The following is a 72,089-nucleotide window of genomic DNA, read 5'->3' as shown; positions in this document are numbered from 1 at the left end:
AAGGCTTCTTGAAGGGAAAGCTGTAACTCTGTGAGATGATTTCACAGAACACAAAGAAGTTTCTCAGAAAGCTTCTTTCTCTTTGTTATCGGAGGAAATCTCCTTTGGCCCTATAGTCTTCAAAGGGATCCGAAATATCTGTTCTCAGATTCCACAGAAATAAGGCTAGCAAAGAGATCCACGAAATACAGATGTAACTCTGTGAGAATAATTAACAGAACACTAAGCAGTTTCTCAGAAAGCTTCTTTCTAGATTTCATCTGAGGATATTTCCTTTTTCACCATAGCCCTCTATGGGCTTCCAAATATAACTTTGCCAATTCCGCAAGAACTGTCTTAGCGAAAGGATTCTTGAGGGGAAAGCTGTAACTCTGTGAAATGATTTCACAGAACACAAAGAAGTTTCCAAGAAAGCTTCTTTCTCTTTGTTATCGGAGGATTTTTCCTTTGGCCCTATAGTCTTCAAAGGGATCCGAAATATCTGTTCTCAGATTCCACAGAAATAAGGCTAGCAAAGACATCCACGAAATACAGATGTAACTCTGTGAGATGAATTAACAGAGCACTAAACAGTTTCTCAGAAAGCTTCTTTCCAGATTTCATCTGAGGATATTTCCTTTTTCACCATAGCCCTCTATGGGCTTCCAAATATCACTTTGCCAGTTGCACAAGAACTGTCTTAGCGAAAGGCTTCTTGAGGGGAAAGATGTAACTCTGTGAGATGATTTCACAGAACACAAAGAAGTTTCTCAGAAAGCTTCTTTCTCTTTGTTATCGGAGGATATTTCCTTTGGCCCTATAGTCTTCAAAGGCATCCGAATTATCTGTTCTCAGATTCCACAGAAAAAAGGCTAGCAAAGAGATCCACGAAACACAGATGTAACTCTGTGAGTGGAAGTCACAGAACACTAAGCGGCTTCTCAGAAAGCTTCTTTCCAGATTTCATCTGAGGATATTTCCTTTTTCACCATAGCCCTCTATGGGATTCCAAATATCACTTTGCCAATTCCACAAGAACTGTCTTAGCGAAAGGCTTCTTGAGGGGAAAGCTGTAACTCTGTGAGATGATTTCACAGAACACAAAGAAGTTTCTCATAAAGCTTCTCTCTCTTTGTTTTCAGAGGATATTTCTTTGGCCCTATAGTCTTCAAAGGGATCCGAAATATCTGTTCTCAGATTCCACAGAAATAAGGCTAGCAAAGAGATCCACGAAATACAGATGTAACTCTGTGAGATGAATTAACAGAACACTAAGCAGTTTCTCAGAAAGCTTCTTTCCAGATTTCATCTGAGGATATTTCCTTTTTCACCATAGCCCTCTATGGGCTTCCAAATATCACTTTGCCAATTCCACAAGAACTGTCTTGGCGATAGGCTTCTTGAAGGGAAAGCTGTAACTCTGTGAAATGATTTCACAGAACACAAAGAAGTTTCTCAGAAAGCTTCTTTCACAGAACACAAAGAAGTTTCTCAGAAAGCTTCTTTCTCTTTGTTATCGGAGGATATTCCCTTTGGCCCTATAGTCTTCAAAGGGATCCGAAATATCTGTTCTCAGATTCCACAGAAATAAGGCTAGCAAAGAGATCCACGAAATACAGATGTAACTCTGTGAGATGAATTAACAGAACACTAAGCAGTTTCTCAGAAAGCTTCTTTCCAGATTTCATCTGAGGATATTTCCTTTTTCACCCTAGCCCTCTATGGGCTTCCAAATATCACTTTGCCAATTCCACAAGAACTGTCTTAGCGAAAGGCTTCTTGAGGGGAATGCTGTAACTCTGTGAAATGATTTCACAGAACACAAAGAAGTTTCTCAGAAAGCTTCTTTCTCTTTGTTATCGGAGGATTTTTCCTTTGGCCCTATAGTCTTCAAAGGGATCCGAAATATCTGTTCTCAGATTCCACAGAAATAAGGCTAGCAAAGAGATCCACGAAATACAGATGTAACTCTGTGAGATGAATTAACAGAACACTAAGCAGTTTCTCAGAAAGCTTCTTTCCGGATTTCATCTGAGGATATTTCCTTTTTCACCATAGCCCTCTATGGGCTTCCAAATATCACTTTGCCAATTCCACAAGAAATGTCTTAGCGAAAGGCTTCTTGAGGGGAAAGCTGTAACTCTGTGATATGATTTTACGGAACACAAAGAAGTTTCTCAGAAAGCTTCTTTCTCTTTGTTATCGGAGGATATTTCCTTTGGACCTGTAGTCTTAAAGGGATCCGAAATATCTGTTCTCAGATTCCACAGAAATAAGGCTAGCAAAGAGATCCACGAAATACAGATGTAACTCTGTGAGTGGGTGTCACAGAACACTAAGCGGTTTCTCAGAAAGCTTCTTTCCAGATTTCATCTGAGGATATTTCCTTTTTCACCATAGCCCTCTATGGGCTTCCAAATATCACTTTGCCAATTCCACAAGAACTGTCTTAGCGAAAGGCTTCTTGAGGGGAAAGCTGTAACTCTGTGACATGATTTCACAGAACACAAAGAAGATTCTGAGAAAGCTTCTTTCTCTTTGTTATCGGAGGATATTTCCTTTGGCCCTATAGTCTTCAAAGGGATCCCATTATCTGTTCTCAGATTCCACAGAAACAAGGCTAGCAAAGAGATCCACGAAACGCAGATGTAACTCTGTGAGTGGAAGTCACAGAACACTAAGCGGTTTCTCAGAAAACTTCTTTCCAGATTTCATCTGAGGATATTTCCTTTTTCACCATAGCCCTCTATGGGATTCCAAATATCACTTTGCCAATTCCACAAGAACTGTCTTAGCGAAAGGATATTTGAAGGGACAGCTGTAACTCTGTGAGACGATCTCACAGAACACAAAAAGTTTTTCAGAAAGCTTCTTTCTCTTTGTTATCGGTGGATTTTTCTTTTATCCCTGTAGTCTTCAAAGGGATCCGAAATATCTGTTCTCAGATTCCACAGAAATAAGTCTAGCAAAGAGATCCACGAAATACAGATGTAACTCTTTGAGATGAATTAACAGAACACTAAGCGGTTTCTCAGAAAGCTTCTTTCCAGATTTCATCTGAGGATATTTCCTTTTTCACCATAGCCCTCTATGGGCTTCCAAATATCACTTTGCCAATTCCACAAGAACTGTCTTAGCGAAAGGCTTCTGGAGGGGAAAGCTGTAACTCTGTGAGATGATTTCACAGAACACAAAGAAGTTTCTCATAAAGCTTCTCTCTCTTTGATATCGGAGGATATTTCCTTTGGCCCTATAGTCTTCAAAGGGATCCGAAATATCTGTTCTCAGATTCCACAGAAATAAGGCTAGCAAAGAGATCCACGAAATACAGATGTAACTCTGTGAGATGAATTAACGTAAAACTAAGCAGTTTCTCAGAAAGCTTCTTTACAGATTTCATCTGAGGATATTTCCTTTTTCACCATAGCCCTCTATGGGCTTCCAAATATCACTTTGCCAATTCCACAAGAACTGTCTTAGCGAAAGGCTTCTTGAGGGGAAAGCTGTAACTGTGTGAGATGATTTCACAGAACACAAAGAAGTTTCTCAGAAAGCTTCTTTCTCTTTGTTATCGGAGGATATTTCCTTTGGCCCTATAGTCTTCAAAGGGATCCGAAATATCTGTTCTCAGATTCCACAGAAATAAGGCTAGCAAAGAGATCCACGAAATACAGATGTAACTCTGTGAGTGGAAGTCACAGAACACTAAGCGGTTTCTCAGAAAGCTTCTTTCCAGATTTCATCTGAGGATATTTCCTTTTTCACCATAGCCCTCTATGGGATTCCAAATATCACTTTGCCAATTCCACAAGAACTGTCTTAGCGAAAGGCTTCTTGAGGGGAAAGCTGTAACTCTGTGAGATGATTTCACAGAACACAAAGAAGTTTCTCATAAAGCTTCTTTCTCTTTGTTATCGGAGGATATTTCCTTTGGCCCTATAGTCTTCAAAGGGATCCGAAATATCTGTTCTCAGATTCCACAGAAATAAGGCTAGCAAAGAGATCCACGAAATACAGATGTAACTCTGTGAGATGAATTAACAGAACACTAAGCAGTTTCTCAGAAAGCTTCTTTCCAGATTTCATCTGAGGATATTTCCTTTTTCACCATAGCCCTCTATGGGCTTCCAAATATCACTTTGCCAGTTGCACAAGAACTGTATTAGCGAAAGGCTTCTTGAGGAGAAAGCTGTAACTCTGTGAGATGGTTTCACACAACACGAAGAAGTTTCTCAGAAAGCTTCTTTCTCTTTGTTATCGGAGGATATTTCCTTTGGACCTATAGTCTTCAAAGGGATCCGAAATATCTGTTCTCAGATTCCACAGAAATAAGGCTAGCAAAGAGATCCACGAAATACAGATGTAACTCTGTGAGATGAATTAACATAAAACTAAGCAGTTTCTCAGAGAGCTTCTTTCCAGATTTCATCTGAGGATATTTCCTTTTTCACCATAGCCCTCTATGGGCTTCCAAATATCACTTTGCCAATTCCACAAGAACTGTCTTAGCGAAAGGCTTCTTGAGGGGAAAGCTGTAACTCTGTGACATGATTCCACAGAACACAAAGAAGATTCTGAGAAAGCTTCTTTCTCTTTGTTATCGGAGGATATTTCCTTTGGCCCATAGTCTTCAAAGGGATCCGAAATATCTGTTCTAAGATTCCACAGAAATAAGGCTAGCAAAGAGATCCACGAAATACAGATGTAACTCTGTGAGTGGAAGTCACAGAACACTAAGCGATTCCTCAGAAAGCTTCTTTACAGATTTCATCTGAGGATATTTCCTTTTTCACCATAGCCCTCTATGGGCTTCCAAATATCACTTTGCCAATTCCACAAGAACTGTCTTTGGAAAGGCTTCTTGAGGTGAAAGCTGTATCTCTGTGAGATGATTTCACAGAAAACAAAGAAGTTTCTCAGAAACCTTCTTTGTCTTTGTTATCGGAGGATATTTCCTTTGGCCCTATAGTCTTCAAAGGGATCCGATTATCTGTTCTCAGATTCCACAGAAACAACGCTAGCAAAGAGATCCTCGAAACACAGATGTAACTCTATGAGTGGAAGTCACAGAAAACTAAGCGGTTTCTCAGAAAGCTTCTTTCCAGATTTCATCTGAGGATATTTCCTTTTTCACCATAGCCCTCTATGGGATTCCAAATATCACTTTGCCAATTCCACAAGAACTGTCTTAGCGAAAGGATATTTGAGGGGACAGCTGTAACTCTGTGAGATGATCTCACAGAACACAAAGAAGTTTCTCAGAAAGCTTCTTTCTCTTTGTTATCGGTGGATTTTTCTTTTCCCCTATAGTCTTCAAAGGGATCCGAAATATCTGTTCTCACATTCCACAGAAATAAGGCTAGCAAAGAGATCCACGAAATACAGATGTAAATCTGTGAGATGAATTAACAGAACACTAAGCAGTTTCTCAGAAAGCTTCTTTCCAGATTTCATCTGAGGATATTTCCTTTTTCACCATAGCCCTCTATGGGCTTCCAAATATCACTTTGCAAATTCCGCAAGAACTGTCTTAGCGAAAGGCTTCTTGAGGGGAAAGCTGTAACTCTGTGAAATGATTTCACAGAACACAAAGAAGTTTCCAAGAAAGCTTCTTACTCTTTTTTATCGGAGGATTTTTCCTTTGGCCCTATAGTCTTCAAAGGGATCCGAAATATCTGTTCTCAGATTCCACAGAAATAAGGCTAGCAAAGAGATCCACGAAATACAGATGTAACACTGTGAGATGAATTAACAGAACACTAAACAGTTTCTCAGAAAGCTTCTTTCCGGATTTCATCTGAGGATATTTCCTTTTTCACCATAGCCCTCTACGGGCTTCCAAATATCAATTTGCCAGTTGCACAAGAACTGTCTTAGCGAAAGGATTCTTGAGGGGAAAGCTGTAACTCTGTGAGATGATTTCACAGAACACAAAGTAGTTTCTCAGAAAGCTTCTTTCTCTTTGTTATCGGAGGATTTTCCTTTGGCCCTATAGTCTTCAAAGGGATCCGAATTATCTGTTCTCAGATTCCACATAAATAAGGCTAGCAAAGAGATCCACGAAACACAGATGTAACTCTGTGAGTGGAAGTCACAGAACACTAAGCGGTTTCTCAGAAAGCTTCTTTCCAGATTTCATCTGAGGATATTTCCTTTTTCACCATAGCCCTCTATGGGATTCCAAATATCACTTTGCCAATTCCACAAGAACTGTCTTAGCGAAAGATATTGGAGGGGACAGCTGTAACTCTGTGAGACGATCTCACAGAACACAAAAAGTTTTTCAGAAAGCTTCTTTCTCTTTCTTATCGGTGGATTTTTCTTTTCTCCCTGTAGTCTTCAAAGGGATCCGAAATATCTGTTCTCAGATTCCACAGAAATAAGGCTAGCAAAGAGATCCACGAAATACAGATGTAACTCTTTGAGATGAATTAGCAGAACACTAAGCAGTTTCTCAGAAAGCTTCTTTCCAGATTTCATCTGAGGATATTTCCTTTTTCACCATAGCCCTCTATGGGCTTCCAAATATCACTTTGCCAATTCCACAAGAACTGTCTTAGCGAAAGTCTTCTTGAGGGGAAAGCTGTAACTCTGTGAGATGATTTCACAGAACACAAAGAAGTTTCTCAGAAAGCTTCTTTCTCTTTGTTATCGGAGGATATTTCCTTTGGCCCTATAGTCTTCAAAGGGATCCGAAATATCTGTTCTCAGATTCCTCAGAAATAAGGCTAGCAAAGAGATCCACGAAATACAGATGTAACTCTGTGAGATGAAATAACAGAACACTAAGCAGTTTCTCAGAAAGCTTCTTTCCATATTTCATCTGAGGATATTTCCTTTTTCACCATAGCCCTATATGGGCTTCCAAATATCACTTTGCCAATTCCACAAGAACTGTCTTAGCGAAAGGCTTCTTGAGGGGAAAGCTGTAACTCTGTGAAATGATTTCACAGAACACAAAGAAGTTTCTCAGAAAGCTTCTTTCTCTTTGTTATCGGAGGATTTTTCCTTTGGCCCTGTAGTCTTCAAAGGGATCCGAAATATCTGTTCTCAGATTCCACAGAAATAAGGCTAGCAAAGAGATCCACGAAATACAGATGTAACTCTGTGAGATGAATTAACAGAACACTAAGCAGTTTCTCAGAAAGCTTCTTTCCAGATTTCATCTGAGGATATTTCCTTTTTCACCATAGCCCTCTGTGGGCTTCCAAATATCACTTTGCCAATTCCACAAGAACTGTCTTAGCGAAAGGCTTTTTGAGGGGAAAGCTGTAACTCTGTGACATGATCTCACAGAACACAAAGAAGATTCTCAGAAAGCTTCTTTCTCTTTGTTGTCGGAGGATATTTCCTTTGGCCCTATAGTCTTCAAAGGGATCCGAATTATCTGTTCTCAGATTCCACAGAAAAAAGGCTAGCAAAGAGATCCACGAAACACAGATGTAACTCTGTGAGTGGAAGTCACAGAACACTAAGCGGTTTCTCAGAAAGCTTCTTTCCAGATTTCATCTGAGGATATTTCCGTTTTCACCATAGCCCTCTATGGGATTCCAAATATCACTTTGCCAATTCCACAAGAACTGTCTTAGCGAAAGGCTTCTTGAGGGGAAAGCTGTAATTCTGTGAGATTTTTTCACAGAACACAAAGAAGTTTCTCATAAAGCTTCTTTCTCTTTGTTATCGGAGGATATTTCCTTTGGCCCTATATTCTTCAAAGGGATCCGAAATATCTGTTCTCAGATTCCACAGAAATAAGGCTAGCAAAGAGATCCACGAAATACAGATGTAACTCTGTGAGATGAAGTAACAGAACACTAAGCAGTTTCTCAGAAAGCTTCTTTCCAGATTTCATCTGAGGATATTTCCTTTTTCACCATAGCCCTCTATGGGCTTCCAAATATCACTTTGCCAATTCCACAAGAACTGTCTTAGCGAAAGGCTTCTTGAGGGGAAAGCTGTAACTCTGTGAAATGATTTCACAGAACACAAAGAAATTTCTCAGAAAGCTTCTTTCTCTTTGTTATCGGAGGATTTTTCCTTTGGCCCTGTAGTCTTCAAAGGGATCCGAAATATCTGTTCTCAGATTCCACAGAAATAAGGCTAGCAAAGAGATCCACGAAATACAGATGTAACTCTGTGAGAATAATTAACAGAACTCTAAGCAGTTTCTCAGAAAGCTTCTTTCTAGATTTCATCTGAGGATATTTCCTTTTTCACCATAGCCCTCTATGGGCTTCCAAATATCACTTTGCCAATTCCGCAAGAACTGTCTTAGCGAAAGGATTCTTGAGGGGAAAGCTGTAACTCTGTGAAATGATTTCACAGAACACAAAGAAGTTTCCAAGAAAGCTTCTTTCTCTTTGTTATCGGAGGATTTTTCCATTGGCCCTATAGTCTTCAAAGGGATCCGAAATATCTGTTCTCAGATTCCACAGAAATAAGGCTAGCAAAGACATCCACGAAATACAGATGTAACTCTGTGAGATGAATTAACAGAACACTAAACAGTTTCTCAGAAAGCTTCTTTCCAGATTTCATCTGAGGATATTTCCTTTTTCACCATAGCCCTCTATGGGCTTCCAAATATCACTTTGCCAGTTGCACAAGAACTGTCTTAGCGAAAGGCTTCTTGAGAGGAAAGCTGTAACTCTGTGAGTTGATTTCACAGAACACAAAGAAGTTTCTCAGAAAGCTTCTTTCTCTTTGTTATCGGAGGATATTTCCTTTGGCCCTATAGTCTTCAAAGGGATCCGAATTATCTGTTCTCAGATTCCACAGAAATAAGGCTAGCAAAGAGATGCACGAAACACAGATGTAACTCTGTGAGTGGAAGTCACAGAACACTAAGCGGTTTCTCAGAAAGCTTCTTTCCAGATTTCATCTGAGGATATTTCCTTTTTCACCATAGCCCTCTATGGGATTCCAAATATCACTTTGCCAATTCCACAAGAACTGTCAGCGAAAGGATATTTGAGGGGACAGCTGTAACTCTGTGAGACGATCTCACAGAACACAAAGAAGTTTTTCAGAAAGCTTCTTTCTCTTTGTTATCGGTGGATTTTTCTTTTCTCCCTGTAGTCTTCAAAGGGATCCGAAATATCTGTTCTCAGATTCCACAGAAATAAGGCTAGCAAAGAGATCCACGAAATACAGATGTAACTCTTTGAGATGAATTAACAGAACACTAAGCAGTTTCTCAGAAAGCTTCTTTCCAGATTTCATCTGAGGATATTTCCTTTTTCACCATAGCCCTCTATGGGCTTCCAAATATTACTTTGCCAATTCCACAAGAACTGTCTTAGCGAAAGGCTTCTTGAGTGGAAAGCTGTAACTCTGTGAGATGATTTCACAGAACACAAAGAAGTTTCTCATAAAGCTTCTCTCTCTTTGTTATCGGAGGATATTTCTTTGGCCCTATAGTCTTCAAAGGGATCCGAAATATCTGTTCTCAGATTCCACAGACATAAGGCTAGCAAAGAGATCCACGAAATACAGATGTAACTCTGTGAGATGAATTAACAGAACACTAAGCAGTTTCTCAGAAAGCTTCTTTCCAGATTTCATCTGAGGATATTTCCTTTTTCACCATAGCCCTCTATGGGCTTCCAAATATCACTTTGCCAATTCCACAAGAACTGTCTTAGCGAAAGGGTTCTTGAAGGGAAAGCTGTAACTCTGTGAAATGATTTCACAGAACACAAAGAAGTTTCTCAGAAAGCTTCTTTCTCTTTGTTATCGGAGGATATTCCCTTTGGCCCTATAGTCTTCAAAGGGATCCGAAATATCTGTTCTCAGATTCCACAGAAATAAGGCTAGCAAAGAGATCCACGAAATACAGATGTAACTCTGTGAGATGAATTAACAGAACACTAAGCAGTTTCTCAGAAAGCTTCTTTCCAGATTTCATCTGAGGATATTTCCTTTTTCACCCTAGCCCTCTATGGGTTTCCAAATATCACTTTGCCAATTCCACAAGAACTGTCTTAGCGAAAGGCTTCTTGAGGGGAAAGCTGTAACTCTGTGAAATGATTTCACAGAACACAAAGAAGTTTCTCAGAAAGCTTCTTTCTCTTTGTTATCGGAGGATTTTTTCTTTGGCCCTATAGTCTTCAAAGGGATCCGAAATATCTGTTCTCAGATTCCACAGAAATAAGGCTAGCAAAGAGATCCACGAAATACAGATGTAACTCTGTGAGATGAATTAACAGAACACTAAGCAGTTTCTCAGAAAGCTTCTTTCCAGATTTCATCTGAGGATAATTCCTTTTTCACCATAGCCCTCTATGGGCTTCCAAATATCACTTTGCCTGTTGCACAAGAACTGTCTTAGCGAAAGGCTTCTTGAGGGGAAAGCTGTAACTCTGTGATATGATTTTACGGAACACAAAGAAGTTTCTCAGAAAGCTTCTTTCTCTTTGTTATCGGAGGATATTTCCTTTGGACCTATAGTCTTAAAGGAATCCGAAATATCTGTTCTCAGATTCCACAGAAATAAGGCTAGCAAAGAGATCCACGAAATACAGATGTAACTCTGTGAGTGGGTGTCACAGAACACTAAGCGGTTTCTCAGAAAGCTTCTTTCCAGATTTCATCTGAGGATATTTCCTTTTTCACCATAGCCCTCTATGGGCTTCCAAATATCACTTTGCCAATTCCACAAGAACTGTCTTAGCGAAAGGCTTCTTGAGGGGAAAGCTGTAACTCTGTGAGATGATTTCACAGAACACAAAGAAGTTTCTCAGAAAGCTTCTTTCTCTTTGTTATCGGAGGATATTTCCTTTGGCCCTATAGTCTTCACAGGGATCCGAAATATCTGTTCTCAGATTCCACAGAAATAAGGCTAGCAAAGAGATCCACGAAATACAGATGTAACTCTGTGAGTGGAAGTCACAGAACACTAAGCGGTTTCTCAGAAAGCTTCTTTCCAGATTTCATTTGAGGATATTTCCTTTTTCACCATAGCCCTCTATGGGCTTCCAAATATCACTTTGCCAATTCCACAAGAACTGTCTTAGCGAAAGGCTTCTTGAGGGGAAAGCTGTAACTCTGTGACATGATTTCACAGAACACAAAGAAGATTCTGAGAAAGCTTCTTTCTCTTTGTTATCGGAGGATATTTCCTTTGGCCCTATAGTCTTCAAAGGGATCCGAAATATCTGTTCTAAGATTCCACAGAAATAAGGCTAGCAAAGAGATACACGAAATACAGATGTAACTCTGTGAGTGGAAGTCACAGAACACTAAGCGATTTCTCAGAAAGCTTCTTTACAGATTTCATCTGAGGATATTTCCTTTTTCACCATAGCCCTCCATGGGCTTCCAAATATCACTTTGCGAATTCCACAAGAACTGTCTTTGCGAAAGGCTTCTTGAGGTGAAAGCTGTATCTCTGTGAGATGATTTCACAGAAAACAAAGAAGTTTCTCAGAAACCTTCTTTCTCTTTGTTATCGGAGGATATTTCCTTTGGCCCTATAGTCTTCAAAGGGATCCTATTATCTGTTCTCAGATTCCACAGAAACAAGGCTAGCAAAGAGATCCACGAAACACAGATGTAACTCTAGGAGTGGAAGTCACAGAAAACTAAGCGGTTTCTCAGAAAGCTTCTTTCCAGATTTCATCTGAGGATATTTCCTTTTTCACCATAGCCCTCTATGGGATTCCAAATATCACTTTGCCAATTCCACAAGAACTGTCTTAGCGAAAGGATATTGGAGGGGACAGCTGTAACTCTGTGAGACGATCTCACAGAACACAAAGAAGTTTCTCAGAAAGCTTCTTTCTCTTTGTTATCGGTGGATTTTTCTTTTCCCCTATAGTCTTCAAAGGGATCCGAAATATCTGTTCTCACATTCCACAGAAATAAGGCTAGCAAAGAGATCCACGAAATACAGATGTAACTCTGTGAGATGAATAAACAGAACACTAAGCAGTTTCTCAGAAAGCTTCTTTCCAGATTTCATCTGAAGATATTTCCTTTTTCACCATAGCCCTCTATGGGCTTCCAACTATCACTTTGCCAATTCCACAAGAACTGTCTTAGCGAAAGTCTTCTTGAGGGGAAAGCTGTAACTCTGTGAAATGATTTCCCAGAACACAAAGAAGTTTCTCAGAAAGCTTCTTTCTCTTTGTTATCGGAGGATTTTCCTTTGGCCCTATAGTCTTCAAAGGGATCCGAAATATCTGTTCTCAGATTCCACAGAAATAAGGCTAGCAAAGAGATCCACGAAATACAGATGTAACTCTGTGAGTGGAAGTCACAGAACACTAAGCGGTTTCTCAGAAAGCTTCTTTCCAGATTTCATCTGAGGATATTTCCTTTTTCACCATAGCCCTCTGTGGGCTTCCAAAAATCACTTTGCCAATTCCACAAGAACTGTCTTAGCGAAAGGCTTTTTGAGGGGAAAGCTGTAACTCTGTGACATGATCTCACAGAACACAAAGAAGATTCTCAGAAAGCTTCTTTCTCTTTGTTGTCGGAGGATATTTCCTTTGGCCCTATAGTCTTCAAAGGGATCCGAATTATCTGTTCTCAGATTCCACAGAAATAAGGCTAGCAAAGAGATCCACGAAACACAGATGTAACTCTGTGAGTGGAAGTCACAGAACACTAAGCGGTTTCTCAGAAAGCTTCTTTCCAGATTTCATCTGAGGATATTTCCTTTTTCACCATAGCCCTCTATGGGCTTCCAAATATCACTTTGCCAATTCCACAAGAACTGTCTTAGCGAAAGGCTTCTTGAGGGGAAAGCTGTAACTCTGTGAGATGATTTCACAGAACACAAAGAAGTTTCCAAGAAAGTTTCTTTCTCTTTGTTATCGGAGAATTTTTCCTTTGGCCCTATAGTCTTCAAAGAGATCCGAAATATCTGTTCTCAGATTCCACAGAAATAAGGCTAGCAAAGACATCCACGAAATACAGATGTAACTCTGTGAGATGAATTAACAGAACACTAAAGAGTTTGTCAGAAAGCTTCTTTCCAGATTTCATCTGAGGATATTTCCTTTTTCACCATAGCCCTCTATGGGCTTCCAAATATCACTTTGCCAGTTGCACAAGAACTGTCTTAGCGAAAGGCTTCTTGAGGGGAAAGCTGTAACTCTGTGAAATGATTTCACAGAACACAAAGAAGTTTCTCAGAAAGCTTCTTTCTCTTTGTTATCGGAGGATTTTTCCTTTGGCCCTGCAGTCTTCAAAGGGATCCGAAATATCTGTTCTCAGATTCCACAGAAATAAGGCTAGCAAAGAGATCCACGAAATACAGATGTAACTCTGTGAGAATAATTAACAGAACTCTAAGCAGTTTCTCAGAAAGCTTCTTTCTAGATTTCATCTGAGGATATTTCCTTTTTCACCATAGCCCTCTATGGGCTTCCAAATATCACTTTGCCAATTCCGCAAGAACTGTCTTAGCGAAAGGCTTCTTGAGGGGAAAGCTGTAACTCTGTGAAATGATTTCACAGAACACAAAGAAGTTTCCAAGAAAGCTTCTTTCTCTTTGTTATCGGAGGATTTTTCCTTTGGCCCTATAGTCTTCAAAGGGATCCGAAATATCTGTTCTCAGATTCCACAGAAATAAGGCTAGCAAAGACATCCACGAAATACAGATGTAACTCTGTGAGATGAATTAACAGAACACTAAACAGTTTCTCAGAAAGCTTCTTTCCAGATTTCATCTGAGGATATTTCCTTTTTCACCATAGTCCTCTATGGGCTTCCAAATATCACTTTGCCAGTTGCACAAGAACTGTCTTAGCGAAAGGCTTCTTGAGAGGAAAGCTGTAACTCTGTGAGTTGATTTCACAGAACACAAAGAAGTTTCTCAGAAAGCTTCTTTCTCTTTGTTATCGGAGGATATTTCCTTTGGCCCTATAGTCTTCAAAGGGATCCGAATTATCTGTTCTCAGATTCCACAGAAATAAGGCTAGCAAAGAGATGCACGAAACACAGATGTAACTCTGTGAGTGGAAGTCACAGAACACTAAGCGGTTTCTCAGAAAGCTTCTTTCCAGATTTCATCTGAGGATATTTCCTTTTTCACCATAGCCCTCTATGGGATTCCAAATATCACTTTGCCAATTCCACAAGAACTGTCATAGCGAAAGGATATTTGAGGGGACAGCTGTAACTCTGTGAGACGATCTCACAGAACACAAAGAAGTTTTTCAGAAAGCTTCTTTCTCTTTGTTATCGGTGGATTTTTCTTTTCTCCCTGTAGTCTTCAAAGGGATCCGAAATATCTGTTCTCAGATTCCACAGAAATAAGGCTAGCAAAGAGATCCACGAAATACAGATGTAACTCTTTGAGATGAATTAACAGAACACTAAGCAGTTTCTCAGAAAGCTTCTTTCCAGATTTCATATGAGGATATTTCCTTTTTCACCATAGCCCTCTATGGGCTTCCAAATATTACTTTGCTAGTTCCACAAGAACTGTCTTAGCGAAAGGCTTCTTGAGTGTAAAGCTGTAACTCTGTGAGATGATTTCACAGAACACAAAGAAGTTTCTCATAAAGCTTCTCTCTCTTTGTTATCGGACGATATTTCTTTGGCCCTATAGTCTTCAAAGGGATCCGAAATATCTGTTCTCAGATTCCACAGACATAAGGCTAGCAAAGAGATCCACGAAATACAGATGTAACTCTGTGAGATGAATTAACAGAACACTAAGCAGTTTCTCAGAAAGCTTCTTTCCAGATTTCATCTGAGGATATTTCCTTTTTCACCATAGCCCTCTATGGGCTTCCAAATATCACTTTGCCAATTCCACAAGAACTGTCTTAGCGAAAGGGTTCTTGAAGGGAAAGCTGTAACTCTGTGAAATGATTTCACAGAACACAAAGAAGTTTCTCAGAAAGCTTCTTTCTCTTTGTTATCGGAGGATATTCCCTTTGGCCCTATAGTCTTCAAAGGGATCCGAAATATCTGTTCTCAGATTCCACAGAAATAAGGCTAGCAAAGAGATCCACGAAATACAGATGTAACTCTGTGAGATGAATTAACAGAACACTAAGCAGTTTCTCAGAAAGCTTCTTTCCAGATTTCATCTGAGGATATTTCCTTTTTCACCCTAGCCCTCTATGGGCTTCCAAATATCACTTTGCCAATTCCACAAGAACTGTCTTAGCGAAAGGCTTCTTGAGGGGAAAGCTGTAACTCTGTGAAATGATTTCACAGAACACAAAGAAGTTTCCAAGAAAGTTTCTTTCTCTTTGTTATCGGAGAATTTTTCCTTTGGCCCTATAGTCTTCAAAGAGATCCGAAATATCTGTTCTCAGATTCCACAGAAATAAGGCTAGCAAAGACATCCACGAAATACAGATGTAACTCTGTGAGATGAATTAACAGAACACTAAACAGTTTGTCAGAAAGCTTCTTTCCAGATTTCATCTGAGGATATTTCCTTTTTCACCATAGCCCTCTATGGGCTTCCAAATATCACTTTGCCAGTTGCACAAGAACTGTCTTAGCGAAAGGCTTCTTGAGGGGAAAGCTGTAACTCTGTGAGATGATTTCACAGAACACAAAGAAGTTTCTCAGAAAGCTTCTTTCTCTTTGTTATCGGAGGATATTTCCTTTGGACCTATAGTCTTCAAAGGGATCCGAAATATCTGTTCTCAGATTCCATAGAAATAAGGCTAGCAAAGAGATCCACGAAATACAGATGTAACTCTGTGAGTGGAAGTAACAGAACTCTAAGCGGTTTCTCAGAAAGCTTCTTTCCAGATTTCATCTGAGGATATTTCCTTTTTCACCATAGCCCTCTATGGGCTTCCAAATATCACTTTGCCAATTCCACAAGAACTGTCTTTGCGAAAGGCTTCTTGAGGTGAAAGCTGTATCTCTGTGAGATGATATCACAGAAAACAAAGAAGTTTCTCAGCAACCTTCTTTCTCTTTGTTATCGGAGGATTTTTCCTTTGGCCCTGTAGTCTTCAAAGGGATCCGAAATATCTGTTCTCAGATTCCACAGAAATAAGGCTAGCAAAGAGATCCACGAAATACAGATGTAACTCTGTGAGATGAATTAACATAAAACTAAGCAGTTTCTCAGAAAGCTTCTTTACAGATTTCATCTGAGGATATTTCCTTTTTCACCATAGCCCTCTATGGGCTTCCAAATATCACTTTGCCAATTCCACAAGAACTGTCTTAGCGAAAGGCTTCTTGAGGGGAAAGCTGTAACTGTGTGAGATGATTTCACAGAACACAAAGAAGTTTCTCAGAAAGCTTCTTTCTCTTTGTTATCGGAGGATATTTCCTTTGGCCCTATAGTCTTCAAAGGGATCCGAAATATCTGTTCTCAGATTCCACAGAAATAAGGCTAGCAAAGAGATCCACGAAATACAGATGTAACTCTGTGAGTGGAAGTCACAGAACACTAAGCGGTTTCTCAGAAAGCTTCTTTCCAGATTTCATCTGAGGATATTTCCTTTTTCACCATAGCCCTCTGTGGGCTTCCAAATATCACTTTGCCAATTCCACAAGAACTGTCTTAGCGAAAGGCTTTTTGAGGGGAAAGCTGTAACTCTGTGACATGATCTCACAGAACACAAAGAAGATTCTCAGAAAGCTTCTTTCTCTTTGTTGTCGGAGGATATTTCCTTTGGCCCTATAGTCTTCAAAGGGATCCGAATTATCTGTTCTCAGATTCCACAGAAATAAGGCTAGCAAAGAGATCCACGAAACACAGATGTAACTCTGTGAGTGGAAGTCACAGAACACTAAGCGGTTTCTCAGAAAGCTTCTTTCCAGATTTCATCTGAGGATATTTCCTTTTTCACCATAGCCCTCTATGGGATTCCAAATATCACTTTGCCAATTCCACAAGAACTGTCTTAGCGAAAGGCTTCTTGAGGGGAAAGCTGTAACTCTGTGAGATGATTTCACAGAACACAAAGAAGTTTCTCATAAAGCTTCTTTCTCTTTGTTATCGGAGGATATTTCCTTTGGCCCTATAGTCTTCAAAGGGATCCGAAATATCTGTTCTCAGATTCCACAGAAATAAGGCTAGCAAAGAGATCCACGAAATACAGATGTAACTCTGTGAGATGAAGTAACAGAACACTAAGCAGTTTCTCAGAAAGCTTCTTTCCAGATTTCATCTGAGGATATTTCCTTTTTCACCATACCCCTTAGGGGCTTCCAAATATCACTTTGCCAATTCCACAAGAACTGTCTTAGCGAAAGGCTTCTTGAGGGGAAAGCTGTAACTCTGTGAAATGATTTCACAGAAAACAAAGAAGTTTCTCAGAAAGCTTCTTTCTCTTTGTTATCGGAGGATTTTTCCTTTGGCCCTGCAGTCTTCAAAGGGATCCGAAATATCTGTTCTCAGATTCCACAGAAATAAGGCTAGCAAAGAGATCCACGAAATACAGATGTAACTCTGTGAGAATAATTAACAGAACTCTAAGCAGTTTCTCAGAAAGCTTCTTTCTAGATTTCATCTGAGGATATTTCCTTTTTCACCATAGCCCTCTATGGGCTTCCAAATATCACTTTGCCAGTTGCACAAGAACTGTCTTAGCGAAAGGCTTCTTGAGAGGAAAGCTGTAACTCTGTGAGTTGATTTCACAGAACACAAAGAAGTTTCTCAGTAAGCTTCTTTCTCTTTGTTATCGGAGGATATTTCCTTTGGCCCTATAGTCTTCAAAGGGATCCGAAATATCTGTTCTCAGATTCCACAGAAATAAAGCTAGCAAAGAGATCCACGAAATACAGATGTAACTCTTTGAGATGAATTAACAGAACACTAAGCAGTTTCTCAGAAAGCTTCTTTGCAGATTTCATATGAGGATATTTCCTTTTTCACCATAGCCCTCTATGGGCTTCCAAATATTACTTTGCCAGTTCCACAAGAACTGTCTTAGCGAAAGGCTTCTTGAGTGTAAAGCTGTAACTCTGTGAGATGATTTCACAGAACACAAAGAAGTTTCTCATAAAGCTTCTCTCTCTTTGTTATCGCAGGATATTTCTTTGGCCCTATAGTCTTCAAAGGGATCCGAAATATCTGTTCTCAGATTCCACAGACATAAGGCTAGCAAAGAGATCCACGAAATACAGATGTAACTCTGTGAGATGAATTAACAGAACACTAAGCAGTTTCTCAGAAAGCTTCTTTCCAGATTTCATCTGAGGATATTTCCTTTTTCACCATAGCCCTCTATGGGCTTCCAAATATCACTTTGCCAATTCCACAAGAACTGTCTTAGCGAAAGGGTTCTTGAAGGGAAAGCTGTAACTCTGTGAAATGATTTCACAGAACACAAAGAAGTTTCTCAGAAAGCTTCTTTCTCTTTGTTATCGGAGGATATTCCCTTTGGCCCTATAGTCTTCAAAGGGATCCGAAATATCTGTTCTCAGATTCCACAGAAATAAGGCTAGCAAAGAGATCCACGAAATACAGATGTAACTCTGTGAGATGAATTAACAGAACACTAAGCAGTTTCTCAGAAAGCTTCTTTCCAGATTTCATCTGAGGATATTTCCTTTTTCACCCTAGCCCTCTATGGGCTTCCAAATATCACTTTGCCAATTCCACAAGAACTGTCTTAGCGAAAGGGTTTTTGAGGGGAAAGCTGTAACTCTGTGAAATGATTTCACAGAACACAAAGAAGTTTCTCAGAAAGCTTCTTTCTCTTTGTTATCGGAGGATTTTTCCTTTGGCCCTATAGTCTTCAAAGGGATCCGAAATATCTGTTCTCAGATTCCACAGAAATAAGGCTAGCAAAGAGATCCACGAAATACAGATGTAACTCTGTGAGATGAATTAACAGAACACTAAGCAGTTTCTCAGAAAGCTTCTTTCCAGATTTCATCTGAGGATATTTCCGTTTTCACCATAGCCCTCTATGGGCTTCCAAATATCACTTTGCCTGTTGCACAAGAACTGTCTTAGCGAAAGGCTTCTTGAGGGGAAAGCTGTAACTCTGTGAGATGATTTCACGGAACACAAAGAAGTTTCTCAGAAAGCTTCTTTCTCTTTGTTATCGGAGGATATTTCCTTTGGACCTATAGTCTTCAAAGGGATCCGAAATAACTGTTCTCAGATTCCACACAAATAAGGCTAGCAAAGAGATCCACGAAATACAGATGTAACTCTGTGAGATGAATTAACAGAACACTAAGCAGTTTCTCAGAAATCTTCTTTCCAGATTTCATGTGAGGATATTTCCTTTTTCACCATAGCCCTCTATGGGCTTCCAAATATCACTTTGCCAGTTCCACAAGAACTGTCTTAGCGAAAGGCTTCTTGAGGGGAAAGCTGTAACTCTGTGACATGATTTCACAGAACACAAAGAAGATTCTGAGAAAGCTTCTTTCTCTTTGGTATCGGAGGATATTTCCTTTGGCCCTATAGTCTTCAAAGGGAACCGAAATATCTGTTCTAAGATTCCACAGAAATAAGGCTAGCAAAGAGATCCACGAAATACAGATGTAACTCTGTGAGTGGAAGTCACAGAACACTAAGCGGTTTCTCAGAAAGCTTCTTTCCAGATTTCATCTGAGGATATTTCCTTTTTCACCATAGCCCTCTATGGGCTTCCAAATATCACTTTGCCAATTCCACAAGAACTGTCTTTGCGAAAGGCTTCTTGAGGTGAAAGCTGTATCTCTGTGAGATGATTTCACAGAAAACAAAGAAGTTTCTCAGAAACCTTCTTTCTCTTTGTTATCGGAGGATATTTCCTTTGGCCCTACAGTCTTCAAAGGGATCCGATTATCTGTTCTCAGATTCCACAGAAACAAGGCTAGCAAAGAGATCCACGAAACACAGATGTAACTCTATGAGTGGAAGTCACAGAAAACTAAGCGGTTTCTCAGAAAGCTTCTTTCCAGATTTCATCTGAGGATATTTCCTTTTTCACCATAGCCCTCTATGGGATTCCAAATATCACTTTGCCAGTTCCACAAGAACTGTCTTAGCGAAAGGATATTTGAGGGGACAGCTGTAACTCTGTGAGACGATCTCACAGAACACAAAGAAGTTTCTCAGAAAGCTTCTTTCTCTTTGTTATCGGTGGATTTTTCTTTTCCCCTAAAGTCTTCAAAGGGATCCGAAATATCTGTTCTCACATTCCACAGAAATAAGGGTAGCAAAGAGATCCACGAAATACAGATGTAACTCTGTGAGATGAATTAACAGAACACTAAGCAGTTTCTCAGAAAGCTTCTTTCCAGATTTCATCTGAGGATATTTCCTTTTTCACCAAAGCCCTCTATGGGCTTCCAAATATCACTTTGCCAATTCCACAAGAACTGTCTTAGCGAAAGGCTTCTTGAGTGGAAAGCTGTAACTCTGTGAGATGATTTCACAGAACACAAAGAAGTTTCTCATAAAGCTTCTCTCTCTTTGTTATCGGAGGATATTTCTTTATCCCTATAGTCTCCAAAGGGATCCGAAATATCTGATCTCAGATTCCACAGAAATAAGGCTAGCAAAGAGATCCACGAAATACAGATGTAACTCTGTGAGATGAATTACAGAACACTAAGCAGTTTCTCAGAAAGCTTCTTTCCAGATTTCATCTTAGGATATTTCCTTTTTCACCATAGCCCTCTATGGCCTTCCAAATATCACTTTGCCATTTCCACAAGAACTGTCTTAGCGAAAGGCTTCTTGAGGGGAAAGCTGTAACTCTGTGAAATGATTTCACAGAACACAAAGAAGTTTCTCAGAAAGCTTCTTTCTCTTTGTTATCGGAGGATATTCCCTTTGGCCCTATAGTCTTCAAAGGGATCCGAAATATCTGTTCTCAGATTCCACAGAAATAAGGCTAGCAAAGAGATCCACGAAATACAGATGTAACTCTGTGAGTGGAAGTCACAGAACACTAAGCGGTTTCTCAGAAAGCTTCTTTCCAGATTTCATCTGAGGATATTTCCTTTTTCACCATAGCCCTCTATGGGCTTCCAAATATCACTTTGCCAATTCCACAAGAACTGTCTTAGCGAAAGGCTTCTTGAGGGGAAAGCTGTAACTCTGTGAAATGATTTCACAGAACACAAAGAAGTTTCTCAGAAAGCTTCTTTCTCTTTGTTATCGGAGGTATTTCCTTTGGACCTATAGTCTTCAAAGGGATCCGAAATATCTGTTCTCAGATTCCACAGAAATAAGGCTAGCAAAGAGATCCACGAAATACAGATGTAACTCTGTGAGATGAATTAACAGAACACTAAGCAGTTTCTCAGAAAGCTTCTTTCCAGATTTCATCTGAGGATATTTCCTTTTTCACCATAGCCCTCTATGGGCTTCCAAATATCACTTTGCCAATTCCACAAGAACTGTCTTAGCGAAAGGCTTCTAGAGGGGAAAGCTGTAACTGTGTGAGATGATTTCACAGAACACAAAGAAGTTTCTCAGAAAGCTTCTTTCTCTTTGTTATCGGAGGATAATTCCTTTGGCCCTATAGTCTTCACAGGGATCCGAAATATCTGTTCTCAGATTCCACAGAAATAAGGCTAGCAAAGAGGTCCACGAAATACAGACGTAACTCTGTGAGTGGAAGTCACAGAACACTAAGCGGTTTCTCAGAAAGCTTCTTTCCAGATTTCATCTGAGGATATTTCCTTTTTCACCATAGCCCTCTATGGGCTTCCAAATATCACTTTGCCAATTCCACAAGAACTGTCTTAGCGAAAGGCTTCTTGAGGGTAAAGCTGTAACTCTGTGACATGATTTCACAGAACACAAAGAAGATTCTGAGAAAGCTTCTTTCTCTTTGTTATCGGAGGATATTTCCTTTGGCCCTATAGTCTTCAATGGGATCCAAAATATCTGTTCTCAGATTCCACAGAAATAAGGCTAGCAAAGAGATCCACGAAATACAGATGTAACTCTGTGAGATGAATTAACAGAACACTAAGCAGTTTCTCAGAAAGCTTCTCTCCAGATTTCATCTGAGGATATTTCCTTTTTCATCACAGCCCTCTATGGGCTTCCAAATATCACTTTGCCAATTCCACAAGAACTGTCTTAGCGAAAGGCTTCTTGAGGGGAAAGCTGTAACTGTGTGAGATGATTTCACAGAACACAAAGAAGTTTCTCAGAAAGCTTCTTTCTCTTTGTTATCGGAGGATATTTCCTTTGGCCCTATAGTCTTCACAGGGATCCGAAATATCTGTTCTCAGATTCCACAGAAATAAGGCTAGCAAAGAGATCCACGAAATACAGATGTAACTCTGTGAGTGGAAGTCACAGAACACTAAGCGGTTTCTCAGAAAGCTTCTTTCCAGATTTCATCTGAGGATATTTCCTTTTTCACCAATGCCCTCTATGGGCTTCCAAATATCACTTTGCCAATTCCACAAGAACTGTCTTAGCGAAAGGCTTCTTGAGGGGAAAGCTGTAACTCTGTGACATGATTTCACAGAACACAAAGAAGATTCTGAGAAAGCTTCTTTCTCTTTGTTATCGGAGGATATTTCCTTTGGCCCTATAGTCTTCAAAGGGATCCGAAATATCTGTTCTAAGATTCCACAAAAATACGGTTAGCAAAGAGATCCACGAAATACAGATGTAACTCTGTGAGTGGAAGTCACAGAACACTAAGCGGTTTCTCAGAAAGCTTCTTTACAGATTTCATCTGAGGATATTTCCTTTTTCACCATAGCCCTCTATGGGATTCCAAATATCACTTTGCCAATTCCACAAGAACTGTCTTTGCGAAAGGCTTCTTGAGGTGAAAGCTGTATCTCTGTGAGATGATTTCACAGAAAACAAAGAAGTTTCTCAGAAACCTTCTTTCTCTTTGTTATCGGAGGATATTTCCTTTGGCCCTATAGTCTTCAAAGGGATCAGAATTATCTGTTCTCAGATTCCACAGAAACAAGGCTAGCAAAGAGATCCAGGAAACACAGATGTAACTCTGTGAGTGGAAGTCACAGAAAACTAAGCGGTTTCTCAGAAAGCTTCTTTCCAGATTTCATCTGAGGATATTTCCTTTTTCACCATAGCCCTCTATGGGATTCCAAATATCAGTTTGCCAATTCCACAAGAACTGTCTTAGCGAAAGGATATTTGAGGGGACAGCTGTAACTCTGTGAGACGATCTCACAGAACACAAAGAAGTTTCTCAGAAAGCTTCTTTCTCTTTGTTATCGGTGGATTTTTCTTTTCTCCCTATAGTCTTCAAAGGGATCCGAAATATCTTTTCTCACATTCCACAGAAATAAGGCTAGCAAAGAGATCCACGAAATACAGATGTAACTCTGTGAGATGAATTAACAGAACACTAAGCAGTTTCTCAGAAAGCTTCTTTCCAGATTTCATCTGAGGATATTTCCTTTTTCACCGTAGCCCTCTATGGGGTTAAAAATATCCCTTTGCCAATTCCACAAGAACTGTCTTATAGAAAGGCTTCTTGAGGGGAAAGCTGTAACTCTGTGAGATGATTTCACAGAACACAAAGAAGTTTCTCAGAAAGCTTCTTTCTCTTTGTTATCGGAGGATATTTCCTTTGGACCTATATTCTTCAAAGGGATCCGAAATATCTGCTCTCAGATTCCACAGAAATAAGGCTAGCAAAGAGATGCACGAAATACAGATGTAACTCTGTGAGTAGAAGTCAAAGAACACTAAGCAGTTACTCAGAAAGCTTCTTTCCAGATTTCATCTCAGGATATTTCCTTTTACACCATAGCCCTCTATGGGCTTCCAAATATCACTTTGCCAATTCCACAAGAACTGTCTTAGCGAAAGGCTTCTTGAGGGGAAAGCTGTAACTCTGTGTGATGATTTCACAGAACACAAAGAAGTTTCTCAGAAAGCTTCTTTCTCTTTGTTATCGGAGGATATTTCCTTTGGCCCTATAGTCTTCAAAGGGATCGGAAATATCTGTTCTCAGATTCCACAGAAATAAGGCTAGCAAAGAGATCCACGAAATACAGATGTAACTCTGTGAGATGAATTAACAGAACACTAAGCAGTTTCTCAGAAAGCTTCTTTCCAGATTTCATCTGAGGATATTTCCTTTTTCACCATAGCCCTTTATGGGCTTCCAAATATCACTTTGCCTGTTGCACAAGAACTGTCTTAGCGAAAGGCTTTTTGAGGGGAAAGCTGTAGCTCTGTGAGATGATTTCACGGAACACAAAGAAGTTTCTCAGAAAGCTTCTTTCTCTTTGTTATCGGAGGATATTTCCTTTGGACCTATAGTCTTCAAAGGGATCCCAAATATCTGTTCTCAGATTCCACAGAAATAAGGCTAGCAAAGAGATCCACGAAATACAGATGTAACTCTGTGAGATGAATTAACAGAACACTAAGCAGTTTCTCAGAAAGCTTCTTTCCAGATTTCATCTGAGGATATTTCCTTTTTCACCATAGCCCTCTATGGGCTTCCAAATATCACTTTGCCAATTCCACAAGAACTGTCTTAGCGAAAGGCTTCTTGAGGCGAAAGCTGTAACTCTGTGAGATGATTTCATGGAACACAAAAAAGTTTCTCAGAAAGCTTCTTTCTCTTTGTTGTCGGAGGATATTTCCTTTGGCCCTATAGTCTTCAAAGGGATCCTAAATATCTGTTCTCAGATTCCACAGAAATAAGGCTAGCAAAGAGATACACGAAATACAGATGTAACTCTGTGAGTGGAAGTCACAGAACACTAAGCGGTTTCTCAGAAAGCTTCTTTCCAGATTTCATCTGAGGATATTTCGTTTTTCACCGTAGCCCTCTATGGGCTTCTAAATATCACTGTGCCAATTCCACAAGTATGTCTTAGGGAAAGGCTTCTTGAGGGGAAAGCTGTAACTCAGTGAGATGATTTCACAGAACACAAAGAAGTTTCTCAGAAAGCTTCTTTCTCTTTGTTATCGGAGGATTTTTCCTTTGGCCCTATAGTCTTCAAATGGATCCGAAATATCTGTTCTCAGATTCCACAGAAATAAGGCTAGCAAAGAGTTCCAGGAAATACAGATGTAACTCTGTGAGATGAATTAACAGAACACTAAGCAGTTTCTCAGAAAGCTTCTTTCCAGATTTCATCTGAGAATATATCCTTTTTCACCATAGCCCTCTAGGGGCTTCCAAATATCACTTTGCCAATTCCACAAGAACTGTCTTAGCGAAAGGCTTCTTGAGGGGATAGCTGAAACTCTGTGAGATGATTTCACAGAACACAAAGAAGTTTCTCAGAAAGCTTCTTTCTCTTTTTTATCGGAGGATATTTCCTTTGCCCCTATAGTCTTCAAAGGGATCCGAAATATCTGTTCTCAGATTCCACAGAAATAAGGCTAGCAAAGAGATCCAAGAAATACAGATGTAACTCTGTGAGTTGAATTATCGGAACACTAAGCAGTTTCCCAGAAAGCTTCTTTCCAGATTTCATCTGAGGATATTTCCTTTTTCACCATAGCCCTCTATGGGCTTCTAAATATCACTTTGCCAATTCCACAAGAATGTCTTAGCGAAAGGCTTCTTGAGGGGAAAGCTGTAACTCTGTGAGGTGATTTCACAGAACACAAAGAAGTTTTCAGAAAGCTTCTTTCTCTTTGTTATCGGAGGATTTTTCCTTTGGCCCTATAGTCTTCAAAGGGATCCGAAATATCTGTTCTCAGATTCCACAGAAATAATGCTAGCAAAGAGATCCACGAAACACAGATGTAACTCTGTGAGTGGAAGTCACAGAACACTAAGCGGTTTCTCAGAAAGCTTCTTTCCAGATTTCATCTGAGGATATTTGCTTTTTCACCATAGCCCTCTATGGGCTTCCAAATATCACTTTGCCATTTCCACAAGAACTGTCTTAGCGAAAGGCTTCTTGAGGGGAAAGCTGTATCTCTGTGAGATGATTTCACATAACACAAAGAAGTTTCTCAGAAAGCTTCTTTCTCTTTGTTGTCCGAGGATATTTCCTTTGGCCCTATAGTCTTCAAAGGGATCCGAAATATCTGTTCTCAGATTCCACAGAAATAAGGCTAGCAAAGAGATGCACGAAACACAGATGTAACTCTGTGAGTGGAAGTCACAGAACACTAAGCGGTTTCTCAGAAAGCTTCTTTCCAGATTTCATCTGAGGATATTTCCTTTTTCACCATAGCCCTCTATGGGCTTCCAAATATTACTTTGCCAATCCCAGAAAGAACTGTCTTAGCGAAAGGCTTCTTGAGGCGAAAGCTGTAACTCTGTGAGATGATTTCCTAGAACACGAAAAAGTTTCTCAGGAAGCTTCTTTCTCTTTGTTTTCGGAGGATATTTCCTTTGGCCCGATAGTCTTCAAAGGGATCCTAAATATCTGTTCTCACATTCCACAGAAATAAGGCTAGCAAAGAGATCCACGAAATACAGATGTAATTCTTTGAGTGGAAGTCACAGAACACTAAGCGGTTTCTCAGAAAGCTTCTTTCCAGATTTCATCTGAGGATATTTCCTTTTTCACCGTAGCCCTCTATGGGCTTCTAAATATCACTTTGCCAATTCCACAAGAATGTCTTAGCGAAAGGCTTCTTGAGGGGAAAGCTGTAACTCTGTGAGATGATTTCACAGAACACAAAGAAGTTTTCAGAAAGCTTCTTTCTCTTTGTTATCGGAGGATTTTTCCTTTTGCCCTATAGTCTTCAAAGGGATCCGAAATATCTGTTCTCAGACTCCACAGAAATAAGGCTAGCAAAGAGTTCCAGGAAATACAGATGTAACTCTGTGAGATGAATTAACAGAACACTAAGCAGTTTCTCAGAAAGCTTCTTTTCAGAATTCATCTGAGGATATTTCCTTTTTCACCATAGCCCTCTATGGGATTCCAAATATCACTTTGCCAATTCCACAAGAACTGTCTTAGCGAAAGGCTTCTTGAGGGGAAAGCTGTAACTCTGTGAGATGATTTCACAGAACACAAAGAAGTTTCTCAGAAGGCTGGTTTCTCTTTGTTATCGGAGGATTTTTCCTTTGGCACTATAGTCTTCAAAGCGATCCGAAATATCTGTTCTCAGATTCCACAGAAATAAGGCTAGCAAAGAGATCCACGAAATACAGATGTAACTCTCTGAGATGAATTAACAGAACACTAAGCAGTTTCTCAGAAAGCTCTTTCCAGATTTCATCTGAGGATATTTCCTTTTTCACCATAGCCCTCTATGGGCTTCCAAATATTACTTTGCCAATCCCACAAAGAACTGTCTTAGCGAAAGGCTTCTTGAGGCGAAAGCTGTAACTCTGTGAGATGATTTCATAGAACACAAAGAAGTTTCTCAGAAAGCTTCTTTCTCTTTGTTATCGGAGGATTTTTCCTTTGGCCCTATAGTCTTCAAAGGGATCCGAAATATCTGTTCTCAGATTCCACAGAAATAATGCTAGCAAAGAGATCCACGAAAGACAGATGTAACTCTGTGAATGGAAGTCACAGAACACTAAGCGGTTTCTCAGAAAGCTTCTTTCCAGATTTCATCTGAGGATATTTCCTTATTCACCATAGCCCTCTATGGGCTTCCAAATATCACTTTGCCAATTCCACAAGAACTGTCTTAGCGAAAGGCTTCTTGAGGGGAAAGCTGTAACTCTGTGACATGATTTCACAGAACACAAAGAAGTTTCTCAGAAAGCTTCTTTCTCTTTGTTGTCCGAGGATATTTCCTTTGGCCCTATAGTCTTCAAAGGGATTCGAAATATCTGTTCTCAGATTCCACAGAAATAAGGCTAGCAAAGAGATGCACGAAATACAGATGTAACTCTGTGAGTGGAAGTCACAGAACACTAAGCGGTTTCTCAGAAAGCTTCTTTCCAGATTTCATCTGAGGATATTTCCTTTTTCACCGTAGCCCTCTATGGGCTTCTAAATATCACTTTGCCAATTCCACAAGAACTGTCTTAGCGAAAGACTTCTTGAGGGGAAAGCTGTAACTCTGTGAGATGATTTCACAGAACACAAAGAAGTTTCTCAGAAAGCTTCTTTCTCTTTGTTATCGGAGGATTTTTCCTTTGGCCCTATAGTCTTCAAAGGGATCCGAAATATCTGTTCTCAGATTCCACAGAAATAAGGCTAGCAAAGAGTTCCAGGAAATACAGATGTAACATTGTGAGATGAATTAACAGAACACTAAGCAGTTTCTCAGAAAGCTTCTTTCCAGATTTCATCTGAGGATATTTCCTTTTTCACCATATCCCTCTAGGGGCTTCCAAATATCACTTTGCCAATTCCACAAGAACTGTCTTAGCGAAAGGCTTCTTGAGGGGAAAGCTGTAACTCTGTGAGATTATTTCACAGAACACAAAGAAGTTTCTCAGAAAGCTTCTTTCTCTTTGTTATCGGAGAATTTTTCCTTTGACCCTATAGTCTTCTAAGGGATCCGAAATATCTGTTCTCTTATTCCACAGAAATAAGGCTAGCAAAGAGATCCACGAAATACAGATGTAACTCTGTGAGATGAATTAACAGAACACTAAGCAGTTTCTCAGAAAGCTTCTTTCCAGATTTCATCTGAGGATATTTCCTTTTTAACCATAGCCCTCTATGGGCTTCCAAATATCACTTTGCCAATTCCACAAGAACTGTCTTAGCGAGAGGCTTCTTCAGGGGAAAGCTGTGACTCTGTGAGATGATTTCACAAAACACAAAGAAGTTTCTCAGAAAGCTTCTTTCTCTTTGTTATCGGAGGATATTTCCTTTGGCCCTATAGTCTTCAAAGGGATCCGAAATATCTGTTCTCAGATTCCACAGAAATAAGGCTAGCAAAGAGATCCACGAAATACAGATGTAACTCTGTGAGATGAATTAACAGAACACTAAGCAGTTTCTCAGAAAGCTTCTTTCCAGATTTCATCTGAGGATATTTCCTTTTTCACCATAGCCGTCTATGGGCTTCCAAATATCACTTTGCCAATTCCACAAGAACTGTCTTAGCGAAAGGCTTCTTGAGTGGAAAGCTGTAACTCTGTGAGATGATTTCACAGAACACAAAGAAGTTTCTCAGAAAGCTTCTTTCTCTTTGTTACCGGAGGATTTTTCCTTTGGCCCTATAGTCTTCAAAGGGATCCGAAATATCTGTTCTCAGATTCCACAGAAATAATGCTAGCAAAGAGATCCACGAAAGACAGATGTAACTCTGTGAGTGGAAGTCACAGAACACTAAGCGGTTTCTCAGAAAGCTTCTTTCCAGATTTCATCTGAGGATATTTGCTTTTTCACCATAGCCCTCTATGGGCTTCCAAATATCACTTTGCCAATTCCACAAGAACTGTCTTAGAGAAAGGCTTCTTGAGGGGAAAGCTGTAACTCTGTGAGATGATTTCGCAGAACACAAGGAAGTTTCTCAGAAAGCTTCTTTCTCTTCGTTATCGGAGAATATTTCCTTTGACCCTATCGTCTTCAAAGGGATCCGAAATATCTGTTCTCAGATTCCACAGAAATAAGGCTAGCAAAGAGATCCAAGAAATACAGATGTAACTTTGTGAGATGAATTAACAGAACACTAAGCAGTTTCTCAGAAAGCTCTTTCCAGATTTCATCTGAGGATATTTCCTTTTTCACCATAGCCCTCTATGGGCTTTGAAATATTACTTTGCGAATCCCACAAAGAACTGTCTTAGCAAAAGGCTTCTTGAGGCGAAAGCTGTAACTCTGTGACATGATTTCATAGAACACAAAAAAGTTTCTCAGAAAGTTTCTTTCTCTTTGTTATCGGAGGATATTTAATTTGGTCCTATAGTCTTCAAAGGGATCCGAAATATCTGTTCTCAGATTCCACAGAAATAAGGCTAGCAAAGAGATCCACACAAGACAGATGTAACTCTGTGAGTGGAAGTCACAGAACACTAAGCGGTTTCTCAGAAAGCTTCTTTCCAGATTTCATCTGAGGATATTTCCTTTTTCCCCATAGCCCTCTATGGGCCTCCAAATATCACTCTGCCAATTCCACAAGAACTGACTTAGCGAAAGTCTTCTTGAGGGGAAAGCTGTAACTCTGTGAGATGATTTCACAGAACACAAAGAAGTTTCTCAGAAAGCTTCTTTCTCTTTGTTATCGGAGGATATTTCCTTTGGCCCTATAGTCTTCAAAGGGATCCGAAATATCTGTTCTCAGATTCCTCAGAAATAAGGCTAGCAAAGAGATCCACGAAATACAGATGTAACTCTGTGAGTGGAAGCCACAGAACACTAAGCGGTTTCTCAGAAAGCTTCTTTCCAGATTTCATCTGAGGATATTTCCTTTTTCACCGTAGCCCTCTAAGAGCTTCTAAATATCACTTTGCCAATTCCACAAGAACTGTCTTAGCGAAAGGTTTCTTGAGGGGAAAGCTGTAACTCTGTGAGATGATTTCACAGAACACAAAGAAGTTTCTCAGAAAGCTTCTTTCTCTTTGTTATCGGAGGATTTTTCCTTTGGCCCTATAGTCTTCAAATGGATCTGAAATATCTGTTCTCAGATTCCACAGAAATAAGGCTAGCAAAGAGATCCACGAAATACAGATGTAACTCTGTGAGATGAATTAACAGAATACTAAGCAGTTTCTAAGAAAGTTTCTTTCCAGATTTCATCTGAGGATATTTCCTTTTTCACCATAGCCCTCTATGGGCTTCCAAATATCACTTTGCCAATTCCACAAGAACTGTCTTAGCGAAAGGCTTCTTGAGGGGAAAGCTGTAACTCTGTGAGATGATTTCACAGAACACAAAGAAGTTTCTCAGAAAGCTTCTTTCTCTTTGTTATTGGAGGATTTTTCCTATGGCCCTATACTCTTCAATGGGATCCGAAACATCTGTTCTCAGATTCCACAGAAATAAGGCTAGCAAAGAGATCCACGAAATACAGATGTAACTCTGTGAGATGAATTAACAGAACACTAAGCAGTTTCTCAGAAAGCTTCTTTCCAGATTTCATCTGAGGATATTTCCTTTATCACCGTAGCCCTCTATGGGCTACCAAATATCACTTTGCCAATTCCACAAGAACTGTCTTTGCGAAAGGCTTCTTGAGGGGAAAGCTGTAACTTGTGAGATGATTTCACAGAACACAAAGAAGTTTCTCAGAAGGCTTCTTTCTCTTTGTTATCGGAGGATATTTCCTTTGGCACTATAGTCTTCAAAGGGATCCGAAATATCTGTTCTCACATTCCACAGAAATAAGGCTAGCAAAGAGATCCACGAAATACAGATGTAACTCTGTGAGATGAAATAACAGAACACTAAGCAGTTTCTAAGAAAGCTTCTTTCCAGATTTCATCTGAGAACATTTCCTTTTTCACCATAGCCCTCTATGGGCTTCCAAATATCACTTTGCCAATTCCACAAGAACTGACTTAGCGAAAGTCTTCTTGAGGGGAAAGCTGTAACTCTGTGAGATGATTACACAGAACACAAAGAAGTTTCTCAGAAAGCTTCTTTCTCTTTGTTATCGGAGGTTATTTCCTTTGGCCCTACATTATTCAAAGGTATCCGAAATATCTGTTCTCAGATTCCACAGAAATAAGGCTAGCAAAGAGATCCACGAAATACAGATGTAACTCTGTGAGATGAATTAACAGAACACTAAGCAGTTTCTCAGAAAGCTTCTTTCCAGATTGCATCTGAGGATATTTCCTTTTTCACCATAGCCCTCTATGTGCTTCCAAATATCACTTTGCCAGTTCCACAAGAGCTGTCTTAGCGAAAGGCTTCTTGAGGGAAAAGCTGTAACTCTGTGAGATGATTTCACAGAACACAAAGAAGTTTCTCAGAAAGCTTCTTTCTCTTTGTTATCGGAGGATATTTCCTTTGGCCCTATAGTCTTCAAAGGGATCCGAAATATCTGTTCTCAGATTCCACAGAAATAAGGCTAGCAAAGAGATCCACGAAATACAGATGTAACTCTGTGAGATGAATTAACAGAACACTAAGCAGTTTCTCAGAAAGCTTCTTTCCAGATTTCATCTGAGGATATTTCCTTTTTCACCATAGCCCACTATGGGCTTCCAAATATCACTTTGCCAATTCCACAAGAACTGTCTTAGCGAAAGGCTTCTTGAGGGGAAAGCTGTAACTCTGTGAGATGATTTCACAGAACACAAAGAAGTTTCTCAGAAAGCTTCTTTCTCTTTGTTATCGGAGGATATTTCCTTTGGCCCTATAGTCTTCAAAGGGATCCGAAATATCTGTTCTCAGATTCCACAGAAATAAGGCTAGCAAAGAGATCCACGAAATACAGATGTAACTCTGTGAGATGAATTAACAGAACACTAAGCAGTTTCTCAGAAAGCTTCTTTCCAGATTTCATCTGAGGATATTTCCTTTTTCACCATAGCCCACTATGGGCTTCCAAATATCACTTTGCCAATTCCACAAGAACTGTCTTAGCGAAAGGCTTCTTGAGGGGAAAGCTGTAACTCTGTGAGATGATTTCACAGAACACAAAGAAGTTTCTCAGAAAGCTTCTTTCTCTTTGTTATCGGACGATATTTCCTTTGGCCCTATAGTATTCAAAGGGATCCGAAATATCTGTTCTCAGATTCCACAGAAATAAGGCTAGCAAAGAGATCCACGAAATACAGATGTAACTCTGTGAGATGAATTAACAGAACACTAAGCAGTTTCTCAGAAAGCTTCTTTCCAGATTTCATCTGAGGATATTTCCTTTTTCACCATAGCCCTCTATGGGCTTCCAAATATCACTTTGCCAATTCCACAAGAACTGTCTTAGCGAAAGGCTTCTTGAGGGGAAAGCTGTAACTCTGTGAGATGATTTCACAGAACACAAAAAAGTTTCTCAGAAAGCTTCTTTCTCTTTGTTATCGGAGGATATTTCCTTTGGCCCTATAGTCTTCAAAGGGATCCGAAATATCTGTTCTCAGATTCCACAGAAATAAGGCTAGCAAAGAGATCCACGAAAGACAGATGTAACTCTGTGAGATGAATTAACAGAACACTAAGCAGTTTCTCAGAAAGCTTCTTTCCAGATTTCATCTGAGGATATTTCCTTTTTCACCATAGCCCTCTATGGGCTTCCAAATATCACTTTGCCAATTCCACAAGAACTGTCTTAGCGAAAGGCTTCTTGAGGCGAAAGCTGTAACTCTGTGAGATGATTTCACAGAACACAAAGAAGTTTCTCAGAAAGCTTCTTTCTCTTTGTTATCGGACGATATTTCCTTTGGCCCTATAGTCTTCAAAGGGATCCGAAATATCTGTTCTCAGATTCCACAGAAATAAGGCTAGCAAAGAGATCCACGAAATACAGATGTAACTCTGTGAGATGAATTAACAGAACACTAAGCAGTTTCTCAGAAAGCTTCTTTCCAGATTTCATCTGAGGATATTTCCTTTTTCACCATAGCCCTCTATGGGCTTCCAAATATCACTTTGCCAATTCCACAAGAACTGTCTCAGCGATAGGCTTCTTGAGGGGAAAGCTGTAACTCTGTGAGATGATTTCACAGAACACAAAGAAGTTTCTCAGAAATCTTCTTTCTCTTTGTTGTCGGAGGATATTTCCTTTGGCCCTATAGTCTTCAAAGGGATCCGAAATATCTGTTATCAGATTCCACAGAAATAAGGCTACCAAAGAGATCCACGAAATACAGATGTAACTCTGTGAGTGGGTGTCACAGAACACTAAGCGGTTTCTCAGAAAGCTTCTTTCCAGATTTCATCTGAGGATATTTCCTTTTTCACCATAGCCCTCTATGGGCTTCAAATATCACTTTGCCAATTCCACAAGAACTGTCTTAGCGAAAGGCTTCTTGAGGGGAAAGCTGTAACTCTGTGTGATGATTACACAGAACACAAAGAAGTTTCTCAGAAAGCTTCTTTCTCTTTGTTATCGGAGGGTATTTCCTTTGTCCCTATAGTCTTCAAAGGTATCCGAAATATCTGTTCTCAGATTCCACAGAAATAAGGCTAGCAAAGAGATCCACGAAATACAGATGTAACTCTGTGAGATGAGTTAACAGAACACTAAGCAGTTTCTCAGAAAGCTTCTTTCCAGATTTCATCTGAGGATATTTCCTTTTTCACCATAGCCCTCTATGTGCTTCCAAATATCACTTTGCCAGTTCCACAAGAACTGTCTTAGCGAAAGGCTTCTTGAGGGGAAAGCTGTAACTCTGTGAGATGATTTTACAGAACACAAAGAAGTTTCTCAGAAAGCTTCTTTCTCTTTGTTATCGGAGGATATTTCCTTTGGCCCAATAGTCTTCAAAGGAATCCGAAATATCTGATCTCAGATTCCACAGAAATAAGGCTAGCAAAGAGATCCACGAAATACAGATGTAACTCTGTGAGATCAATTAACAGAACACTAAGCAGTTTCTCAGAAAGCTTCTTTCCAGATTTCATCTGAGGATATTTCCTTTTTCACCATAGCCCTCTATGGGCTTCCAAATATCACTTTGCCAATTCCACAAGAAATGTCTTAGCGAAAGGCTTCTAGAGGGGAAAGCTGTAACTTTGTGAGATGATTTCACAGAACACAAAGAAGTCTCTCAGAAAGCTTCTTTCTCTTTGTTATCGGAGGATATTTCCTTTGGCCCTATAGTCTTCAAAGGGATCCGAAATATCTGTTCTCAGATTCCACAGAAATAAAGCTAGCAAAGAGATCCACGAAATACAGATGTAACTCTCTGAGATGAATTAACAGAACACTAAGCAGTTTCTCAGAAAGCTTCTTTCCAGATTTCATCTAAGGATATTTCCTTTTTCACCATAGCCCTCTATGGGCTTCCAAATATCACTTTGCCAATTCCACAAGAACTGTCTTAGCGAAAGTCTTCTTGAGGGGAAAGCTGTAACTCTGTGAGATGATTTCACAGAACACAAAGAAGTTTCTCAGAAAGCTTCTTTCTCTTTGTTATCGGAGGATATTTCCTTTGGACCTATAGTCTTCAAAGGGATCCGAAATATCTGTTCTCAGATTCCACTGAAATAAGGCTAGCAAAGAGATCCACGAAATACAGATGTAACTCTGTGAGATGAATTAACAGAACACTAAGCAGTTTCTCAGAAAGCTTCTTTCCAGATTGCATCTGAGGATATTTCCTTTTTCACCATAGCCCTCTATGGGCTTCCAAATATCACTTTGCCAATTCCACAAGAACTGTCTTAGCGAAAGGCATCTTGAGGGGAAAGCTGTAACTCTGTGAGATGATTTCACAGAACACAAAGAAGTTTCTCAGAAAGCTTCTTTCTCTTTGTTATCGGAGGATATTTCCTTTGGCCCTTTAGTCTTCAAAGGGATCCGAAATATCTGTTCTCAGATTCCACAGAAATAAGGCTAGCAAAGAGATCCATGCAATACAGATGTAACTCTCTGAGATGAATTAACAGAACACTAAGCAGTTTCTCAGAAAGCTTCTTTCCAGATTTCATCTGAGGATATTTCCTTTTTCACCATAGCCCTCTATGGGCTTCCAAATATCACTTTGCCAGTTCCACAAGAACTGTCTTAGCGAAAGACTTCTTGAGGGAAAAGCTGTAACTCTGTGTGATGATTACACAGAACACAAAGAAGTTTCTCAGAAATCTTCTTTCTCTTTGTTGTCGGAGGATATTTCCTTTGGCCCTATAGTCTTCAAAGGGATCCGAAATATCTGTTCTCAGATTCCACAGAAATAAGGCTACCAAAGAGATCCACGAAATACAGATGTAACTCTGTGAGTGGGTGTCACAGACACTAAGCGGTTTCTCAGAAAGCTTCTTTCCAGATTTCATCTGAGGATATTTCCTTTTTCACCATAGCCCTCTATGTGCTTCCAAATATCACTTTGCCAGTTCCACAAGAACTGTCTTAGCGAAAGGCTTCTTGAGGGGAAAGCTGTAACTCTGCGTGATGATTACACAGAACACAAAGAAGTTTCTCAGAAAGCTTCTTTCTCTTTGTTATCGGAGGTTATTTCCTTTGTCCCTATATTCTTCAAAGGTATCCGAAATATCTGTTCTCAGATTCCACAGAAATAAGGCTAGCAAAGAGATCCACGAAATACAGATGTAACTCTGTGAGATGAATTAACAGAACACTAAGCAGTTTCTCAGAAAGCTTCTTTCCAGATTTCATCTGAGGATATTTCCTTTTTCACCATAGCCCTCTATGTGCTTCAAAATATCACTTTGCCAGTTCCACAAGAACTGTCTTAGCGAAAGGCTTCTTGAGGGGAAAGCTGTAACTCTGTGAGATGATTTCACAGAACACAAAGAAGTTTCTCAGAAAGCTTCTTTCTCTTTGTTATCGGACGATATTTCCTTTGGCCCTATAGTATTCAAAGGGATCCGAAATATCTGTTCTCAGATTCCACAGAAATAAGGCTAGCAAAGAGATCCACGAAATACAGATGTAACTCTGTGAGATGAATTAACAGAACACTAAGCAGTTTCTCAGAAAGCTTCTTTCCAGATTTCATCTGAGGATATTTCCTTTTTCACCATAGCCCTCTATGGGCTTCCAAATATCACTTTGCCAATTCCACAAGAACTGTCTTAGCGAAAGGCTTCTTGAGGGGAAAGCTGTAACTCTGTGAGATGATTTCACAGAACACAAAAAAGTTTCTCAGAAAGCTTCTTTCTCTTTGTTATCGGAGGATATTTCCTTTGGCCCTATAGTCTTCAAAGGGATCCGAAATATCTGTTCTCAGATTCCACAGAAATAAGGCTAGCAAAGAGATCCACGAAATACAGATGTAACTCTGTGAGATGAATTAACAGAACACTAAGCAGTTTCTCAGAAAGCTTCTTTCCAGATTTCATCTGAGGATATTTCCTTTTTCACCATAGCCCTCTATGGGCTTCCAAATATCACTTTGCCAATTCCACAAGAACTGTCTTAGCGAAAGGCTTCTTGAGGCGAAAGCTGTAACTCTGTGAGATGATTTCACAGAACACAAAGAAGTTTCTCAGAAAGCTTCTTTCTCTTTGTTATCGGACGATATTTCCTTTGGCCCTATAGTCTTCAAAGGGATCCGAAATATCTGTTCTCAGATTCCACAGAAATAAGGCTAGCAAAGAGATCCACGAAATACAGATGTAACTCTGTGAGATGAATTAACAGAACACTAAGCAGTTTCTCAGAAAGCTTCTTTCCAGATTTCATCTGAGGATATTTCCTTTTTCACCATAGCCCTCTATGGACTTCCAAATATCACTTTGCCAATTCCACAAGAACTGTCTCAGCGATAGGCTTCTTGAGGGGAAAGCTGTAACTCTGTGAGATGATTTCACAGAACACAAAGAAGTTTCTCAGAAATCTTCTTTCTCTTTGTTGTCGGAGGATATTTCCTTTGGCCCTATAGTCTTCAAAGGGATCCGAAATATCTGTTATCAGATTCCACAGAAATAAGGCTACCAAAGAGATCCACGAAATACAGATGTAACTCTGTGAGTGGGTGTCACAGAACACTAAGCGGTTTCTCAGAAAGCTTCTTTCCAGATTTCATCTGAGGATATTTCCTTTTTCACCATAGCCCTCTATGGGCTTCAAATATCACTTTGCCAATTCCACAAGAACTGTCTTAGCGAAAGGCTTCTTGAGGGGAAAGCTGTAACTCTGTGTGATGATTACACAGAACACAAAGAAGTTTCTCAGAAAGCTTCTTTCTCTTTGTTATCGGAGGGTATTTCCTTTGTCCCTATAGTCTTCAAAGGTATCCGAAATATCTGTTCTCAGATTCCACAGAAATAAGGCTAGCAAAGAGATCCACGAAATACAGATGTAACTCTGTGAGATGAGTTAACAGAACACTAAGCAGTTTCTCAGAAAGCTTCTTTCCAGATTTCATCTGAGGATATTTCCTTTTTCACCATAGCCCTCTATGTGCTTCAAAATATCACTTTGCCAGTTCCACAAGAACTGTCTTAGCGAAAGGCTTCTTGAGGGGAAAGCTGTAACTCTGTGAGATGATTTTACAGAACACAAAGAAGTTTCTCAGAAAGCTTCTTTCTCTTTGTTATCGGAGGATATTTCCTTTGGCCCAATAGTCTTCAAAGGAATCCGAAATATCTGATCTCAGATTCCACAGAAATAAGGCTAGCAAAGAGATCCACGAAATACAGATGTAACTCTGTGAGATCAATTAACAGAACACTAAGCAGTTTCTCAGAAAGCTTCTTTCCAGATTTCATCTGAGGATATTTCCTTTTTCACCATAGCCCTCTATGGGCTTCCAAATATCACTTTGCCAATTCCACAAGAACTGTCTTAGCGAAAGGCTTCTAGAGGGGAAAGCTGTAACTTTGTGAGATGATTTCACAGAACACAAAGAAGTCTCTCAGAAAGCTTCTTTCTCTTTGTTATCGGAGGATATTTCCTTTGGCCCTATAGTCTTCAAAGGGATCCGAAATATCTGTTCTCAGATTCCACAGAAATAAAGCTAGCAAAGAGATCCACGAAATACAGATGTAACTCTCTGAGATGAATTAACAGAACACTAAGCAGTTTCTCAGAAAGCTTCTTTCCAGATTTCATCTAAGGATATTTCCTTTTTCACCATAGCCCTCTATGGGCTTCCAAATATCACTTTGCCAATTCCACAAGAACTGTCTTAGCGAAAGTCTTCTTGAGGGGAAAGCTGTAACTCTGTGAGATGATTTCACAGAACACAAAGAAGTTTCTCAGAAAGCTTCTTTCTCTTTGTTATCGGAGGATATTTCCTTTGGACCTATAGTCTTCAAAGGGATCCGAAATATCTGTTCTCAGATTCCACTGAAATAAGGCTAGCAAAGAGATCCACGAAATACAGATGTAACTCTGTGAGATGAATTAACAGAACACTAAGCAGTTTCTCAGAAAGCTTCTTTCCAGATTGCATCTGAGGATATTTCCTTTTTCACCATAGCCCTCTATGGGCTTCCAAATATCACTTTGCCAATTCCACAAGAACTGTCTTAGCGAAAGGCATCTTGAGGGGAAAGCTGTAACTCTGTGAGATGATTTCACAGAACACAAAGAAGTTTCTCAGAAAGCTTCTTTCTCTTTGTTATCGGAGGATATTTCCTTTGGCCCTTTAGTCTTCAAAGGGATCCGAAATATCTGTTCTCAGATTCCACAGAAATAAGGCTAGCAAAGAGATCCATGCAATACAGATGTAACTCTCTGAGATGAATTAACAGAACACTAAGCAGTTTCTCAGAAAGCTTCTTTCCAGATTTCATCTGAGGATATTTCCTTTTTCACCATAGCCCTCTATGGGCTTCCAAATATCACTTTGCCAGTTCCACAAGAACTGTCTTAGCGAAAGACTTCTTGAGGGAAAAGCTGTAACTCTGTGTGATGATTACACAGAACACAAAGAAGTTTCTCAGAAATCTTCTTTCTCTTTGTTGTCGGAGGATATTTCCTTTGGCCCTATAGTCTTCAAAGGGATCCGAAATATCTGTTCTCAGATTCCACAGAAATAAGGCTACCAAAGAGATCCACGAAATACAGATGTAACTCTGTGAGTGGGTGTCACAGACACTAAGCGGTTTCTCAGAAAGCTTCTTTCCAGATTTCATCTGAGGATATTTCCTTTTTCACCATAGCCCTCTATGTGCTTCCAAATATCACTTTGCCAGTTCCACAAGAACTGTCTTAGCGAAAGGCTTCTTGAGGGGAAAGCTGTAACTCTGCGTGATGATTACACAGAACACAAAGAAGTTTCTCAGAAAGCTTCTTTCTCTTTGTTATCGGAGGTTATTTCCTTTGTCCCTATATTCTTCAAAGGTATCCGAAATATCTGTTCTCAGATTCCACAGAAATAAGGCTAGCAAAGAGATCCACGAAATACAGATGTAACTCTGTGAGATGAATTAACAGAACACTAAGCAGTTTCTCAGAAAGCTTCTTTCCAGATTTCATCTGAGGATATTTCCTTTTTCACCATAGCCCTCTATGTGCTTCAAAATATCACTTTGCCAGTTCCACAAGAACTGTCTTAGCGAAAGGCTTCTTGAGGGGAAAGCTGTAACTCTGTGAGATGATTTTACAGAACACAAAGAAGTTTCTCAGAAAGCTTCTTTCTCTTTGTTATCGGAGGATATTTCCTTTGGCCCTATAGACTTCAAAGGGATCCGAAATATCTGTTCTCAGATTCCACAGAAATACGGCTAGCAAAGAGATCCACGAAATACAGATGTAACTCTGTGAGATGAATTAACAGAACACTAAGCAGTTTCTCAGAAAGCTTCTTTCCAGATTTCATCTGAGGATATTTCCTTTTTCACCATAGCCCTCTATGGGCTTCCAAATATCACTTTGCCAATTCCACAAGAACTGTCTTAGCGAAAGGCTTCTTGAGGGGAAAGCTGTAACTCTGTGAGATGATTTCACAGAACACAAAGAAGTTTCTCAGAAAGCTTCTTTCTCTTTGTTATCCGAGGATATTTCCTTTGGCCCTGTAGTCTTCAAAGGGATCCGAAATATCTGTTCTCAGATTCCACAGAAATAAGCCTAGCAAAGAGATCCAGGAAATACAGATGTAACTCTGTGAGATGAATTAACAGAACCCTAAGCAGTTTCTCAGAAAGCTTCTTTCCAGATTTCATCTGAGGATATTTCCTTTTTCACCATAGCCCTCTATGGGCTTCCCAATATCACTTTGCCAATTCCACAAGAACTGTCTTAGCGAAAGGCTTCTTGAGGGGAAAGCTGTAACTCTGTGAGATGATTTCACAGAACACAAAGAAGTTTCTCAGAAATCTTCTTTCTCTTTGTTGTCGGAGGATATTTCCTTTGGCCCTATAGTCTTCAAAGGGATCCGAATTATCTGTTCTCAGATTCCACAGAAATAAGGCTACCAAAGAGATCCACGAAATACAGATGTCACTCTGTGAGTGGGTGTCACAGAACACTAAGCGGTTTCTCAGAAAGCTTCTTTCCAGATTTCATCTGAGGATATTTCTTTTTTCACCATAGCCCTCTATGGGCTTCCAAATATCACTTTGCCAATTCCACAAGAACTGTCTTAGTGAAAGGCTTCTTGAGGGGAAAGCTGTAACTCTGTGAGATGATTACACAGAACACAAAGAAGTTTCTCAGAAAGCTTCTTTCTCTTTGTTATCGGAGGTTATTTCCTTTGGCCCTATATTCTTCAAAGGTATCCGAAATATCTGTTCTCAGATTCCACAGAAATAAGGCTAGCAAAGTGATCCACGAAATACAGATGTAACTCTGTGAGTGGGTGTCACAGAACACTAAGCGGTTTCTCAGAAAGCTTCTTTCCAGATTTCATCTGAGGATATTTCCTTTTTCACCATAGCCCTCTATGGGCTTCCAAATATCACTTTGCCAATTCCACAAGAACTGTCTTAGCGAAAGGCTTCTTGAGGGGAAAGCTGTAACTCTGTGTGATGATTACACAGAACACAGAGAAGTTTCTCAGAAAGCTTCTTTCTCTTTGTTATCGGAGGTTATTTCCTTTGTCCCTATATTCTTCAAAGGTATCCGAAATATCTGTTCTCAGATTCCACAGAAATAAGGCTAGCAAAGAGATCCACGAAATACAGATGTAACTCTGTGAGATGAATTAACAGAACACTAAGCAGTTTCTCAGAAAGCTTCTTTCCAGATTTCATCTGAGGATATTTCCTTTTTCACCATAGCCCTCTATGTGCTTCAAAATATCACTTTGCCAGTTCCACAAGAACTGTCTTAGCGAAAGGCTTCTTGAGGGGAAAGCTGTAACTCTGTGAGATGATTTTACAGAACACAAAGAAGTTTCTCAGAAAGCTTCTTTCTCTTTGTTATCGGAGGATATTTCCTTTGGCCCTATAGTCTTCAAAGGCATCCGAAATATCTGTTCTCAGATTCCACAGAAATAAGGCTAGCAAAGAGATCCACGAAATACAGATGTAACTCTGTGAGATGAATTAACAGAACACTAAGCAGTTTCTCAGAAAGCTTCTTTCCAGATTTCATCTGAGGATATTTCCTTTTTCACCATAGCCCTCTATGGGCTTCCAAATATCACTTTGCCAATTCCACAAGAACTGTCTTAGCGAAAGGCTTCTTGAGGGGAAAGCTGTAACTCTGTGAGATGATTTCACAGAACACAAAGAAGTTTCTCAGAAAGCTTCTTTCTCTTTGTTATCCGAGGATATTTCCTTTGGCCCTGTAGTCTTCAAAGGGATCCGAAATATCTGTTCTCAGATTCCACAGAAATAAGCCTAGCAAAGAGATCCAGGAAATACAGATGTAACTCTGTGAGATGAATTAACAGAACCCTAAGCAGTTTCTCAGAAAGCTTCTTTCCAGATTTCATCTGAGGATATTTCCTTTTTCACCATAGCCCTCTATGGGCTTCCAAATATCACTTTGCCAATTCCACAAGAACTGTCTTAGCGAAAGGCTTCTTGAGGGGAAAGCTGTAACTCTGTGAGATGATTTCACAGAACACAAAGAAGTTTCTCAGAAAGCTTCTTTCTCTTTGTTATCGGACGATATTTCCTTTGGCCCTATAGTCTTCAAAGGGATCCGAAATATCTGTTCTCAGATTCCACAGAAATAAGGCTAGCAAAGAGATCCATGAAATACAGATGTAACTCTGTGAGATGAATTAACAGAACACTAAGCAGTTTCTCAGAAAGCTTCTTTCCAGATTTCATATGAGGATATTTCCTTTTTCACCATAGCCCTCTATGGGCTTCCAAATATCACTTTGCCAATTCCACAAGAACTGTCTCAGCGATAGGCTTCTTGAGGGGAAAGCTGTAACTCTGTGAGATGATTTCACAGAACACAAAGAAGTTTCTCAGAAATCTTCTTTCTCTTTGTTGTCGGAGGATATTTCCTTTGGCCCTATAGTCTTCAAAGGGATCCGAAATATCTGTTCTCAGATTCCACAGAAATAAGGCTACCAAAGAGATCCACGAAATACAGATGTAACTCTGTGAGTGGGTGTCACAGAACACTAAGCGGTTTCTCAGAATGCTTCTTTCCAGATTTCATCTGAGGATATTTCCTTTTTCACCATAGCCCTCTATGGGCTTCCAAATATCACTTTGCCAATTCCACAAGAACTGTCTTAGCGAAAGGCTTCTTGAGGGGAAAGCTGTAACTCTGTGAGATGATTTCACAGAACACAAAGAAGTTTCTCAGAAAGCTTCTTTCTCTTTGTTATCGGAGGATATTTCCTTTGGCCCTATAGTCTTCAAAGGGATCCGAAATATCTGTTCTCAGATTCCACAGAAATAAGGCTAGCAAAGAGATCCACGAAATACAGATGTAACTCTGTGAGATGAATTAACAGAACACTAAGCAGTTTCTCAGAAAGCTTCTTTCCAGATTTCATCTGAGGATATTTCCTTTTTCACCATAGCCCTCTATGGGCTTCCAAATATCACTTTGCCAATTCCACAAGAACTGTCTTAGCGAAAGGCTTCTTGAGGGGAAAGCTGTAACTCTGTGAGATGATTTCACAGAACACAAAGAAGTTTCTCAGAAAGCTTCTTTCTCTTTGTTATCGCACCATAATTCCTTTGGCCCTATAGTCTTCAAAGGGATCCGAAATATCTGTTCTCAGATTCCACAGAAATAAGGCTAGCAAAGAGATCCACGAAATACAGATGTAACTCTGTGAGATGAATGAAGAGAACACTAAGCAGTTTCTCAGAAAGCTTCTTTCCAGATTTCATCTGAGGATATTTCCTTTTTCACCATAGCCCTCTATGGGCTTCCAAATATCACTTTGCCAATTCCACAAGAACTGTCTTAGCGAAAGGCTTCTTGAGGGGAAAGCTGTAACTCTGTGAGATGATTTCACAGAACACAAAGAAGTTTCTCAGAAAGCTTCTTTGTCTTTGTTATCGGACGATATTTCCTTTGGCCCTATAGTCTTCAAAGGGATCCGAAATATCTGTTATCAGATTCCACAGAAAGAAGGCTACCAAAGAGATCCACGAAATACAGATGTAACTCTGTGAGATGAATTAACAGAACACTAAGCAGTTTCTCAGAAAGCTTCTTTCCAGATTTCATCTGAGGATATTTCCTTTTTCACCATAGCCCTCTATGGGCTTCCAAATATCACTTTGCCAATTCCACAAGAACTGTCTCAGCGATAGGCTTCTTGAGGGGAAAGCTGTAACTCTGTGAGATGATTTCACAGAACACACAGAAGTTTCTCAGAAATCTTCTTTCTCTTTGTTGTCGGAGGATATTTCCTTTGGCCCTATAGTCTTCAAAGGGATCCGAATTATCTGTTCTCAGATTCCACAGAAATAAGGCTACCAAAGAGATCCACGAAATACAGATGTCACTCTGTGAGTGGGTGTCACAGAACACTAAGCGGTTTCTCAGAAAGCTTCTTTCCAGATTTCATCTGAGGATATTTCTTTTTTCACCATAGCCCTCTATGGGCTTCCAAATATCACTTTGCCAATTCCACAAGAACTGTCTTAGCGAAAGGCTTCTTGAGGGGAAAGCAGTAACTCTGTGAGATGATTACACAGAACACAAAGAAGTTTCTCAGAAAGCTTCTTTCTCTTTGTTATCGGAGGTTATTTCCTTTGGCCCTATATTATTCAAAGGTATCCGAAATATCTGTTCTCAGATTCCACAGAAATAAGGCTAGCAAAGAGATCCACGAAATACAGATGTAACTCTGTGAGTGGGTGTCACAGAACACTAAGCGGTTTCTCAGAAAGCTTCTTTCCAGATTTCATCTGAGGATATTTCCTTTTTCACCATAGCCCTCTATGGGCTTCCAAATATCACTTTGCCAATTCCACAAGAACTGTCTTAGCGAAAGGCTTCTTGAGGGGAAAGCTGTAACTCTGTGAGATGATTTCACAGAACACAAAGAAGTTTCTCAGAAAGCTTCTTTCTCTTTGTTATCGGACGATATTTCCTTTGGACCTATAGTCTTCAAAGGGATCCGAAATATCTGTTCTCAGATTCCACAGAAATAAGGCTAGCAAAGAGATCCACGAAATACAGATGTAACTCTGTGAGATGAATTAACAGAACACTAAGCAGTTTCTCAGAAATCTTCTTTCCAGATTGCATCTGAGGATATTTCCTTTTTCACCATAGCCCTCTATGGCCTTCAAAATATCACTTTGCCAGTTCCACAAGAACTGTCTTAGCGAAAGGCTTCTTGAGGGGAAAGCTGTAACTCTGTGAGATGATTTTACAGAACACAAAGAAGTTTCTCAGAAAGCTTCTTTCTCTTTGTTATCGGAGGATATTTCCTTTGGCCCTATAGTCTTCAAAGGGATCCGAAATATCTGTTCTCAGATTCCACAGAAATAAGGCTAGCAAAGAGATCCACGAAATACAGATGTAACTCTGTGAGATGAATTAACACAACACTAAGCAGTTTTTCAGAAAGCTTCTTTCCAGATTTCATCTGAGGATATTTCCTTTTTCACCATAGCCCTCTATGGGCTTCCAAATATCACTTTGCCAATTCCACAAGAACTGTCTTAGCGAAAGGCTTCTTGAGGGGAAAGCTGTAACTCTGTGAGACGATTTCACAGAACACAAAGAAGTTTCTCAGAAAGCTTCTTTCTCTTTGTTATCCGAGGATATTTCCTTTGGCCCTGTAGTCTTCAAAGGGATCCGAAATATCTGTTCTCAGATTCCACAGAAATAAGCCTAGCAAAGAGATCCAGGAAATACAGATGTAACTCTGTGAGATGAATTAACAGAACCCTAAGCAGTTTCTCAGAAAGCTTCTTTCCAGATTTCATCTGAGGATATTTCCTTTTTCACCATAGCCCTCTATGGGCTTCCAAATATCACTTTGCCAATTCCACAAGAACTGTCTTAGCGAAAGGCTTCTTGAGGGGAAAGCTGTAACTCTGTGAGATGATTTCACAGAACACAAAGAAGTTTCTCAGAAAGCTTCTTTCTCTTTGTTATCGGACGATATTTCCTTTGGCCCTATAGTCTTCAAAGGGATCCGAAATATCTGTTCTCAGATTCCACAGAAATAAGGCTAGCAAAGAGATCCACGAAATACAGATGTAACTCTGTGAGATGAATTAACAGAACACTAAGCAGTTTCTCAGAAAGCTTCTTTCCAGATTTCATCTGAGGATATTTCCTTTTTCACCATAGCCCTCTATGGGCTTCCAAATATCACTTTGCCAATTCCACAAGAACTGTCTCAGCGATAGGCTTCTTGAGGGGAAAGCTGTAACTCTGTGAGATGATTTCACAGAACACAGAGAAGTTTCTCAGAAATCTTCTTTCTCTTTGTTGTCGGAGGATATTTCCTTTGGCCCTATAGTCTTCAAAGGGATCCGAAATATCTGTTCTCAGATTCCACAGAAATAAGGCTACCAAAGAGATCCACGAAATACAGATGTAACTCTGTGAGTGGGTGTCACAGAACACTAAGCGGTTTCTCAGAAAGCTTCTTTCCAGATTTCATCTGAGGATATTTCCTTTTTCACCATAGCCCTCTATGAGCTTCCAAATATCACTTTGCCAATTCCACAAGAACTGTCTTAGCGAAAGGCTTCTTGAGGGGAAAGCTGTAACTCTGTGAGATGATTACACAGAACACAAAGAAGTTTCTCAGAAAGCTTCTTTCTCTTTGTTATCGTAGGATATTTCCTTTGGCCCTATAGTCTTCAAAGGGATCCGAAATATCTGTTCTCAGATTCCACAGAAATAAGGCTAGCAAAGAGATCCACGAAATACAGATGTAACTCTGTGAGATGAATTAACAGAACACTAAGCAGTTTCTCAGAAAGCTTCTTTCCAGATTTCATCTGAGGATATTTCCTTTTTCACCATAGCCCTCTATGGGCTTCCAAATATCACTTTGCCAATTCCACAAGAACTGTCTTAGCGAAAGGCTTCTTGAGGGGAAAGCTGTAACTCTGTGAGATGATTTCACAGAACACAAAGAAGTTTCTCAGAAAGCTTCTTTCTCTTTGTTATCGCACGATAATTCCTTTGGCCCTATAGTCTTCAAAGGGATCCGAAATATCTGTTCTCAGATTCCACAGAAATAAGGCTAGCAAAGAGATCCACGAAATACAGATGTAACTCTGTGAGATGAATGAACAGAACACTAAGCAGTTTCTCAGAAAGCTTCTTTCCAGATTTCATCTGAGGATATTTCCTTTTTCACCATAGCCCTCTATGGGCTTCCAAATATCACTTTGCCAATTCCACAAGAACTGTCTCAGCGATAGGCTTCTTGAGGGGAAAGCTGTAACTCTGTGAGATGATTTCACAGAACACAAAGAAGTTTCTCAGAAAGCTTCTTTCTCTTTGTTGTCGGAGGATATTTCCTTTGGCCCTATAGTCTTCAAAGGGATCCGAAATATCTGTTATCAGATTCCACAGAAATAAGGCTACCAAAGAGATACACGAAATACAGATGTAACTCTGTGAGTGGGTGTCACAGAACACTAAGCGGTTTCTCAGAAAGCTTCTTTCCAGATTTCATCTGAGGATATTTCCTTTTTCACCATAGCCCTCTATGGGCTTCCAAATATCACTTTGCCAATTCCACAAGAACTGTCTTAGCGAAAGGCTTCTTGAGGGGAAAGCTGTAACTCTGTGTGATGATTACACAGAACACAAAGAAGTTTCTCAGAAAGCTTCTTTCTCTTTGTTATGGAGGTTGTTTCCTTTGTCCCTATATTCTACAAAGGTATCCGAAATATCTGTTCTCAGATTCCACAGAAATAAGGCTAGCAAAGAGATCCACGAAATACAGATGTAACTCTGTGAGATGAATTAACAGAACACTAAGCAGTTTCTCAGAAAGCTTCTTTCCAGATTTCATCTGAGGATATTTCCTTTTTCACCATAGCCCTCTATCTGCTTCAAAATATCACTTTGCCAGTTGCACAAGAACTGTCTTAGCGAAAGGCTTCTTGAGGGGAAAGCTGTAACTCTGTGAGATGATTTTACAGAACACAAAGAAGTTTCTCAGAAAGCTTCTTTCTCTTTGTTATCGGAGGATATTTCCTTTGGCCCTATAGTCTTCAAAGGGATCCGAAATATCTGTTCTCAGATTCCACAGAAATAAGGCTAGCAAAGAGATCCACGAATACAGATGTAACTCTGTGAGATGAATTAACAGAACACTAAGCAGTTTCTCAGAAAGCTTCTTTCCAGATTTCATCTGAGGATATTTCCTTTTTCACCATAGCCCTCTAAGGGCTTCCAAATATCACTTTGCCAATTCCACAAGAACTGTCTTAGCGAAAGGCTTCTAGAGGGGAAAGCTGTAACTGTGTGAGATGATTTCACAGAACACAAAGAAGTTTCTCAGAAAGCTTCTTTCTCTTTGTTATCGGAGGATATTTCCTTTGGCCCTATAGTCTTCAAAGGGATCCGAAATATCTGTTCTCAGATTCCACAGAAATAAAGCTAGCAAAGAGATCCACGAAATACAGATGTAACTCTGTGAGATGAATTAACAGAACACTAAGCAGTTTCTCAGAAAGCTTCTTTCCAGATTTCATCTGAGGATATTTCCTTTTTCACCATAGCCCTCTATGGGCTTCCAAATATCACTTTGCCAATTCCACAAGAACTGTCTTAGCGAAAGGCTTCTTGAGGGGAAAGCTGTAACTCTGTGAAATGATTTCACAGAACACAAAGAAGTTTCTCAGAAAGCTTCTTTCTCTTTGTTATCCGAGGATATTTCCTTTGGCCCTATAGACTTCAAAGGGATCCGAAATATCTGTTCTCAGATTCCACAGAAATAAGGCTAGCAAAGAGATACAGGAAATACAGATGTAACTCTGTGAGATGAATTAACAGAACACTAAGCAGTTTCTCAGAAAGCTTCTTTCCAGATTTCATCTGAGGATATTTCCTTTTTCACCATAGCCCTCTATGGGCTTCCAAATATCACTTTGCCAATTCCACAAGAACTGTCTCAGCGATAGGCTTCTTGAGGGGAAAGCTGTAACTCTGTGAGATGATTTCACAGAACACAAAGAAGTTTCTCAGAAATCTTCTTTCTCTTTGTTGTCGGAGGATATTTCCTTTGGCCCTATAGTCTTCAAAGGGATCCGAAATATCTGTTCTCAGATTCCACAGAAATAAGGCTACCAAAGAGATCCACGAAATACAGATGTAACTCTGTGAGTGGGTGTCACAGAACACTAAGCGGTTTCTCAGAAAGCTTCTTTCCAGATTTCATCTGAGGATATTTCCTTTTTCACCATAGCCCTCTATGGGCTTCCAAATATCACTTTGCCAATTCCACAAGAACTGTCTTAGCGAAAGGCTTCTTGAGGGGAAAGCTGTAACTCTGTGAGATGATTACACAGAACACAAAGAAGTTTCTCAGAAAGCTTCTTTCTCTTTGTTATCGGAGGTTATTTCCTTTGGCCCTATATTCTTCAAAGGTATCCGAAATATCTGTTCTCAGATTCCACAGAAATAAGGCTAGCAAAGAGATCCAAGAAATACAGATGTAACTCTGTGAGATGAATTAACAGAACACTAAGCAGTTTCTCAGAAAGCTTCTTTCCAGATTTCATCTGAGGATATTTCCTTTTTCACCATAGCCCCCTATGTGCTTACAAATATCACTTTGCCAGTTCCACAAGAACTGTCTTAGCGAAAGGCTTCTTGAGGGGAAAGCTGTAACTCTGTGAGATGATTTCACAGAACACAAAGAAGTTTCTCAGAAAGCTTCTTTCTCTTTGTTATCGGAGGATATTTCCTTTGGCCCTATAGTCTTCAAAGGGATCCGAAATATCTGTTATCAGATTCCACAGAAATAAGGCTACCAAAGAGATCCACGAAATACAGATGTAACTCTGTGAGTGGGTGTCACAGAACACTAAGCGGTTTCTCAGAAAGCTTCTTTCCAGATTTCATCTGAGGATATTTCCTTTTTCACCATAGCCCTCTAAGGGCTTCCAAATATCACTTTGCCAATTCCACAAGAACTGTCTTAGCGAAAGGCTTCTAGAGGGGAAAGCTGTAACTGTGTGAGATGATTTCACAGAACACAAAGAAGTTTCTCAGAAAGCTTCTTTCTCTTTGTTATCGGAGGATATTTCCTTTGGCCCTATAGTCTTCAAAGGGATCCGAAATATCTGTTCTCAGATTCCACAGAAATAAGGCTAGCAAAGAGATCCACGAAATACAGATGTAACTCTGTGAGATGAATTAACAGAACACTAAGCAGTTTCTCAGAAAGCTTCTTTCCAGATTTCATCTGAGGATATTTCCTTTTTCACCATAGCCCTCCATGGGCTTCCAAATATCACTTTGCCAATTCCACAAGAACTGTCTTAGCGAAAGGCTTCTTGAGGGGAAAGCTGTAACTCTGTGAGATGATTTCACAGAACACAAAGAAGTTTCTCAGAAAGCTTCTTTCTCTTTGTTATCGCACGATAATTCCTTTGGCCCTATAGTCTTCAAAGGGATCCGAAATATCTGTTCTCAGATTCCACAGAAATAAGGCTAGCAAAGAGATCCACGAAATACAGATGTAACTCTGTGAGATGAATGAAGAGAACACTAAGCAGTTTCTCAGAAAGCTTCTTTCCAGATTTCATCTGAGGATATTTCCTTTTTCACCATAGCCCTCTATGGGCTTCCAAATATCACTTTGCCAATTCCACAAGAACTGTCTCAGCGATAGGCTTCTTGAGGGGAAAGCTGTAACTCTGTGAGATGATTTCACAGAACACAAAGAAGTTTCTCAGAAAGCTTCTTTCTCTTTGTTGTCGGAGGATATTTCCTTTGGCCCTATAGTCTTCAAAGGGATCCGAAATATCTGTTATCAGATTCCACAGAAATAAGGCTACCAAAGAGATCCACGAAATACAGATGTAACTCTGTGAGTGGGTGTCACAGAACACTAAGCGGTTTCTCAGAAAGCTTCTTTCCAGATTTCATCTGAGGATATTTCCTTTTTCACCATAGCCCTCTAAGGGCTTCCAAATATCACTTTGCCAATTCCACAAGAACTGTCTTAGCGAAAGGCTTCTAGAGGGGAAAGCTGTAACTGTGTGAGATGATTTCACAGAACACAAAGAAGTTTCTCAGAAAGCTTCTTTCTCTTTGTTATCGGAGGATATTTCCTTTGGCCCTATAGTCTTCAAAGGGATTCGAAATATCTGTGTTCAGATTCCACAGAAATAAAGCTAGCAAAGAGATCCACGAAATACAGATGTAACTCTGTGAGATGAATTAACAGAACACTAAGCAGTTTCTCAGAAAGCTTCTTTCCAGATTTCATCTGAGGATATTTCCTTTTTCACCATAGCCCTCTATGGGCTTCCAAATATCACTTTGCCAATTCCACAAGAACTGTCTTAGCGAAAGGCTTCTTGAGGGGAAAGCTGTAACTCTGTGAGATGATTTCACAGAACACAAAGAAGTTTCTCAGAAAGCTTCTTTCTCTTTGTTATCGCACGATAATTCCTTTGGCCCTATAGTCTTCAAAGGGATCCGAAATATCTGTTCTCAGATTCCACAGAAATAAGGCTAGCAAAGAGATCCACGAAATACAGATGTAACTCTGTGAGATGAATGAACAGAACACTAAGCAGTTTCTCAGAAAGCTTCTTTCCAGATTTCATCTGAGGATATTTCCTTTTTCACCATAGCCCTCTATGGGCTTCCAAATATCACTTTGCCAATTCCACAAGAACTGTCTTAGCGAAAGGCTTCTTGAGGGGAAAGCTGTAACTCTGTGTGATGATTACACAGAACACAAAGAAGTTTCTCAGAAAGCTTCTTTCTCTTTGTTATGGAGGTTGTTTCCTTTGTCCCTATATTCTACAAAGCTATCCGAAATATCTGTTCTCAGATTCCACAGAAATAAGGCTAGCAAAGAGATCCACGAAATATAGATGTAACTCTGTGAGATGAATTAACAGAACACTAAGCAGTTTCTCAGAAAGATTCTTTCCAGATTTCATCTGAGGATATTTCCTTTTTCACCATAGCCCTCTATCTGCTTCAAAATATCACTTTGCCAGTTCCACAAGAACTGTCTTAGCGAAAGGCTTCTTGAGGGGAAAGCTGTAACTCTGTGAGATGATTTTACAGAACACAAAGAAGTTTCTCAGAAAGCTTCTTTCTCTTTGTTATCGGAGGATATTTCCTTTGGCCCTATAGTCTTCAAAGGGATCCGAAATATCTGTTCTCAGATTCCACAGAAATAAGGCTAGCAAAGAGATCCACGAATACAGATGTAACTCTGTGAGATGAATTAACAGAACACTAAGCAGTTTCTCAGAAAGCTTCCTTCCAGATTTCATCTGAGGATATTTCCTTTTTCACCATAGCCCTCTAAGGGCTTCCAAATATCACTTTGCCAATTCCACAAGAACTGTCTTAGCGAAAGGCTTCTAGAGGGGAAAGCTGTAACTGTGTGAGATGATTTCACAGAACACAAAGAAGTTTCTCAGAAAGCTTCTTTCTCTTTGTTATCCGAGGATATTTCCTTTGGCCCTATAGTCTTCAAAGGGATCCGAAATATCTGTTCTCAGATTCCACAGAAATAAGGCTATCAAAGAGATCCACGAAATACAGATGTAACTCTGTGAGATGAATTATCAGAACACTAAGCAGTTTCTCAGAAAGCTTCTTTCCAGATTTCATCTGAGGATATTTCCTTTTTCACCATAGCCCTCTATGGGCTTCCAAATATCACTTTGCCAATTCCACAAGAACTGTCTCAGCGATAGGCTTCTTGAGGGGAAAGCTGTAACTCTGTGAGATGATTTCACAGAACACAAAGAAGTTTCTCAGAAATCTTCTTTCTCTTTGTTGTCGGAGGATATTTCCTTTGGCCCTATAGTCTTCAAAGGGATCCGAAATATCTGTTCTCAGATTCCACAGAAATAAGGCTACCAAAGAGATCCACGAAATACAGATGTAACTCTGTGAGTGGGTGTCACAGAACACTAAGCGGTTTCTCAGAAAGCTTCTTTCCAGATTTCATCTGAGGATATTTCCTTTTTCACCATAGCCCTCTATGGGCTTCCAAATATCACTTTGCCAATTCCACAAGAACTGTCTTAGCGAAAGGCTTCTTGAGGGGAAAGCTGTAACTCTGTGAGATGATTACACAGAACACAAAGAAGTTTCTCAGAAAGCTTCTTTCTCTTTGTTATCGGAGGTTATTTCCTTTGGCCCTATATTCTTCAAAGGTATCCGAAATATCTGTTCTCAGATTCCACAGAAATAAGGCTAGCAAAGAGATCCACGAAATACAGATGTAACTCTGTGAGATGAATTAACAGAACACTAAGCAGTTTCTCAGAAAGCTTCTTTCCAGATTTCATCTGAGGATATTTCCTTTTTCACCATAGCCCCCTATGTGCTTCCAAATATCACTTTGCCAGTTCCACAAGAACTGTCTTAGCGAAAGGCTTCTTGAGGGGAAAGCTGTAACTGTGTGAGATGATTTCACAGAACACAAAGAAGTTTCTCAGAAAGCTTCTTTCTCTTTGTTATCGGAGGATATTTCCTTTGGCCCTATAGTCTTCAAAGGGATCCGAAATATCTGTTCTCAGATTCCACAGAAATAAGGCTAGCAAAGAGATCCACGAAATACAGATGTAACTCTGTGAGATGAATTAACAGAACACTAAGCAGTTTCTCAGAAAGCTTCTTTCCAGATTTCATCTGAGGATATTTCCTTTTTCACCATAGCACTCTATGGGCTTCCAAATATCACTTTGCCAATTCCACAAGAACTGTCTTAGCGAAAGGCTTCTTGAGGGGAAAGCTGTAACTCTGTGAGATGATTTCACAGAACACAAAGAAGTTTCTCAGAAAGCTTCTTTCTCTTTGTTATCGCACGATAATTCCTTTGGCCCTATAGTCTTCAAAGGGATCCGAAATATCTGTTCTCAGATTCCACAGAAATAAGGCTAGCAAAGAGATCCACGAAATACAGATGTAACTCTGTGAGATGAATGAAGAGAACACTAAGCAGTTTCTCAGAAAGTTTCTTTCCAGATTTCATCTGAGGATATTTCCTTTTTCACCATAGCCCTCTATGGGCTTCCAAATATCACTTTGCCAATTCCACAAGAACTGTCTCAGCGATAGGCTTCTTGAGGGGAAAGCTGTAACTCTGTGAGATGATTTCACAGAACACAAAGAAGTTTCTCAGAAAGCTTCTTTCTCTTTGTTGTCGGAGGATATTTCCTTTGGCCCTATAGTCTTCAAAGGGATCCGAAATATCTGTTATCAGATTCCACAGAAATAAGGCTACCAAAGAGATCCACGAAATACAGATGTAACTCTGTGAGTGGGTGTCACAGAACACTAAGCGGTTTCTCAGAAAGCTTCTTTCCAGATTTCATCTGAGGATATTTCCTTTTTCACCATAGCCCTCTATGGGCTTCCAAATATCACTTTGCCAATTCCACAAGAACTGTCTTAGCGAAAGGCTTCTTGAGGGGAAAGCTGTAACTCTGTGTGATGATTACACAGAACACAAAGAAGTTTCTCAGAAAGCTTCTTTCTCTTTGTTATGGAGGTTGTTTCCTTTGTCCCTATATTCTACAAAGGTATCCGAAATATCTGTTCTCAGATTCCACAGAAATAAGGCTAGCAAAGAGATCCACGAAATACAGATGTAACTCTGTGAGATGAATTAACAGAACACTAAGCAGTTTCTCAGAAAGCTTCTTTCCAGATTTCATCTGAGGATATTTCCTTTTTCACCATAGCCCTCTATCTGCTTCAAAATATCACTTTGCCAGTTCCACAAGAACTGTCTTAGCGAAAGGCTTCTTGAGGGGAAAGCTGTAACTCTGTGAGATGATTTTACAGAACACAAAGAAGTTTCTCAGAAAGCTTCTTTCTCTTTGTTATCGGAGGATATTTCCTTTGGCCCTATAGTCTTCAAAGGGATCCGAAATATCTGTTCTCAGATTCCACAGAAATAAGGCTAGCAAAGAGATCCACGAAATACAGATGTAACTCTGTGAGATGAATTAACAGAACACTAAGCAGTTTCTCAGAAAGCTTCTTTCCAGATTTCATCTGAGGATATTTCCTTTTTCACCATAGCCCTCTAAGGGCTTCCAAATATCACTTTGCCAATTCCACAAGAACTGTCTTAGCGAAAGGCTTCTAGAGGGGAAAGCTGTAACTGTGTGAGATGATTTCACAGAACACAAAGAAGTTTCTCAGAAAGCTTCTTTCTCTTTGTTATCGGAGGATATTTCCTATGGCCCTATAGTCTTCAAAGGGATTCGAAATATCTGTGTTCAGATTCCACAGAAATAAAGCTAGCAAAGAGATCCACAAAATACAGATGTAACTCTGTGAGATGAATTAACAGAACACTAAGCAGTTTCTCAGAAAGCTTCTTTCCAGATTTCATCTGAGGATATTTCCTTTTTCACCATAGCCCTCTATGGGCTTCCAAATATCACTTTGCCAATTCCACAAGAACTGTCTTACCGAAAGGCTTCTTGAGGGGAAAGCTGTAACTCTGTGAGATGATTTCACAGAACACAAAGAAGTTTCTCAGAAAGCTTCTTTGTCTTTGTTATCGGAGGATATTTCCTTTGGCCCTATAGTCTTCAAAGGGATCCGAAATATCTGTTCTCAGCTTCCACAGAAATAAGGCTAGCAAAGAGATCCACGAAATACAGATGTAACTCTGTGAGATGAATTAACAGAACACTAAGCAGTTTCTCAGAAAGCTTCTTTACAGATTTCATCTGAGGATATTTCCTTTTTCACCGTAGCCCTCTATGGGCTTCCAAATATCACTTTGCCAATTCCACAAGAACTGTCTTAGCGAAAGGCTTCTTGAGGGGAAAGCTGTAACTCTGTGAGATGATTTCACAGAACACAAAAAAGTTTCTCAGAAAGCTTCTTTCTCTTTGTTATCGGAGGATATTTCCTTTGGCCCTATAGTCTTCAAAGGGATCCGAAATATCTGTTCTCAGATTCCACAGAAATAAGGCTAGCAAAGAGATCCACGAAATACAGATGTAACTCTGTGAGATGAATTAACAGAACACTAAGCAGTTTCTCAGAAAGCTTCTTTCCAGATTTCATCTGAGGATATTTCCTTTTTCACCATAGCCCTCTATGGGCTTCCAAATATCACTTTGCCAATTCCACAAGAACTGTCTTAGCGAAAGGCTTCTTGAGGGGAAAGCTGTAACTCTGTGACATGATTTCACAGAACACAAAGAAGTTTCTCAGAAAGCTTCTTTCTCTTTGTTATCGGACGATATTTCCTTTGGCCCTATAGTCTTCAAAGGGATCCGAAATATCTGTTCTCAGATTCCACAGAAATAAGGCTAGCAAAGAGATCCACGAAATACAGATGTAACTCTGTGAGATGAATTAACAGAACACTAAGCAGTTTCTCAGAAAGCTTCTTTCCAGATTTCATCTGAGGATATTTCCTTTTTCACCATAGCCCTCTATGGGCTTCCAAATATCACTTTGCCAATTCCACAAGAACTGTCTCAGCGATAGGCTTCTTGAGGGGAAAGCTGTAACTCTGTGAGATGATTTCGCAGAACACAAAGAAGTTTCTCAGAAAGCTTCTTTCTCTTTGTTATCGGAGGTTATTTCCTTTGGCCCTATATTCTTCAAAGGTATCCGAAATATCTGTTCTCAGATTCCACAGAAATAAGGCTAGCAAAGAGATCCAAGAAATACAGATGTAACTCTGTGAGATGAATTAACAGAACACTAAGCAGTTTCTCAGAAAGCTTCTTTCCAGATTTCATCTGAGGATATTTCCTTTTTCACCATAGCCCCCTATGTGCTTACAAATATCACTTTGCCAGTTCCACAAGAACTGTCTTAGCGAAAGGCTTCTTGAGGGGAAAGCTGTAACTCTGTGAGATGATTTCACAGAACACAAAGAAGTTTCTCAGAAAGCTTCTTTCTCTTTGTTATCGGAGGATATTTCCTTTGGCCCTATAGTCTTCAAAGGGATCCGAAATATCTGTTCTCAGATTCCACAGAAATAAGGCTAGCAAAGAGATCCACGAAACACAGATGTAACTCTGTGAGATGAATTAACAGAACACTAAGCAGTTTCTCAGAAAGCTTCTTTCCAGATTTCATCTGAGGATATTTCCTTTTTCACCATAGCCCTCTATGGGCTTCCAAATATCACTTTGCCAATTCCACAAGAACTGTCTTAGCGAAAGGCTTCTTGAGGGGAAAGTTGTAACTCTGTGAGATGATTTCACAGAACACAAAGAAGTTTCTCAGAAAGCTTCTTTCTCTTTGTTATCCGAGGATATTTCCATTGGCCCTATAGTCTTCAAAGGGATCCGAAATATCTGTTCTCAGATTCCACAGAAATAAGGCTAGCAAAGAGATCCACGAAATACAGATGTAACTCTGTGAGATGAATGAAGAGAACACTAAGCAGTTTCTCAGAAAGTTTCTTTCCAGATTTCATCTGAGGATATTTCCTTTTTCACCATAGCCCTCTATGGGCTTCCAAATATCACTTTGCCAATTCCACAAGAACTGTCTCAGCGATAGGCTTCTTGAGGGGAAAGCTGTGACTCTGTGAGATGATTTCACAGAACACAAAGAAGTTTCTCAGAAAGCTTCTTTCTCTTTGTTGTCGGAGGATATTTCCTTTGGCCCTATAGTCTTCAAAGGGATCCGAAATATCTGTTATCAGATTCCACAGAAATAAGGCTACCAAAGAGATCCACGAAATACAGATGTAACTCTGTGAGTGGGTGTCACAGAACACTAAGCGGTTTCTCAGAAAGCTTCTTTCCAGATTTCATCTGAGGATATTTCCTTTTTCACCATAGCCCTCTATGGGCTTCCAAATATCACTTTGCCAATTCCACAAGAACTGTCTTAGCGAAAGGCTTCTTGAGGGGAAAGCTGTAACTCTGTGTGATGATTACACAGAACACAAAGAAGTTTCTCAGAAAGCTTCTTTCTCTTTGTTATGGAGGTTGTTTCCTTTGTCCCTATATTCTACAAAGGTATCCGAAATATCTGTTCTCAGATTCCACAGAAATAAGGCTAGCAAAGAGATCCACGAAATACAGATGTAACTCTGTGAGATGAATTAACAGAACACTAAGCAGTTTCTCAGAAAGCTTCTTTCCAGATTTCATCTGAGGATATTTCCTTTTTCACCATAGCCCTCTATCTGCTTCAAAATATCACTTTGCCAGTTCCACAAGAACTGTCTTAGCGAAAGGCTTCTTGAGGGGAAAGCTGTAACTCTGTGAGATGATTTTACAGAACACAAAGAAGTTTCTCAGAAAGCTTCTTTCTCTTTGTTATCGGAGGATATTTCCTTTGGCCCTATAGTCTTCAAAGGGATCCGAAATATCTGTTCTCAGATTCCACAGAAATAAGGCTAGCAAAGAGATCCACGAAATACAGATGTAACTCTGTGAGATGAATTAACAGAACACTAAGCAGTTTCTCAGAAAGCTTCTTTCCAGATTTCATCTGAGGATATTTCCTTTTTCACCATAGCCCTCTAAGGGCTTCCAAATATCACTTTGCCAATTCCACAAGAACTGTCTTAGCGAAAGGCTTCTAGAGGGGAAAGCTGTAACTGTGTGAGATGATTTCACAGAACACAAAGAAGTTTCTCAGAAAGCTTCTTTCTCTTTGTTATCGGAGGATATTTCCTATGGCCCTATAGTCTTCAAAGGGATTCGAAATATCTGTGTTCAGATTCCACAGAAATAAAGCTAGCAAAGAGATCCACAAAATACAGATGTAACTCTGTGAGATGAATTAACAGAACACTAAGCAGTTTCTCAGAAAGCTTCTTTCCAGATTTCATCTGAGGATATTTCCTTTTTCACCATAGCCCTCTATGGGCTTCCAAATATCACTTTGCCAATTCCACAAGAACTGTCTTACCGAAAGGCTTCTTGAGGGGAAAGCTGTAACTCTGTGAGATGATTTCACAGAACACAAAGAAGTTTCTCAGAAAGCTTCTTTGTCTTTGTTATCGGACGATATTTCCTTTGGCCCTATAGTCTTCAAAGGGATCCGAAATATCTGTTCTCAGCTTCCACAGAAATAAGGCTAGCAAAGAGATCCACGAAATACAGATGTAACTCTGTGAGATGAATTAACAGAACACTAAGCAGTTTCTCAGAAAGCTTCTTTACAGATTTCATCTGAGGATATTTCCTTTTTCACCGTAGCCCTCTATGGGCTTCCAAATATCACTTTGCCAATTCCACAAGAACTGTCTTAGCGAAAGGCTTCTTGAGGGGAAAGCTGTAACTCTGTGAGATGATTTCACAGAACACAAAAAAGTTTCTCAGAAAGCTTCTTTCTCTTTGTTATCGGAGGATATTTCCTTTGGCCCTATAGTCTTCAAAGGGATCCGAAATATCTGTTCTCAGATTCCACAGAAATAAGGCTAGCAAAGAGATCCACGAAATACAGATGTAACTCTGTGAGATGAATTAACAGAACACTAAGCAGTTTCTCAGAAAGCTTCTTTCCAGATTTCATCTGAGGATATTTCCTTTTTCACCATAGCCCTCTATGGGCTTCCAAATATCACTTTGCCAATTCCACAAGAACTGTCTTAGCGAAAGGCTTCTTGAGGGGAAAGCTGTAACTCTGTGACATGATTTCACAGAACACAAAGAAGTTTCTCAGAAAGCTTCTTTCTCTTTGTTATCGGACGATATTTCCTTTGGCCCTATAGTCTTCAAAGGGATCCGAAATATCTGTTCTCAGATTCCACAGAAATAAGGCTAGCAAAGAGATCCACGAAATACAGATGTAACTCTGTGAGATGAATTAACAGAACACTAAGCAGTTTCTCAGAAAGCTTCTTTCCAGATTTCATCTGAGGATATTTCCTTTTTCACCATAGCCCTCTATGGGCTTCCAAATATCACTTTGCCAATTCCACAAGAACTGTCTCAGCGATAGGCTTCTTGAGGGGAAAGCTGTAACTCTGTGAGATGATTTCGCAGAACACAAAGAAGTTTCTCAGAAAGCTTCTTTCTCTTTGTTATCGGAGGTTATTTCCTTTGGCCCTATATTCTTCAAAGGTATCCGAAATATCTGTTCTCAGATTCCACAGAAATAAGGCTAGCAAAGAGATCCAAGAAATACAGATGTAACTCTGTGAGATGAATTAACAGAACACTAAGCAGTTTCTCAGAAAGCTTCTTTCCAGATTTCATCTGAGGATATTTCCTTTTTCACCATAGCCCCCTATGTGCTTACAAATATCACTTTGCCAGTTCCACAAGAACTGTCTTAGCGAAAGGCTTCTTGAGGGGAAAGCTGTAACTCTGTGAGATGATTTCACAGAACACAAAGAAGTTTCTCAGAAAGCTTCTTTCTCTTTGTTATCGGAGGATATTTCCTTTGGCCCTATAGTCTTCAAAGGGATCCGAAATATCTGTTCTCAGATTCCACAGAAATAAGGCTAGCAAAGAGATCCACGAAACACAGATGTAACTCTGTGAGATGAATTAACAGAACACTAAGCAGTTTCTCAGAAAGCTTCTTTCCAGATTTCATCTGAGGATATTTCCTTTTTCACCATAGCCCTCTATGGGCTTCCAAATATCACTTTGCCAATTCCACAAGAACTGTCTTAGCGAAAGGCTTCTTGAGGGGAAAGTTGTAACTCTGTGAGATGATTTCACAGAACACAAAGAAGTTTCTCAGAAAGCTTCTTTCTCTTTGTTATCGCACGATAATTCCTTTGGCCCTATAGTCTTCAAAGGGATCCGAAATATCTGTTCTCAGATTCCACAGAAATAAGGCTAGCAAAGAGATCCACGAAATACAGATGTAACTCTGTGAGATGAATGAAGAGAACACTAAGCAGTTTCTCAGAAAGCTTCTTTCCAGATTTCATCTGAGGATATTTCCTTTTTCACCATAGCCCTCTATGGGCTTCCAAATATCACTTTGCCAATTCCACAAGAACTGTCTCAGCGATAGGCTTCTTGAGGGGAAAGCTGTAACTCTGTGAGATGATTTCACAGAACACAAAGAAGTTTCTCAGAAAGCTTCTTTCTCTTTGTTGTCGGAGGATATTTCCTTTGGCCCTATAGTCTTCAAAGGGATCCGAAATATCTGTTCTCAGATTCCACAGATATAAGGCTACCAAAGAGATCCACGAAATACAGATGTAACTCTGTGAGTGGGTGTCACAGAACACTAAGCGGTTTCTCAGAAAGCTTCTTTCCAGATTTCATCTGAGGATATTTCCTTTTTCACCATAGCCCTCTATGGGCTTCCAAATATCACTTTGCCAATTCCACAAGAACTGTCTTAGCGAAAGGCTTCTTGAGGGGAAAGCTGTAACTCTGTGTGATGATTACACAGAACACAAAGAAGTTTCTCAGAAAGCTTCTTTCTCTTTGTTATGGAGGTTGTTTCCTTTGTCCCTATATTCTACAAAGGTATCCGAAATATCTGTTCTCAGATTCCACAGAAATAAGGCTAGCAAAGAGATCCACGAAATACAGATGTAACTCTGTGAGATGAATTAACAGAACACTAAGCAGTTTCTCAGAAAGCTTCTTTCCAGATTTCATCTGAGGATATTTCCTTTTTCACCATAGCCCTCTATCTGCTTCAAAATATCACTTTGCCAGTTCCACAAGAACTGTCTTAGCGAAAGGCTTCTTGAGGGGAAAGCTGTAACTCTGTGAGATGATTTTACAGAACACAAAGAAGTTTCTCAGAAAGCTTCTTTCTCTTTGTTATCGGAGGATATTTCCTTTGGTCCTATAGTCTTCAAAGGGATCCGAAATATCTGTTCTCAGATTCCACAGAAATAAGGCTAGCAAAGAGATCCACGAAATACAGATGTAACTCTGTGAGATGAATTAACAGAACACTAAGCAGTTTCTCAGAAAGCTTCTTTCCAGATTTCATCTGAGGATATTTCCTTTTTCACCATAGCCCTCTAAGGGCTTCCAAATATCACTTTGCCAATTCCACAAGAACTGTCTTAGCGAAAGGCTTCTAGAGGGGAAAGCTGTAACTGTGTGAGATGATTTCACAGAACACAAAGAAGTTTCTCAGAAAGCTTCTTTCTCTTTGTTATCGGAGGATATTTCCTTTGGCCCTATAGTCTTCAAAGGGATTCGAAATATCTGTGTTCAGATTCCACAGAAATAAAGCTAGCAAAGAGATCCACGAAATACAGATGTAACTCTGTGAGATGAATTAACAGAACACTAAGCAGTTTCTCAGAAAGCTTCTTTCCAGATTTCATCTGAGGATATTTCCTTTTTCACCATAGCCCTCTATGGGCTTCCAAATATCACTTTGCCAATTCCACAAGAACTGTCTTAGCGAAAGGCTTCTTGAGGGGAAAGCTGTAACTCTGTGAGATGATTTCACAGAACACAAAGAAGTTTCTCAGAAAGCTTCTTTCTCTTTGTTATCGCACGATAATTCCTTTGGCCCTATAGTCTTCAAAGGGATCCGAAATATCTGTTCTCAGATTCCACAGAAATAAGGCTAGCAAAGAGATCCACGAAATACAGATGTAACTCTGTGAGATGAATGAACAGAACACTAAGCAGTTTCTCAGAAAGTTTCTTTCCAGATTTCATCTGAGGATATTTCCTTTTTCACCATAGCCCTCTATGGGCTTCCAAATATCACTTTGCCAATTCCAGAAGAACTGTCTCAGCGATAGGCTTCTTGAGGGGAAAGCTGTAACTCTGTGAGATGATTTCACAGAACACAAAGAAGTTTCTCAGAAAGCTTCTTTCTCTTTGTTGTCGGAGGATATTTCCTTTGGCCCTATAGTCTTCAAAGGGATCCGAAATATCTGTTATCAGATTCCACAGAAATAAGGCTACCAAAGAGATCCACGAAATACAGATGTAACTCTGTGAGTGGGTGTCACAGAACACTAAGCGGTTTCTCAGAAAGCTTCTTTCCAGATTTCATCTGAGGATATTTCCTTTTTCACCATAGCCCTCTATGGGCTTCCAAATATCACTTTGCCAATTCCACAAGAACTGTCTTAGCGAAAGGCTTCTTGAGGGGAAAGCTGTAACTCTGTGTGATGATTACACAGAACACAAAGAAGTTTCTCAGAAAGCTTCTTTCTCTTTGTTATGGAGGTTGTTTCCTTTGTCCCTATATTCTACAAAGCTATCCGAAATATCTGTTCTCAGATTCCACAGAAATAAGGCTAGCAAAGAGATCCACGAAATACAGATGTAACTCTGTGAGATGAATTAACAGAACACTAAGCAGTTTCTCAGAAAGCTTCTTTCCAGATTTCATCTGAGGATATTTCCTTTTTCACCATAGCCCTCTATCTGCTTCAAAATATCACTTTGCCAGTTCCACAAGAACTGTCTTAGCGAAAGGCTTCTTGAGGGGAAAGCTGTAACTCTGTGAGATGATTTTACAGAACACAAAGAAGTTTCTCAGAAAGCTTCTTTCACTTTGTTATCGGAGGATATTTCCTTTGGCCCTATAGTCTTCAAAGGGATCCGAAATATCTGTTCTCAGATTCCACAGAAATAAGGCTAGCAAAGAGATCCACGAATACAGATGTAACTCTGTGAGATGAATTAACAGAACACTAAGCAGTTTCTCAGAAAGCTTCTTTCCAGATTTCATCTGAGGATATTTCCTTTTTCACCATAGCCCTCTAAGGGCTTCCAAATATCACTTTGCCAATTCCACAAGAACTGTCTTAGCGAAAGGCTTCTAGAGGGGAAAGCTGTAACTGTGTGAGATGATTTCACAGAACACAAAGAAGTTTCTCAGAAAGCTTCTTTCTCTTTGTTATCGGAGGATATTTCCTTTGGCCCTATAGTCTTCAAAGGGATCCGAAATATCTGTTCTCAGATTCCACAGAAATAAAGCTAGCAAAGAGATCCACGAAATACAGATGTAACTCTGTGAGATGAATTAACAGAACACTAAGCAGTTTCTCAGAAAGCTTCTTTCCAGATTTCATCTGAGGATATTTCCTTTTTCACCATAGCCCTCTATGGGCTTCCAAATATCACTTTGCCAATTCCACAAGAACTGTCTTAGCGAAAGGCTTCTTGAGGGGAAAGCTGTAACTCTGTGAGATGATTTCACAGAACACAAAGAAGTTTCTCAGAAAGCTTCTTTCTCTTTGTTATCCGAGGATATTTCCATTGGCCCTATAGTCTTCAAAGGGATCCGAAATATCTGTTCTCAGATTCCACAGAAATAAGGCTAGCAAAGAGATCCAGGAAATACAGATGTAACTCTGTGAGATGAATTATCAGAACACTAAGCAGTTTCTCAGAAAGCTTCTTTCCAGATTTCATCTGAGGATATTTCCTTTTTCACCATAGCCCTCTATGGGCTTCCAAATATCACTTTGCCAATTCCACAAGAACTGTCTCAGCGATAGGCTTCTTGAGGGGAAAGCTGTAACTCTGTGAGATGATTTCACAGAACACAAAGAAGTTTCTCAGAAATCTTCTTTCTCTTTGTTGTCGGAGGATATTTCCTTTGGCCCTATAGTCTTCAAAGGGATCCGAAATATCTGTTCTCAGATTCCACAGAAATAAGGCTACCAAAGAGATCCACGAAATACAGATGTAACTCTGTGAGTGGGTGTCACAGAACACTAAGCGGTTTCTCAGAAAGCTTCTTTCCAGATTTCATCTGAGGATATTTCCTTTTTCACCATAGCCCTCTATGGGCTTCCAAATATCACTTTGCCAATTCCACAAGAACTGTCTTAGCGAAAGGCTTCTTGAGGGGAAAGCTGTAACTCTGTGAGATGATTACACAGAACACAAAGAAGTTTCTCAGAAAGCTTCTTTCTCTTTGTTATCGGAGGTTATTTCCTTTGGCCCTATATTCTTCAAAGGTATCCGAAATATCTGTTCTCAGATTCCACAGAAATAAGGCTAGCAAAGAGATCCACGAAATACAGATGTAACTCTGTGAGATGAATTAACAGAACACTAAGCAGTTTCTCAGAAAGCTTCTTTCCAGATTTCATCTGAGGATATTTCCTTTTTCACCATAGCCCCCTATGTGCTTCCAAATATCACTTTGCCAGTTCCACAAGAACTGTCTTAGCGAAAGGCTTCTTGAGGGGAAAGCTGTAACTCTGTGAGATGATTTCACAGAACACAAAGAAGTTTCTCAGAAAGCTTCTTTCTCTTTGTTATCGGAGGATATTTCCTTTGGCCCTATAGTCTTCAAAGGGATCCGAAATATCTGTTCTCAGATTCCACAGAAATAAGGCTAGCAAAGAGATCCACGAAATACAGATGTAACTCTGTGAGATGAATTAACAGAACACTAAGCAGTTTCTCAGAAAGCTTCTTTCCAGATTTCATCTGAGGATATTTCCTTTTTCACCATAGCCCTCTATGGGCTTCCAAATATCACTTTGCCAATTCCACAAGAACTGTCTTAGCGAAAGGCTTCTTGAGGGGAAAGCTGTAACTCTGTGAGATGATTTCACAGAACACAAAGAAGTTTCTCAGAAAGCTTCTTTCTCTTTGTTATCGCACGATAATTCCTTTGGCCCTATAGTCTTCAAAGGGATCCGAAATATCTGTTCTCAGATTCCACAGAAATAAGGCTAGCAAAGAGATCCACGAAATACAGATGTAACTCTGTGAGATGAATGAAGAGAACACTAAGCAGTTTCTCAGAAAGCTTCTTTCCAGATTTCATCTGAGGATATTTCCTTTTTCACCGTAGCCCTCTATGGGCTTCCAAATATCACTTTGCCAATTCCACAAGAACTGTCTCAGCGATAGGCTTCTTGAGGGGAAAGCTGTAACTCTGTGAGATGATTTCACAGAACACAAAGAAGTTTCTCAGAAAGCTTCTTTCTCTTTGTTGTCGGAGGATATTTCCTTTGGCCCTATAGTCTTCAAAGGGATCCGAAATATCTGTTATCAGATTCCACAGAAATAAGGCTACCAAAGAGATCCACGAAATACAGATGTAACTCTGTGAGTGGGTGTCACAGAACACTAAGCGGTTTCTCAGAAAGCTTCTTTCCAGATTTCATCTGAGGATATTTCCTTTTTCACCATAGCCCTCTATGGGCTTCCAAATATCACTTTGCCAATTCCACAAGAACTGTCTTAGCGAAAGGCTTCTTGAGGGGAAAGCTGTAACTCTGTGTGATGATTACACAGAACACAAAGAAGTTTCTCAGAAAGCTTCTTTCTCTTTGTTATGGAGGTTGTTTCCTTTGTCCCTATATTCTACAAAGGTATCCGAAATATCTGTTCTCAGATTCCACAGAAATAAGGCTAGCAAAGAGATCCACGAAATACAGATGTAACTCTGTGAGATGAATTAACAGAACACTAAGCAGTTTCTCAGAAAGCTTCTTTCCAGATTTCATCTGAGGATATTTCCTTTTTCACCATAGCCCTCTATGGGCTTCCAAATATCACTTTGCCAATTCCACAAGAACTGTCTTACCGAAAGGCTTCTTGAGGGGAAAGCTGTAACTCTGTGAGATGATTTCACAGAACACAAAGAAGTTTCTCAGAAAGCTTCTTTGTCTTTGTTATCGGACGATATTTCCTTTGGCCCTATAGTCTTCAAAGGGATCCGAAATATCTGTTCTCAGCTTCCACAGAAATAAGGCTAGCAAAGAGATCCACGAAATACAGATGTAACTCTGTGAGATGAATTAACAGAACACTAAGCAGTTTCTCAGAAAGCTTCTTTACAGATTTCATCTGAGGATATTTCCTTTTTCACCGTAGCCCTCTATGGGCTTCCAAATATCACTTTGCCAATTCCACAAGAACTGTCTTAGCGAAAGGCTTCTTGAGGGGAAAGCTGTAACTCTGTGAGATGATTTCACAGAACACAAAAAAGTTTCTCAGAAAGCTTCTTTCTCTTTGTTATCGGAGGATATTTCCTTTGGCCCTATAGTCTTCAAAGGGATCCGAAATATCTGTTCTCAGATTCCACAGAAATAAGGCTAGCAAAGAGATCCACGAAATACAGATGTAACTCTGTGAGATGAATTAACAGAACACTAAGCAGTTTCTCAGAAAGCTTCTTTCCAGATTTCATCTGAGGATATTTCCTTTTTCACCATAGCCCTCTATGGGCTTCCAAATATCACTTTGCCAATTCCACAAGAACTGTCTTAGCGAAAGGCTTCTTGAGGGGAAAGCTGTAACTCTGTGAGATGATTTCACAGAACACAAAGAAGTTTCTCAGAAAGCTTCTTTCTCTTTGTTATCGGACGATATTTCCTTTGGCCCTATAGTCTTCAAAGGGATCCGAAATATCTGTTCTCAGATTCCACAGAAATAAGGCTAGCAAAGAGATCCACGAAATACAGATGTAACTCTGTGAGATGAATTAACAGAACACTAAGCAGTTTCTCAGAAAGCTTCTTTCCAGATTTCATCTGAGGATATTTCCTTTTTCACCATAGCCCTCTATGGGCTTCCAAATATCACTTTGCCAATTCCACAAGAACTGTCTCAGCGATAGGCTTCTTGAGGGGAAAGCTGTAACTCTGTGAGATGATTTCGCAGAACACAAAGAAGTTTCTCAGAAAGCTTCTTTCCCTTTGTTGTCGGAGGATATTTCCTTTGGCCCTATAGTCTTCAAAGGGATCCGAAATATCTGTTCTCAGATTCCACTGAAATAAGGCTAGCAAAGAGATCCACGAAATACAGATGTAACTCTGTGAGATGAATGAAGAGAACACTAAGCAGTTTCTCAGAAAGCTTCTTTCCAGATTTCATCTGAGGATATTTCCTTTTTCACCATAGCCCTCTATGGGCTTCCAAATATCACTTTGCCAATTCCACAAGAACTGTCTCAGCGATAGGCTTCTTGAGGGGAAAGCTGTAACTCTGTGAGATGATTTCACAGAACACTAAGAAGTTTCTCAGAAAGCTTCTTTCTCTTTGTTGTCGGAGGATATTTCCTTTGGCCCTATAGTCTTCAAAGGGATCCGACATATCTGTTATCAGATTCCACAGAAATAAGGCTACCAAAGAGATCCACGAAATACAGATGTAACTCTGTGAGTGGGTGTCACAGAACACTAAGCGGTTTCTCAGAAAGCTTCTTTCCAGATTTCATCTGAGGATATTTCCTTTTTCACCATAGCCCTCTATGGGCTTCCAAATATCACTTTGCCAATTCCACAAGAACTGTCTTAGCGAAAGGCTTCTTGAGGGGAAAGCTGTAACTCTGTGTGATGATTACACAGAACACAAAGAAGTTTCTCAGAAAGCTTCTTTCTCTTTGTTATGGAGGTTGTTTCCTTTGTCCCTATATTCTACAAAGGTATCCGAAATATCTGTTCTCAGATTCCACAGAAATAAGCCTAGCAAAGAGATCCACGAAATACAGATGTAACTCTGTGAGATGAATTAACAGAACACTAAGCAGTTTCTCAGAAAGCTTCTTTCCAGATTTCATCTGAGGATATTTTCTTTTTCACCATAGCCCTCTATGGGCTTCCAAATATCACTTTGCCAATTCCACAAGAACTGTCTTACCGAAAGGCTTCTTGAGGGGAAAGCTGTAACTCTGTGAGATGATTTCACAGAACACAAAGAAGTTTCTCAGAAAGCTTCTTTGTCTTTGTTATCGGACGATATTTCCTTTGGCCCTATAGTCTTCAAAGGGATCCGAAATATCTGTTCTCAGCTTCCACAGAAATAAGGCTAGCAAAGAGATCCACGAAATACAGATGTAACTCTGTGAGATGAATTAACAGAACACTAAGCAGTTTCTCAGAAAGCTTCTTTACAGATTTCATCTGAGGATATTTCCTTTTTCACCGTAGCCCTCTATGGGCTTCCAAATATCACTTTGCCAATTCCACAAGAACTGTCTCAGCGAAAGGCTTCTTGAGGGGAAAGCTGTAACTCTGTGAGATGATTTCACAGAACACAAAAAAGTTTCTCAGAAAGCTTCTTTCTCTTTGTTATCGGAGGATATTTCCTTTGGCCCTATAGTCTTCAAAGGGATCCGAAATATCTGTTCTCAGATTCCACAGAAATAAGGCTAGCAAAGAGATCCACGAAATACAGATGTAACTCTGTGAGATGAATTAACAGAACACTAAGCAGTTTCTCAGAAAGCTTCTTTCCAGATTTCATCTGAGGATATTTCCTTTTTCACCATAGCCCTCTATGGGCTTCCAAATATCACTTTGCCAATTCCACAAGAACTGTCTTAGCGAAAGGCTTCTTGAGGGGAAAGCTGTAACTCTGTGAGATGATTTCACAGAACACAAAGAAGTTTCTCAGAAAGCTTCTTTCTCTTTGTTATCGGACGATATTTCCTTTGGCCCTATAGTCTTCAAAGGGATCCGAAATATCTGTTCTCAGATTCCACAGAAATAAGGCTAGCAAAGAGATCCACGAAATACAGATGTAACTCTGTGAGATGAATTAACAGAACACTAAGCAGTTTCTCAGAAAGCTTCTTTCCAGATTTCATCTGAGGATATTTCCTTTTTCACCATAGCCCTCTATGGGCTTCCAAATATCACTTTGCCAATTCCACAAGAACTGTCTCAGCGATAGGCTTCTTGAGGGGAAAGCTGTAACTCTGTGAGATGATTTCGCAGAACACAAAGAAGTTTCTCAGAAAGCTTCTTTCCCTTTGTTGTCGGAGGATATTTCCTTTGGCCCTATAGTCTTCAAAGGGATCCGAAATATCTGTTCTCAGATTCCACAGAAATAAGGCTACCAAAGAGATCCACGAAATACAGATGTAACTCTGTGAGTGGGTGTCACAGAACACTAAGCGGTTTCTCAGAAAGCTTCTTTCCAGATTTCATCTGAGGATATTTCCTTTTTCACCATAGCCCTCTATGGGCTTCCAAATATCACTTTGCCAATTCCACAAGAACTGTCTTAGCGAAAGGCTTCTTGAGGGGAAAGCTGTAACTCTGTGTGATGATTACACAGAACACAAAGAAGTTTCTCAGAAAGCTTCTTTCTCTTTGTTATCGGAGGTTATTTCCTTTGTCCCTATATTCTTCAAAGGTATCCGAAATATCTGTTCTCAGATTCCACAGAAATAAGGCTAGCAAAGAGATCCACGAAATACAGATGTAACTCTGTGAGATGAATTAACAGAACACTAAGCAGTTTCTCAGAAAGCTTCTTTCCAGATTTCATCTGAGGATATTTCCTTTTTCACCATAGCCCTCTATGGGCTTCCAAATATCACTTTGCCAATTCCACAAGAACTGTCTCAGCGATAGGCTTCTTGAGGGGAAAGCTGTAACTCTGTGAGATGATTTCACAGAACACAAAGAAGTTTCTCAGAAATCTTCTTTCTCTTTGTTGTCGGAGGATATTTCCTTTGGCCCTATAGTCTTCAAAGGGATCCGAAATATCTGTTCTCAGATTCCACAGAAATAAGGCTACCAAAGAGATCCACGAAATACAGATGTAACTCTGTGAGTGGGTGTCACAGAACACTAAGCGGTTTCTCAGAAAGCTTCTTTCCAGATTTCATCTGAGGATATTTCTTTTTTCTCCATAGCCCTCTACGGGCTTCCAAATATCACTTTGCCAATTCCACAAGAACTGTCTTAGCGAAAGGCTTCTTGAGGGGAAAGCTGTAACTCTGTGAGATGATTACACAGAACACAAAGAAGTTTCTCAGAAAGCTTCTTTCTCTTTGTTATCGGAGGTTATTTCCTTTGGCCCTATATTTTTCAAAGGTATCCGAAATATCTGTTCTCAGATTCCACAGAAATAAGGCTAGCAAAGAGATCCACGAAATACAGATGTAACTCTGTGAGATGAATTAACAGAACACTAAGCAGTTTCTCAGAAAGCTTCTTTCCAGATTTCATCTGAGGATATTTCCTTTTTCACCATAGCCCTCTAAGGGCATCCAAATATCACTTTGCCAATTCCACAAGAACTGTCTTAGCGAAAGGCTTCTTGAGGGGAAAGCTGTAACTCTGTGAGATGATTTCACAGAACACAAAGAAGTTTCTCAGAAAGCTTCTTTCTCTTTGTTATCGGACGATATTTCCTTTGGCCCTATAGTCTTCAAAGGGATCCCAAATATCTGTTCTCAGATTCCACAGAAATAAGGCTAGCAAAGAGATCCACGAAATACAGATGTAACTCTGTGAGATGAATTAACAGAACACTAAGCAGTTTCTCAGAAAGCTCCTTTCCAGATTTCATCTGAGGATATTTCCTTTTTCACCGTAGCCCTCTATGGGCTTCCAAATATCACTTTGCCAATTCCACAAGAACTGTCTCAGCGATAGGCTTCTTGAGGGGAAAGCTGTAACTCTGTGAGATGATTTCACAGAACACAAAGAAGTTTCTCAGAAATCTTCTTTCTCTTTGTTGTCGGAGGATATTTCCTTTGGCCCTATAGTCTTCAAAGGGATCCGAAATATCTGTTCTCAGATTCCACAGAAATAAGGCTAGCAAAGAGATCCACGAAATACAGATGTAACTCTGTGAGTGGGTGTCACAGAACACTAAGCGGTTTCTCAGAAAGCTTCTTTCCAGATTACATCTGAGGATATTTCCTTTTTCACCATAGCCCTCTATGGGCTTCCAAATATCACTTTGCCAATTCCACAAGAACTGTCTTAGCGAAAGGCTTCTTTAGGGGAAAGCTGTAACTCTGTGTGATGATTACACAGAACACAAAGAAGTTTCTCAGAAAGCTTCTTTCTCTTTGTTATCGGAGGTTATTTCCTTTGTCCCTATATTCTTCAAAGGTATCCGAAATATCTGTTCTCAGATTCCACAGAAATAAGGCTAGCAAAGAGATCCACGTAATACAGATGTAACTCTGTGAGCTGAATTAACAGAACACTAAGCAGTTTCTCAGAAAGCTTCTTTCCAGATTTCATCTGAGGATATTTCCTTTTTCACCATAGCCCTCTATGTGCTTCAAAATATCACTTTGCCAGTTCCACAAGAACTGTCTTAGCGAAAGGCTTCTTGAGGGGAAAGCTGTAACTCTGTGAGATGATTTTACAGAACACAAAGAAGTTTCTCAGGAAGCTTCTTTCTCTTTGTTATCGGAGGATATTTCCTTTGGCCCTATAGTCTTCAAAGGGATCCGAAATATCTGTTTTCAGAATCCACAGAAATAAGGCTAGCAAAGAGATCCATGAAATCAGATGTAACTCTGTGAGATGAATTAACAGAACACTAAGCAGTTTCTCAGAAAGCTTCTTTCCAGATTTCATCTGAGGATATTTCCTTTTTCACCATAGCCCTCTAAGGGCTTCCAAATATCACTTTGCCAATTCCACAAGAACTGTCTTAACGAAAGGCTTCTAGAGGGGAAAGCTGTAACTGTGTGAGATGATTTCACAGAACACAAAGAAGTTTCTCAGAAA

Source organism: Macaca mulatta, chromosome 5, assembly GCF_049350105.2.
Source record: "Macaca mulatta isolate MMU2019108-1 chromosome 5, T2T-MMU8v2.0, whole genome shotgun sequence".
Taxonomy (NCBI): domain Eukaryota; kingdom Metazoa; phylum Chordata; class Mammalia; order Primates; family Cercopithecidae; genus Macaca; species Macaca mulatta.
Note: the sequence above shows the minus strand (reverse complement) of the source record.